General features: G+C 30.0%; 2 protein-coding genes, 1 non-coding gene and 1 pseudogene across 5 annotated transcripts; 2 read left to right on the top strand and 2 right to left on the bottom strand.

Moving 5' to 3' along the window:
* Positions 1–14,055: 14,055 nt before the first annotated feature.
* Positions 14,056–36,442, bottom strand: LOC126736099 (innexin inx7-like). 3 transcript variants are annotated; one of them, XM_050440309.1, is made up of 8 exons: positions 36,395–36,412; positions 31,887–31,925; positions 27,570–27,827; positions 25,086–25,269; positions 24,824–24,929; positions 23,028–23,256; positions 14,526–14,689; positions 14,056–14,467 (listed from the first exon to the last, which is right to left on the bottom strand). In XM_050440309.1, the coding sequence occupies exons 1-8, from the start codon at positions 36,395–36,397 to the stop codon at positions 14,161–14,163; spliced, it is 1,290 nt and encodes a 429-aa protein (XP_050296266.1). In that variant the 5' UTR covers positions 36,398–36,412; the 3' UTR covers positions 14,056–14,160. The 3 variants fall into 3 exon arrangements, with proteins under 3 accessions (XP_050296266.1, XP_050296267.1, XP_050296268.1); XM_050440310.1 differs by lacking the exon at positions 31,887–31,925 and having other exon boundaries at positions 36,395–36,442; XM_050440311.1 differs by lacking the exons at positions 31,887–31,925; positions 36,395–36,412 and adding an exon at positions 30,141–30,369.
* Positions 17,733–17,805, bottom strand: Trnav-uac (transfer RNA valine (anticodon UAC)). Its single transcript has one exon. It is a non-coding gene; the product is annotated as a tRNA-Val (tRNA).
* A 29,847-nt stretch (positions 36,443–66,289) lies between the features above and the next one.
* Positions 66,290–68,618, top strand: LOC126736100 (innexin inx2). Its single transcript, XM_050440312.1, has one exon. The coding sequence runs from the start codon at positions 66,459–66,461 to the stop codon at positions 67,545–67,547; it is 1,089 nt and encodes a 362-aa protein (XP_050296269.1). The 5' UTR covers positions 66,290–66,458; the 3' UTR covers positions 67,548–68,618.
* Positions 68,619–70,020: 1,402 nt separating this feature from the next.
* Positions 70,021–70,566, top strand: LOC126736173 (innexin inx2-like; annotated as a pseudogene).
* Positions 70,567–72,089: the final 1,523 nt, after the last annotated feature.

Genomic DNA, 72,089 nt, shown 5'->3' on the forward strand with positions numbered 1-72,089 from the left:
TTTGGTCTTTTATAAGATCCCCATTTTGCCCATGTATCATCGACGATGGTTGATTTTAATAACTTAGCATCTTTCTCCTCTGCCTGCTGACAAAGATTGAACTCCTCCAGACAAGATCTTCTTGCTACGGCTTGCTAAAGACAGGTGGACGATTGCTTCTTCGCATCGACCTTCCTTAGTTTGACGGGAACTAGCGTCTTCTGGAGGGTGCGTAGCAGGTCACGTTTCCAACACTTAAACTTCCGGTCCTTGCGGCCACGTAATTAAAATTCCTCAGAGCGAAACTATTTGTTAGCTACTGTGACACTATCAGTAAATGTCTATGCGGGGAGAGCAGTAGAGCACATGCTTTTTTAATATTTATTCTGACGTATTCTATAAATCTTAGTTCTGAGTTTATCATACAACCAAGGTTTTTAGCACAGACCGACATTAAAAGTAATCCTTGCTGACTTTGTTAGACATAAATTTAAGTTATGTGCCTCAAAATAGCTAATTAGGCTTTCTACATCCATTTCTATTGTTCTTTTTACCAACATCCAGTTCTAAGGAAGAAAAAAGTTGTACTTGACTTGTGTGCCATTAGCATACTGATCAAATTTGCAATTTTTTATAGATTGAGATAGATTACATGTGATTCAAATTGAGGAAAGTATAGGTAACAGGATCGAACCCCGTGGGATACTACTTTTGATTACATCAGTTTCAAATCGATCGGCTGACGTTTCTACAAATTGAAGTATTCAAATAGCTTTCCAACATCGTCACTGAATGTTACCAATAAATACGTCGGTGTTTTTTAAGTTTATGATTGATAGATTTAAAAGCTTGAAATTTGTCCGGCAGAACAAGAGTAGTGGATTTACTAACATCATTTTCTCGAAAAATGGCTAAAACTGAAACACAAATGTATCCAGCCTGAATTCCGTGGTAATCTGGTAGAATTCGGAACTTTTCTAAATGCTGTCTAATTTGAAAATATATAATCTTCGAGTGTTTTTGATAAACATGGTAAAAGACTAACTAGTCTTAGTTAGAATCATTATAGTCCTTAGGCATTTTTTTGGTCGAAACACATGTTATTAATATTTTCTACAGATTAACTTTTAACTAATCATTCGAGACAAGAGAAAAAACGGAAAAAGTTTCGAGTTTCGAACAGAACATCAATTTTACTCGCAGTAAATGAATAAGTAACTATTTTATTTTAAGATTATTGAATACATTCTGTTTTGGATAATAAGTATTCAGTCTGGTGTGTTCAAGTGGTTTTCATTTAATTAAATACACGTCAATGTCCTTTTACTGAAAAGCCTTCTATTAAAAAAAAATCGTTTTATAACGTCACGCAGTATCTAAAAATTATTATCTTAGGACACAGTTTTCTTTTGCGTACGAAACATATCTCGAATTTCTGTGTTGAAAACAAAATAATATCTAATAAAACATATTGCCAGTCAAAAAAAAACGGAAAAATTATATGTGGCAATTAATAATTAAATAACAACAGGCAGATTTCATAACAATCACATCATTTATTATAATGCATTTGTTTTTGGATTGCCTATCTAAAAAAATATTCAGAAGTTAAAATTATGTAAAGGGTGCAGTGACCAATTTCAAACGCAAATAACTCCAAAACGTTAACAATAAGCGACAAATATAATAAAAAACAGTTTTTTTCATTCAAAACCTAAAAATACCAAGGCACAAAAACGGTTTTTTCATTTAAAATCTAAAAATATTGAGGCACAAGAAACCGGTGACGTTATAAATTACGAAAAACAGCGATATGTATTTATCATATTTTGTCAGTATATGTATAGCCACAGACAGCGTATATCTTTATATTTTACATCAGAACCTTTAAAAAAATACTGAAAAAACCCCAAATATCAAATTTTGCCGGAAAATAAATTTTAAACGGAATAAAAGTTTACAAACATGTGTTCTTGGCTTTTAATAACATGAAACAATTAAAAGCCAAGAAATTTTTAACTATTTAAAGAAAAAAATTCTTGCAAAGAAATTATTTTATAGTGTGAATCAATATGTCTGTTTTTTATTAGAAATTCTCTTTGAACCTTTACTATCTTTAAGCTTTTGTTTATTACCAGAATTGTTGCAATAATTTAAAAATAAGTTATTGTATTGCCCAAAATTTATTATTTTACGTAATGTCTTAGGCAATATGCCAAGTATAAAAGCTTTTACGGAAGACCTTATCCGGTTCTCAAACATTCGACGCCTGAAGACAAATAAATTGTGAAATAGCCGTCAAAACTAGTAATTCTTCTTGGAAAGTCCAACTAAATGACTAAGGCAAGCCTTTTGACCCCACCATCGCGGTCCCATCTTCACGGCATTCTTGTGTTTTTATATGGTGTTCTGTACCTGGTCTTCGCACGGTGTTGCCATGTGGTATCGGCTGACGTACTAAAAATATAACCACTATCGGAACTCGTCTGTTGCCAAGGAGAATTCTTGATTGCAGTAATGCAGCTATCGAACCATCTATCTTAAAATTTATTATATTTTCTGCAGGGGGCTTGGTTGGTAGGCCGCTACAAAGTTTCTAATAGCAGACATACCATGTCGTACTGCGTGGTTGTTTTTTTACATGCAACAGTCACGAAAACTTTAATTCAAGGAGTACCCATATAGCAAGCTGAGATCAAAACCCTTGATTTTTTTCTTTTAGTTGCATACCGTACCCTTGGTTAAAAAGGTAAGTGTACAGAAAACTGATGGCACAATGAAAATTATGGCAAAACTGCTGAACTTGGCAGATCGAAAATGATTTCTTGGAACATAACATTTCGAGACAAAGGATGTTGGGTTTCTTGACATCATAATCAAAGTCAAGATATTCATGTATTATATTACTCTTACCTTTGAAATGTGAGAACCGACATAATATACTGTTGTTAAGTGTTTTTATCATTGACCTTTAAGCATTTACCCTTTTTAGTGTTAAGAACCTCAATAGTTATTATGTATTACTTTTTGAAACTAAAGAAATAACGCATATAGTTCATTAATTCTGTAATGATGAACTATTAATCTATTAAGGAAGCAAATGCTTATACAAAGATATGAAAATTTACATCAGAGATTATTTCAAATAATATCGATATTTGGATGCAAATTATAGGCTTCTAATATGATAAAACGTTTTTCATCTAAAAAAGATGTATTCCCTTTTCCCAGCAATGATTCGCAAAGTGGTTCTACCACGTTTTTTAATGCATATGAAATAAATTAAGGAGGCAATTTTTCAGATAAAAAGTAAAAACTTTAATTAAGTTGATTCTTGTAAATTGGTGACCTCTGGTTTCCTCTTCCCAATATTTTAATTATTTGGTTTCTAATGCCTTAAATAATACCTGTTTTTTCAACATTGCCTTTTTTTTCTCTTATTTTCTTAATGATGCAACTGAAACGTCTTTTTTGTAAAAAAAAAAATTTTGTTTTAGATTTCTCTTTCTTTTAAAAACATCAGTAAGAATCGCTTTCAGCTTCAGGGCCTCGCCCCAAATTATGTATTATGAAACTTTGTGTGAGTTATGAAATTTTTTTTGTGTATTGTGAATTTTAATATTTGGATATATACTAATTTGACCTCTTTGATTTATCGCAGCACTTATGGAATATGGTACCAATATTTTGTTTTACTTTTTGTAGAACCACGTACTTTTATTTCATTTTTAAGTTAAAGAATTCTCTATAATTTTTAAATATAAAGAGGACATCTAACAGAAGAGATAATTGCCATACGAAACCATTCATAATGTAATAAGGACCCTTAGTTTAGGTTTTTATTAATATGAGAACTCCATTTTTGTATGTACCAAATTCACAAATTAAATTTTGGATACTATATACAAATAAATTAAATTTAAGAGGAGAATGACAATGCTTCACTGCTTTTTCGATTCCCTCGGCCATCTCCTCTTTCCGAAAAATCATCTTAAGAATATAATTTTTAGTTGTTTTTAAGGGCTTTAAAACATTTTCAAATATACCTCCTCATACAATTATTATTATAGTATGATTAGAAGATGTTCATTAGATATCTTCCAGATCACATTAAGTTTGATAAATACGTTTTTTTTAAATATTTAGTTTGTCATGTCTGTTTAATTCTGTAATTTTGCTCTTAGATCTATTTAATAATAATAATAAAAAGTCTTTTATTAGATACCACAAAATACATAAGTAAGTAGTATAAAATATTAATTTAATATTTTAATGGTATAGGTGCAAGCAGTGGCGAAGTCTAGCTACAGTTTCATACTTAACCACTGAAGCACCATAGATGGCGTATTTACTAATACACTATTAACAAAAGAAAATTAAGATTTACACTTAAAAGAGATAAAACAAAAATACATTGTGTTTGGCTAGCAAAATTAAAGTAATGACCCACAAGTACCCAAAATAATTAAAAAAAAACTAATAATTTCTAAATATTACAATTTTTAGACAAAAGATAATATTATCATTTTTAAACAATAATAATAATCATTGTAACACATAAAAAATTTAACAGAATAATAATATAATAACTAATGCACTCACCTTTCATAATTCCTGGTTTATAATAAAAACTTAAAACGCTTTTTTAAACTTGGTATATGTTAAAGATCTTAACCTGTCAGGAATCCTATTATATGTATAATTTAATACTGTTATATACAAAGCTTCGTTTAAATAAGGCCGTCCGATGACGAGGAATAGTAAATGAACTTGAAATACGTAGGACTCGTGAATGTACGATTTGTACGAAAGTTCTTAAAACAAATTTATCTTTTAATGAATAAAAAGCATTGGGGCATGTCATTAATTTGTGAAGAAAGTTACCCACATGAAGAGCTCTACGATATTCCATCCTTAACCATCCCAACTCCTCAATTTTAGCACTAACGATCATACTTTCTTAAGCCATTTATTACGTTTGTGCTTCAAGTGTCAGGAAGAAAGCTATATAGGTAGTTTTGTTAATATTTAAAGTGAGTTTTTCAAGTTTCTAGTCAACTTTTATTTCATTTAAGCCATTGGAATTAAATTAAACTCTCTCGGCATCACTGACAAATGACGATCTAAAAGATAATAAACAGATAACAAATTAGAATTATGATAGGACTACTAAATTGATGACGGATTTTAACATGGGAACAGGGAAAAACAGAAGCTGCATTGTTAATGACAGTCAAAATTGTACTTTGTGGTAGAAATGAATCAATCAACGTTTTTTTTAAATCACATTATTGATATTTGCGATTTATAAATTGTTGTAGATGGTTTCTAAACTAGAAAATGTTACTCTAGATTAATGTAGTTATTTTGGAAAAACTCTTCAATTTCTGTCTATATTTCTTCTAAACTTTGTATCTTCAATTTTTATTATTCTTATTATAATAGCTTTAAAAAAAACTTTTAAACAATTTTTAAACCTTCTCGCTAAATCAGTTTACAGGATTTAACAAGGATTTCTCTATAAATCAAGCACTAATAACTCTCAAAATGCTATGTTCAGCTAAATGCTAAATTGTCTGAAACAAAATTGAGAAGTGTTTGTATAACTCATCTCATCAGGACATATGTGCCTATCATGTACATATCAAACTGTTATGTGAAAATAATCATTCGGCCCTTCCTGATCATGACATTTATACAACCATGTAACCAGAAATATAAGTAACGCCAAATGGCTTTATTTCAACACTTTTCGGTAGTTTTATTGGCTTCATTCTTTTGCTGCCTCGAGGTCAGATACATAATTGACAGAATATTAACAAATACATCATAAGTAATTTAGTATTAATTTAATAAATACATATTATGATCTAATTAAGTGTGTCCTTTGATCGGTCTTAGGCTTCAGTAGGCCCATTATGTGCCTCTATTGAAGGAGTGAACAGAGACAATTTGCGAATTTAGTTTGAGCCGCAAGCTGAGAAGATCTAAAACCTGTCTACAAATTGCAGCCTTTAGTATCTCCCACTGCTTTTTGAAAGGGGTGTAAGTATATCATTTTATTAGTTTACTGCTTGTAGACCTTGTAGAGCGGCCTTTTTATGGCTGGTGGTCCGATTTCCCTTGCTCTGGTTGTGCCTCGGAATTATGCTGAACTAATCCTGTTTTTGGAAAAAAGTTTCCACGAGGCGATGGAATTTTCGCATTAGTCCTGACAGCGTACTGTTAACAGCGCAAGAACTGATTAGTTGTTCTGTCGCCAGGGTTATACTATATATTCGTAAAGAATTATTTATTTAAACTAACAAATTAATTGCTTAATTAAAGACAATAACAAATGGATACCGGATATAATAAATAACAACAAATTTTAAAAAGAATTATTTTTTAAGACTTAGGCTACCATCGAAAATACTTGACCTTTAAATATTTTGGTGTGTTCGGACACGAAAGCAAGCAGTAGCTTAACCAAAAAAGGATGTGTTGAAAATTCAGCAACGGGCAATGAACAGAAGGCACAGGAAGAGATAAAAACCAATGTGAATTCCATACAAAATTAGTATTTAATTAAAGTATTTCATACAATATACAATTCAATTGATACACAACCCAGAAGCATCAACAATAGATAAAAATCAAATTTCTATTAAAATACAAATTATTAACATCTAATTTTACATACCGACATACATACTGGTCCAACACAAAAAACAGTCCACCCTGATAATATTGAAAAATAAATCGTTAAGCTAAAAACGACCGAACACGTCAAATTTAGTATTGACATTGACAGAAATTGCGTTTCTCTGACGTCATTATCTCATTACCCACAGCCGCCATGTCAATTTTTTTAAATGGGAATAGGAGTCGAGGCATAACTTAAATTAAAGGTAATCTTATACTCTACATAGCTCTATTTTCATTTTTTTGTTTTATCAATTCGTTCTCAAATAATATGAACAAATGTGGATAAAAAAATAGACCTTATTTTAATTGAAAAAAATAAAAAGTATCTAACACCTATTTTATTAAATGTTGAAAATGATCTTCATTGATATCCATATAAAAATACAATTGTTGAATGGACATTTCGGGCGTTATTAGCTGACTGGTAGCAGTTAATAAGATCTGGAGGTTTAGCGTGCCATTCTACATATTCTATGTACCTCCCCGGCCAATCTATTATTCAGGAAATACGTTGTTCAAAAAATGACCAATCTTGTTCAAGTAACTCAGTAATTCTGGAATTCCTAAATCGTCCTGCAAGTTTCAAGTAATTTTCACACACATTACGTTTTTGAGGTGGCTGCATATGTTTCTCGAAATAAATTAGGATTAGTGTCGCTCCAGTATCGACAGTTGTGTTTATTAACTTCACCATGTAAATAAAAGCAGCATTCGGCCGAGAAACAGACATTAAACATAAAATTTCTTCTAAGATTTAACTAATCACAAAAGTACTCACAAAATTGTTAACGACGATCAAAACCATCTTTATTTAGATTTTAGCCCATATATTAGTTTGATTTTGGTTCGTTTAGAGACGCCGGATGCGGAAGCAATTTTTTGAGCAGGTGTCTTAGGATCCATCTCAACATGACCCAACAGTGTAATTTCTACCACTTTATTTCTCAATGCATGCTGAACTTCATTTTTTCTATATTGTACTCACCCTGTCTTAAAACTTCCTTATCAAATCTATTCATAATAAGGATGATTTATCCTTTTATCCGGATGCAGCAGACTTGCCAAATATTTGATACCAAAATAAAAATAACTAAACCAACAAAAGCATCGAAATATGCAGGTATTTACGGCACTATTCGGACGACTATTTACTATTTTAATGTATTTTTTTTTAATTTATAAATAAAAAGTATGTATTTCTAATTATCGCAAATTATTTCACATTTGAATGATCACAAAACTGAAATATCATTGATAGTCAGCTGTATAACGTTAGTCTATTCTATTGCAATTAAAATAAATAGCTGTTTAATATATGTTCCTTCATGCGACTTCTATATGAGATTTCATAAGAAATTAGGATTTAATTTGAAAGATTTCGATTTTCAGCACATTTAGAAAGGCTATGTAGATCATCATTATATTACATTCTGGCAAGAGGTAAGGAATCTAGACTAAATACTGCATATAGCTGTGAATTATACTACATTTTACTATACTATAAGTCAAGTTTTATAGCATATTAGCTTCATACACGGAAAATAATAAAGGTCCTAAAATAAAATCTACTTAGGTACTTTTACTTCTTTTTTTTTCACGTGCCATCTCCGAAGGTTAAAAATCATTCTAGCAATTCCTTCTTCGGATACAGCCGCTCTGAACAGCTCGTTTGATTAGCATCTGTTCCATTGCTCTCTCATATTTAATATCTTGTCATTCCTCATTCATCCACTTCTCTCGTTTCTTTAAAGACTTTCTTAGTTTCTTTCTGCGTGGTACAAAAAGGCATTTTTTTATGATTGGTGTAACGTTTTTAATTACCAAATTTCAACTTAATTTTCATTGTAGTGGGATTCTATATATTTTGGTAGTTACCTATTGACGTAATTTTCTCTTCAGGATATATTGCAAAGTGAAAGGCTAAGAAAAACTGTAGAAGATGGATAAAGTACTAGAGTTGGCAATAGCGCCTCTTATACCCGGTTTCAGGTTTTTTAAGGCTACCTACTGTATTTCTGCGAACTGCTTTAAAATTTATTTGAATTCCTTTTATGCACGTTGTATGCCACGATGCACCAAAGGCGAAGTTAAGTCGCTTTTGCCTGCGTTGTTGAAGATTGTCCCTATTACAAAGGCATGCGCTTCTAGTCTCGTAACAGGGCCCATTCTACCGCAACAGAAAGTAGTTTTGATATCGTCCCGCATCGGGCTTTGTGCTTCTGCACAAGATATAAGCCAACAACCTGTTAAGAAACATGTTTTTCATCGCTTGCCACCACAAAAAAGCTCGGCCGTTTTAATTATAATCATTGGTTGGGATTTATCTAGTTAAATAGGAATAATGCGGCACCGAGATGTAAGATAACCACTAATTTATGAAAGTTGGTTTATTTTTTATCGTTTTTAAATAGCTTTATTAAATGTTTTCTTTTTTGCGATTTGACGCCTATTTAATGGACAGTAAAGATCAAGATTTAACACAGTTTTTTTTATATTTTTTATTTTTTTACAGTAGGTCGAAGCAAGAGGACTATTTTCTGCATTATTTTAGTAAAAGTAAAAGATTCTTTTAAAGCTATTTTCTTCAGTTCCTTCACATTCAAAAATAACGGCATTTAACCTTAATCCCAATCTGTATATTATATTCTGTATTGTTGGTTAAAATTTTTTTAAACAAGAATTTTTTACTACCTTGAATTTAAAGCACTTTGTCATAATTACTTCATTTAAAAACTAAATTAACTTCATTTCATAAATGTCAGTTCCCTACATATGCCTTAACAAACCGATAACCGCCTTCACATTTAAAGTTTTTGTAATGTAACCATGGCATTATTTTTTAATGAATAAAAATGTTGCATCAACTTAAAAAAAATTGTAGATCTATTAAATATAGTGTCACTTATTAACATAATTCTTAGAAAAGTCTTTTTAAGGATTATGTCTTTTGGATTTAACATGAAACCTCTCTAAAATAAACCAGATTTTTCTCCATGCCTCATGCCTTCGGAGAAGAGTTTTATTACATTTTTACCCAAATTTACTATACTCTAGATATAGAAATTTACGAGAATCTTACCTTAGGCGCCTTTTCCGGCTAAACCATTTGAAATTATAATTATAATTGTAAAGCAGTGGGCAAGGCCAAAGGGGCTGTTATGCACATAGGTCTCCTAATGAACCCGTCGTGGCCCACAGAGTTACCAGAGCCCAATAGCATTGAACAAACCAATGAGACACTAGTTTGAAAGACACTAGCTAGAATGTCGCTGGGTAAACTGTAGGTGTTACCCAGATATTTGAATCTAGCGCGTGTGAGTGCTGGGCACTCCCCGATAACGTGGTCTGCAGTTTATCTTCGTCCCAGTACCATCGGCATTCCAGGTTGTCCCGGGTTCGAAAACCTGTCAGTAGCCAAATTCCATGTCTCTTTAAGCACAGTAGTTCTCTAGTGAGATAGGTAGATGGTCCATCTATGTGTGTTAGCTTGTCTCATTTCAGGTGCTTCCGTCTATCTACGGAAAGACCACTTGTCCAGCAGATTTTTAATTCATGTGACAGCTACACATCTAACTATACCTATTATATGTTCGGAGTCTCCCACCGGCAATTTCGCAGTCCTTTTACTCGTTTTCAGCTTAGTCTGAGTAGACAGGCATCCAGTTATAGAGATACGAATTTATTCCAGCATCCGTAACTTAAGACTTTCTGTCCACAGTTTAATACAGCGAAGATTTGTTGGCTGAACGTAGAAGACCGTAGCGTGTTTCCCCATGAAAATGCCCTGCTGGTATATCGAGCCCCTCCATAAAAACTCTGCACCAGCTTTTTGTTCATCATTGAGTCCTGCAACTTTTCTCTGCATGCGATATGAGTCACAAAATCTTTGCAATCCACTATATTAGGTGTCATAATCATAAGCGCTTAGTCACCTTTTGGGATTACGAAACCTTTATCTCATTGTGAACATTGTCACTGTCCCAGCGGTTTTGGCTTCAGAGAGCAATTCTTTTAAAAGAAATAAATATATAAATTTTACTAGTTCTAATAGCCCACTAAATGAATTTGGGGGACGGTGGCAGCCAAGAAGACTGTTGGGCATATGGGTCTCTTAATGGAGCCGTTATGTCCCACCGAGGAGTACTAGAGGTCAATAGTTTTGGTAAGCCCAATGAAACGCAAAGAACAAAAGGTTTGGTCTGAAATATTTGTATCGTTGAACAAATAAAACACCGTAGCTTAAAATATAGTAGCATGGACCCCCAGCAAGTAAGCCCTGTTAGCATATGAGGCCCCACACACAGATGGTACAGATTGTAGCCTTGTCGTTCTAAAACTATAAGCTTTCCATATACTGGTAAATCTACAAATATGGAGACAAAACAGGAGTTCAATAAGAAATGTGTATTTTGTTAAATACTAAATATCCGAAACTTATTATAAGAAAGATCAGTAAAATGGAAAGGAAATTTGGAGAAATAGAATTAACTTAAAATCATCTACATGCAGACGGTTAAAAAATGTATGATGACACACATTTTTATATAATATGCGAAGTTTAAGATTAAGCGTTCTGTAAAGTAGTTTTAAATAATGTCTAAAATTAGCGTACTACATGATCTGACTGAAGATCACGATTTCACACTACGGTTTTCAAACTACTTACTTTTTACTTAGAACATTTTCAATAAGAAGATCTTCTTCAGTGATGCAACCACGCTCTCTTTAGGTCAATATACAAATTTCTATTGGATTAGAATTAATTATCATTAGATAAAAGTTTGTTTCTTTATATGAAAATCTTAGAGAAAATCAATAATTGCAATTCCTTCAAAACGTTAATTCCATATTAACAACACTACTCAATTCCCAATTCAGCCCAATATGCCGGATATATCTAGGTGGTTTCAATAGGATGTTGCTTTGTATTTTTATATGCAGTTTTTCCCGCCGCCTAGCAGATTGGTAAATTAATGGGACTCAAAGACTGGTCATTAAGATCCGCACATCTTATAATTGCCGAAATAACATGAAATTAGTTGAGCACGAGGATATGAAGTATTTTGAAAATACAGAATAAAATGCGTGTCATTAATAATTGCCTAGATATATTTCATATCATACTAAAAAACTTTTTTATTTCTTGCCATTAAATTGAGATAATATACTAATCGGAGTTAAATGATGATATAAAACTAGAAAGTTTTGTAAAAGCCTAAACGTATATTTATAAATTTATCTATACCATTAAACAGAAGCTACATAGAAAATTAAACCATAAAACCTCAATTTAGTGGTCCCTAAACGTATATGGCACTCTGTTAATTCAACATCTTATAATATCTTTGGAAGGATCGGTCATTCGCGATCAATGAACTCCGTATACCTTGTCAAGTTACATTTTAACGCTAGTACATTATATTCACATATTTACTCTGTCTTCTAGCTTGCTGAATACTGATTCGGTACTACTTCACCGGTAATATGTAAATATTACTGAACTTGAACGATCGTTCATCGTGCATTTACTGAAAGAACTTGTTGCCTAGTGAATCGTAAGTCATTTGAGTTGACGTCTGTTGCATATAAACCCGCATCACAAAGGCACTGGAAAGTAGCTATCAACACACTGGTTACGGTTTTTGGTAATTATTTTAGACATCAGATACTACAAGGAATATTAAGCAGATTTCTTTGAAATTGGGACCGTGGGTAAAAGTTTTGTCGGAGAAAATATTAAGGGATATGTTGTTTAATCTTTAAATTTGCGTCTAAGAGAGAAAACTTGTTTGAATATATTATGTTAAATATGAATTCACATAATCCTAGGTTATTAGAATAAATATTAATAGACTAGTTCCTAAAAAATGTTTTTGTTCATGGAAACCAATTTGTAAAGCCGATGAACTGTTATATGTTATATTTTAAAAGAATCATCTTATAATAAAAGACGGCCAATCAACGGTTCACATAAAGGTAAATAAATAATAGTGAATATTACTTACCCTACAATTAAATTGACACTTTTGTTAAATATATTATAATAAAATAACCTTTAAAAATGAATGATTTACCTCATAGCCTCGTCAAGCACTCCTTTCAGCTAATTTAAAAAAATAAAAATAATTTATCAATATTTCTTAAACGCCTTTCCTAAAACGATTCTCGTGAAACGTCGTAGCTAAAACATTTTGGTGATCTATCAAAGGATGCTGCAGAATGTCCCAATTATGACCGAAATATACATAATTCTATGAATTTCAATTTTTTTTTTTGCATATTGAACATCTGATTTTTTTAGGTAAGTGGGGTATTTAGTGCGCTGGGTCAACACTGTCGTATTACTCTTGGCTCTTGGTAGAATTTTGATGTCTTTACAGTTTTTAGTGCGAGATTTTGCTGTCTGTTACAGAAGTTACAGTCCGGTCGACGTTACTGGAACTCAAATTTATTTGCTTTTAGTATGTAATAGTTTAGCTGATATAGTAGAAATTGAAAGTAATATAACAACTTTATTATCAGGAAAATCACTACTACTGCAGCTGGCACATCATATAATGTGGCCAATATGGCCCTATATATTAGGAATTCATAGTAAAGCCTTAAGTTGTAGAGAGAACGACAGTGATTTACCGAATTCCAATATGCACTGACTGAACATGACTGAAGATGTTTATCTAGCGACACAACTCGGGATTGATCGAACATTTTCGCCAATCCTCTCTTGCCTTCTCTACTTTCAATTTGAAAGTTAGTAAAGAAAAAGTACGAAAATTTTTTTAACTTGTGGCTTAAAGATTAATTAGATTAAATTAGAGATTTGTTATTGCAAGATAATACAAGCTTTCCGCAGCCGCAAGTATATTATATGCATCCTTCAAGTCATATATAGTAAAATTATAATATTTTATGAATTAGAATTTTCACCCTTTACTGTTAGCGTTTATTAAATTGAATATTTAAAAATGATATTTTTATTTAAATTTTTTTGCATATAAACTATATCTAAATCTTCATAAAAATATACCTAAGGAACAAACTTGAGCGTAATAGGTGCTTGGTCATCTTTCAAAGGAATTTAAATGAAAAATTAGACCGTAAATAAATGAAATGACCTTATGGCTTGTTAAAGCTCCACTGAAAGAAAGGAAGTATTTAATCCAATGACGACAGTACACTTTCAATTAGATTATTTAATTATTTTTTATCCCGGGTTTCTGGTACGTTGTTTAATGTTGATTAAAGCAGTCTGTGACAATAAATATATTATTAATTTAAGAACCTTAGGTCTGAAACAATCATATTAATTTTGGAAATGTTCAGTTCCAAAGAATACCAAATCAATAATTTTTTAGACTTTAATTAAAGGAGAAAAAAAATCACAAAAACAACAGTAAAATACATAGTATATTTTATGTTAAATATACAGGTAAAATGTACTTTTTTTAAATAAAAAATATACATTAGTACTAAAATTACATAAACTATTATTTCCTAGTCAGTCTTATATTCAATTTTATAGTCGCTATCTTCGGCAGTGGATGCATTACTACTTAGTAATGATTGTTTAGCAGGTTCAATATGCTCACCTTCCAGTTCTTCCGCCAAACTGATAATTATTTCTCTAAACACCAAACCATCCAGGTTTTTTGCCAAATATTTTAAAAATAACCAGTCCGTATAACTACAGTATTTCGAAACTGTCAAGACATCCCAAGGACTAATTTTACCTGGACAACTGTAGGCAAACACTATCTTGTTGAATAGTTTACTTCTGGCATGCAGCAGAATTGTTACAAATCTAAAAATATCAATAATATTATAATCTTCATTATCCCATATAATAAAAAATAATTTACCTCCATATTAATCCTAAAGCAGTGCAAATGAATAAAAGTATGTACCAAAACCATAGGAAAGTATATATTTTATCATTTACCACATTAAGAGCCATCACGCATAATGCATCGTGGTTCTGGATAGTACCGGAAGGACCATACTTTTGAAAGGTACATTTGGTTACCTAAAAATAAAAATAATAAAAACTTCTCCTTTTACCATTACATATAAATATAAATTAAATAAGATGTCAAAAAGGCAAATAGCACACCTCTTCTCTGGATCTCTCAAAAAATCAAATAAGTTGAAAATACTGGAAAGAACGATCATAATGTTTTCAAAAAAAGAAACACAGTTGTAGTATGTAGTAGATAGCTGATTTAAATAATAAAAGCATGATAGAATATTCCATAACTTTTTGAATACGACCTGGTTGCTCGTAAGATTTAAAAGAAATATCAAAGAACTCAATTTTTTAGAGTAATAAAAGCTTACTCTCTTAAGATAACCCTGATATTAGGGCTATGAACTCCTTTTTTTAATGATTTGGGATAATAATGAATAATTCATTATTATCCCAAAATTCCACCTTTTTACAGCAACAGTTGGCCAAAGTCTAATAGATGAATGTGTTTAAAAGGCTACGATGACGACTTAGTAAATCGCCACCTGAATTCTCTAAATTTACCTGAATATAACCTGGCGTTCGTATACATCCAGCGGAATTTATAGACTTTAAACCCATTAAAAGAAAGATAGACAAAAGTTACGCTCGAATATTGACTCCCGAAAATAAGAGCTCCACCTTTGATTGGACAGTTAGGACCAGTCCCAACTCCTCAGTCAGTTTACATACGTATTTGAACTTTTTCCCACATATTTCTACTATATTCTTAATAGGAGAAATATATGTGAGCGTATCTTGGTTAAGAATTAAACATTACTAGACTTAAAGTTCAATTGTCACTCAGAACACTCAGAGAAGAACAGTCCGTGCGCAATACTGTGGATTCGTTGATTTCGCCGAAGATCCACTGAATTATTTTAAAAAAAAAATCCTTGATGAGGAACATTTTTAACTGAATGGATCCGTCAATATGTCAGAACTGTCAAATTTGGGAAATTCTGAAAACCTTTTTATATACCTCGAATAACCAATGCATCCACCGCGAGTTTTGGACTGGGAAAGTGAGCAAATCGTTTTTCTTTAAAAATAAAGATGGACGCGGTTTTACTGTTGCCGTTATAGCGAAATGTAAATCGAGTTTTTGTGGCTGTAGTTGTATTGTATCCAATTGGTTTATTGGTGTTTTCCTTCCTGGGACTCGTCCCGCTTTCACTCTCAAGAGTTCACCCCATTATCTGTTTATTCTAGTTAGCCTAATTCTTCCCTGCACTAAACTGTACATGTCTTTTGCTGCTGTGGTATTTAGTTATTACTGAGCCCAGTGTGTCCTTCTCAAATATTTGTTGCCTTCTGCGATACAGTGCTATTCAAGAGTAACTATCAACTGTTGCATTTTTTGTTTGATATTGTCTATTAACCTGGTTCTTATTTTCCTGTATTTTGGACTTTGCATTTGACATTTCTTTGCAGGCTTTGGTTCAAGGGAATAGCAGATCTTTTCCTTTTTCATTTCCTGGTTTAAGTAATTTAGTAGAGAATATCGAAGTCCAGTAGAGCTTCGATGGATGATGTGAATGTAGTTTTCATAGGCAACTTAGTCTATATTTTGTATTTTTCCCAGCATCTGTCTTTCTGTAATTTGCAATATCTTTGGCCACCACACCAGATCTGCATACGTAATGCAGCAGAGGAATTTCACTTGCACTTCTGCTCCCTCTAATTTTTGCCTGTTAATTACACTATTGCGGAATCAATGATGATACTGCGGACCAATGAACTTCCAGACCATACCTGGCTCTGGCGGTCAAAATTTACCATCAAGTTCATACAATATAATTCCAATGGACTTCTTTCTTTAAGGCTATTTAAAAGGAAATCAAATTATTTACAGTTTGAACCAACGCCTTAAAGAAGAAATTGTTATTTTTGTTAAGAGAATGTTGACAGTACTAAAAATTAGTGAATATCTTGAGATTCAAACCTTGGTAGTGGTAATAAATTAGCGAGGTGACTTGCTTTAGAGATGCGAAGAAGTTAGCAGCCGGAGAAACCTCTGCATTACAGCATGGCTCATTAGATGCTAATTGAAGAAGACCTTGATTAAAAATTCTTGTTGCCTCAGTGTGTTGAGGTGGGGACATTTCAAGGCGAGGCCAGTTGGCAGTTTTTGCCTATTTTGTTCTATTTTCTTAAACCAAAAGATTGATTAACATCAGGATAGGGCATTAAAACAAACATAAGCAGTTCAAAAATATAAGAACTGCGGAATATCAGGTAGTGGTAGAGAATGTATAATATCTTAAAAATGATCACGTAATTCTATGTATATATTAAAAACGCATTATGCAGTATTGTACTTATTACAACATTTTGTGCGTGCACAACCATATAATTCTCTCTATTATCAGAAATCAATTTACACACTTTAAGCAGCTTAATATGTTAAACTAATTTAATTACCTTTTTTTATCAATTTTCGTAAAAGTTCGCCAATAAAAAAATATAATTTTGTAAATTAATAATAATTAAGTTTAACAATATTATCAACAACAAAAGATTTAAAAAACTATTCAAAAATCTTATTTTCTGAAATTTGTGTTTCGATTCAAAACATCAATATAAGCAAATCTTGTTTTGTTACATAGAAAAATTCGTTACTTTTTCAGATTGAATTTTCTTTCAAGTAAATAAACACTCTTTAATAAGTCATTCTTCTTAGAGACTACGAGTCAAAAACGCCAATTTTTGTACAACTATGGGATTCAAAATGAACTTCGTAGTGAATAGTTTTAAGAATATTCGCATTTTTGCTCAATGAAAATATTCCTATTATTTTAACAGATTTCAGTGTTTAATGCAAGTGATATTTGATTGAGTTATATATGCTTATGCCTTTTGGACATCATTTCTACTTTTTACTTTGAAATTTTTCATTCAATCTCCTTTCACTGGATAGAAAGTATTCTTTTAGCTCCTGAGACAGTTTTTAGATTTTTTTGGTTGTTAATAGTACTATTTATTTATTTGCCGAAGAAAAACTGTAAAACCTAACTTTTCAATAATACTTTTTTTAGGACGCGCAATTTTTGGAAAAAAAATATGGTTCCGCCCGGGATCGAACCGGGGACCTTCTGCGTGTAAAGCAGACGTGATAACCGCTACACTACGGAACCGATACAAGAACATTTCATTAGATCGAAAAAATTAAATTTTCAATAAATTAAACTAAATTGGGGCCCAAATGGAACGCTCAAACAAGATGAACTACAAAAACTAGAGCCAATATGTGAAGCTATTAAGCTAAACGTAAGTAGAACCCTGGATGAACCTAAACTACAAAATAAGAGCAAAACAGTACAAAAACTCTGTGAATAACTAACGTATTTACGTTTGCATGTCAAATTATTGATAGATTTGTCATCCGGGCAGGTTAACATAGAAAAATGTTTTTACTTATAAGTAATTTACTTTAAAAGAAGATCAGTTCTTCAATCCATAGAGCCTAAGGATATACACTTCTGGCCGAGGAGACACTTTTTAATAAACTATTCTTTTTGATACCACTACCAAAAAATGCTATTTTTATAAAATAGCAGGTTAGCAGAAGAAGTTGGCTCGTATTTGCGGCAATGATTTTTTTTATAAAATGACGCAGGTTTGTGAAGTTTTTATCTTTGTATAGTACGGCGGATATCACCGCCTGCACTTACAACCATAATCGGATACGAAAAAGTGTAAAATGAGGCTTGATAACACATTTCTGATGGCCGTTTGTTATAGTGTCATATCATATAAGCTAATATGGCGTCAACATAATTTGTGTAAATAGAACACCCTGTATATCATAACTTTTTAAAATTATACGATATATTTTGAATACTTTTTCTATAGCATACGACATTAAAAAATAAAAAAAATATATATAATAATTATTGTAACTGATGTTCAATTTAATGTCCATTTACTCCAATGCATTTTTGAAGTCGATAAATAACTTCCAATCACTTGCGCATCGATTAGTCTAATTTCTTGTCGAATTATTTTCTTTAAATCATCAACATTATCTGTCTACTCACATCAAATTTGGACTTCAAATAGCCCCATAAGAAAAAATCTAATGGGTTACATCCGGTGACCTTGGTGGCCACTCAATCGGTTCTGTTTGTAAAATCGAGGAGGTGCCCCGTCTTGTTGAAATTATATCTCGTTACTCAGTATGTCAGCCTCTTGTGGATCAGGGAATAAAACAACTAAAGCGGGGCTAAGTTAAAACTGTAGAAAGTCCAAGTAGCGATCTCCGTTTAACATTTCTTAAACAAAAAAAATGGAACAAAGTTTCGATTTTCCGCAATACCTGCCCACACATTAATTTTTTGAGGGCGCTGGCTAGGGTAGTCTTGGGTCCAATGAGGATTTTCGGTTACCCAATATCTGCAATTTTCTCTGTTACCTTTTGCATTAAACATAAAGGGGGTCTCATCAAAAAAATAATATTTCGAATGAAATTTCCTTTGTCATTTACCTGAACAATCTACTTACTTTCTAAGAAATCACATAAAAAGTTAATGTTGGCGTCATTTCTACTTGAGATACCCTGGAACTAAAATTTCCATTGCTAAGGAGGCATTAAATCAAATGGACAACAAAGTAAACATTGGTTGCATTAAATCTAGAATACATTTTTATTTTTTAATTTCACATGTTTAGTTAATCTGTTACGTCATATTTGACAAACCATTGACTTTAGGCATAGGGGTAGCTATACAAAAAGTATTCAGAATATATCAATAAAATTGTAAAACATCAAAATAAATCGGAGAAGCATGTAAATAAATTAGAGACCAGGTGTACTCAAATAGTTGTTAAAAATCAATAAATTAGTAATATTCAAACTAATATACTAGAAATGTCCAAATAAGACGTTATATTTAACGACTTCTTTTGATGAATATGAAAGTAAAAGTTAATGGAATTCTTGTAGCTCTTCATAATTATTATTACTATAAATAAAAATACTGATTACCGCATTGCTAATGGCTAATTATTGGTAATGATGCAGCAGGAATAACAAAAAGGAACATTTAGAGAGAGGCGCTAATAAGCAACAGCCAAACGTATTTATAAATCCTTTGTTGTCATCAGTAGTAATTCATCTTCCAAATATAAACTTCCCCCAGTTGTATAGTATACAGTATCTAAAAATAGTTTGCTCTGTTTACTCTGCCGTCAACGGTAGTAGACCATAAACAAGTATTGTATCTATAAAAAGTACGTTGTTAAAAATCATCATTGCTATATAGATTTTTTAAATATTACATAAAAAATATTAAAGCTCATTTATTATAATAATATAGGTCAATGACTCAAATTGTGGTTAATAATTACTTCAAACGACTGGCTCGAGATTTAATTGATTTCACACATAATTAAGCAATTTTATCATTATACAATTCTATTCCCTGCGGTTTTTCATTCACGCTTTTTAAAAATATATAAATGTTAAATATTAAGGAAAAAATAAACATTTAAATAAGTTACAATGACAAAGCATTGAGATTTTCTACGCTAACCGTTGCATAAAGTTACGCTCACAGTTCAAATATTTTCATAAACATAATTTTAAATAAGTCAAGAACGTTTAAGCAAAATATTGTGGGTAAAATGAAAATTGCATCATCGTATTAAGCAATAGGCATAATGATATTATTGTCAATTTTATTTTATATACAATATTTAGTTGTCTCTAAATTAAGCTTAGTTATTCTCTCTACTCTGCTGCTAAAGGTGAAAAGAAATATTCTTATTAAGTTTGTTCATCCCAAGTACAAAGATGAAGAAATACCTGCCTTGCATGTGTTGGGTCAATATCGGCTTATCAAAGATATCCCTGACTGAAAATTTCTGATTTTTTGACGTTGGGGATAATAATAATAATAATAATAATAATAATAATAATAATAATAAAAATGTCTCTCTTTGTAAATACCATGCTTTACAAAAAATCAAAAGAAAAGTTGAAGCTACACTTCCTTACCTTAAGTACATGTAATATCATACAATTTCCGGTAAAATATTTAAAAGTCTATACTTAAATTTATTATGGGGAAGGAGCTTAAGCTTCCCCAAGACTTTGTTATAACGCAGGGAAACGTGATAGGTAAACGATCGTTCAAATAAAATAGTTTTGTGAGGAGGTGAGATGCTTGTAAATTTATGTCGTTAATCGTGATTATGTGCATCATATCTGAATTTAATTTTTTGGTACACATAATTTGGAACTTTTTTAAGAATAATTTTATTAAACAAAATCACACTGTGAGGCGTTCTTCTTTCCTTTATATTCAAACACCCAATTTAACGGAACTTTTCAATAACACCCTTATCACACCGTCTAATAACAACCACTAATCGCACACAGAACGCTTTCTGAATATAGTGGTTGACATGATCTGAAGATCTCAGATCTAAAACAAGCATCAACTTCAGATTTCTTGCAATTGCAGAATATGTAAGTACTTCGTTACCAATAATAAGATCCATCAATCCTTTACTACTTTGCCTGCATTGTACGCACCCAAAAATAAGTGCTTGTCATATAATATATTTAATATTAACTTATTTTACATTTAAGTAAAATAAGTCAAGAAAATTAACAATAGAAACATTCCTAAGGACATTAAGATTACTTGTATCTTTGGAATTGACTTCCAAAATATTCTCTGGACGAAAAATTATGTAGATCTGGATGTGATCAGCATATTTGGGCCATTTGGGATGTAAAAAGTAAAGGTCGCGATATAGATCCCTGAAGGACCCTATCTGAAACACGCAAACCATCCGAAACCACATCAATAAGCTTAACTCTGTAATCTACCTGACAGATTAGTTATTAATCCAAGGCTCCAAAACCAAGATAACTAAGAATAGCCAAGAACAAACCATTATTTATTCGTATCATTAGTAGTCCAAAAGTACCAATGCCGTAAGCTCACCTCAGTTAGTGCCCAACTGTGTTCGGCATGAAAACCAGATTATTCTGAATGTAAAATCGTATCAGCATAGTATTTTTAGTCTTTTAGTTCTTTCTTGGGGAAGAAACTTCCCCAAGAGAACTAAAGGGAAAGGAACTAGAATTAGATACGAAAGCTTTCGTGAATTTGAAAAAAGTTAGTCTCTATGCAGACGTTAACTAAATGAAAAATATATAGGTAAATATATGGATAGAACTTTACTAAAATGGATGAGTAAATCCCATTCGTTCCTATATGGCTTTTGTTGTTATATTAAAAAGAGCAAACCGTACTTCTTCCATAGTTGCTAATCATATCAACAAGATAAATATGATTTACTTTTAAAAAATAATGCATAATTTAGATGAGATGATTATATATAACTAATGATTTCAGATGGATTTCGAAGAAGTCAAGCTGATAGCAGGAGCAATAACTGAAAAAAAATGGCATTGATTTACCGAAAAGATGTTATATTTCAGTTTTAATCTTTAGCTAAACTGAATCAGATGAAAAAATATGAATCTTAAAAATGACCATATAAATATCCTCATCGCCATAGACCAATGTTTAGGACCATAAACAATAAAGTTTAATAAGGTACAAAGAGCCATGCTTAAAAAAATTTACAGCTAAGAGGCTGAGAAGATTGAAGAGGATTGAAGCAGATTGAAGAGGAAAGGGGTAACCAGGTCACAGTAGTAATCAGTCAGAGAAGCTATAAGCTGCAGCCAGCTTCTAAAATGAAAAATAAAAAAAATTAAAAATCTGTATATTATAAACTTCCACTCAGTGTCTATGGCTTAAGTGGAATTTGTTGAGTTTAAAGTCGAAAGTTTCGGTCAGAAAGAGTGTCGTTTAGAAAACTGAATAAGCCGAAGAATCCAGCAGCAATATGTGGTCTCTAGGATATCGTCAAGGGTGTAGAAATACATACCAGATCAACTGGATAAGAATGAACTTAATTATAAGTGTTTTCCAAAACTCACACTGTTTTGAAAGCATATAGGAACTTACTGATTATATCTTGTTTGACCAATTAGCTATCAAGACTTGTGAGTGAATGTTAAAGGACGAGTTAAAAGACGAGAAACGAAAATTTAGCTTTTCTATTAAATATAAAATAGTCCACAGCAGAAGAAAGAAGATTAATGAGAAGAAATAAAAGCGTTATGGTATAGAATGCTATCAGGTAACTGGAAACAAATCTTGAATGCACAGATCCGAATTAATAACGTGCTATGACCAGTTTCATCATATTTACTAAAATAAATATATTATTACATCTGATATGCCCCGAAAACTTGGATAATTACCATAATCTAAAATAATCCTATATCATAAAATTACAGAGGCTTAAATTAAAAAACAGAAAATCAGCTTACCTTAGGAAACACTTCATCTAATGGGTCAACGCTGGATTCTAATCCCTGATTAACCACATCCGCACCTAAATGTAAAAACTGACCATTTAGGAATGTGTTAGTGATGTAGATTTGACAAATGACATTTAGCAGATTCAAAGCTTCACAAATCATAAGATTAATGGACCAAGAGCCGCTTATGTAAATCCTCTCGATGAAAGCTTTTCGAATCGTCTTTATTTTTTCATCCCTGAAATCATCATATATATGTATCTTAATGATTTTAAAATAAAAATAAAATAAAATTTTATGTTTACTTATGCAGAATTCGATGCCTTAATGATAAATGCTGATAAAAAAAAAGAGATCTTGACAGACTAAAATATTTAAATAAGGCAAAGATATGCCTCCAGCGGAAATAATAAGGTTTTTAGAAAAAAAAAGGCAGAACAATAGTTGCTTTTATTTCCTATCTTCGTCCTTATGATTAGTGATCTGTATTACCAGCAAATAGCCACATAGTAGAATATGAATGTCTTTTCATCCAGCAAATTTCCATATCTGTTCAGAGTAAAAGACTAGGTAAAACAAGGTTTTGTCTGAGTTTCGTTAATTTTTCTAGATTGCCATCTCACTAGAATATATACACAGCTAAATTAGCACTTAAGATCTCAGTTATGTTTCCTTGTAACTTCATTCGTTGTAGAATTTTGCTCCTTGTAGCCGAATTGCTGGACTAAACCCATCCGAGCAAGCTGATTTCTGTAGCGCTTAAATTAGTTAATGCTTAATTTAATCATCTTTTATGTGATAATTTTCGATTTTTTCCCTCTTTACGTGCTTTTTGTAACGTAATCCAGTAATTTTCTTATTGTATCTTTTTCTGCAACTATATTGTTGTTTTTACAAATTAAGAGGAACTGATTATGAAGGTGATAAAAAAATCATCTGGAATCTATCATCTATTGTATTAAGTATTTTTCGTTACAATACATTAAAGATGTTTTTAACTCTTTATCTTAATGTCTCACTTTCATTGGAGTTATTTAAATATAACACATCTAAATGTGAGGAACTAAAGGTCACATAGGTTATTGAATATTAAAGAAATATAAGTCTCGCATCACGAAGAAATAACTTATACTTATTTAATTACCTCAATTAAATTTTCTAAAAATCAAAAAAGGCAGAGGCTAAAATTTCAAGATTGTTTTTCATTTGGACGATTTTAAAAAAAAAATTAATGCTGATTCATTCACGTAGGAAACAATTGTTTTTTTCAAAATAAATAATCCTTCAATCATGCAGTAAAGTTTCAAGAAAATGATGTTATGCCTCTGTAAATCTATAAAAACTAATGTTATATATGAGTTAATAATACTTGCTGGAGATAATTGGACAGACTCAAATAAAATTTTAAAAGTTATAATAAGGATAAAGTAAAAGCTCATACATATGTAACTTAGGTCTTATTAGCTCTGACATTATTTTTTTATAATCAGAAACTGAAGAAGAGAATTGTTTTAATTGAGAGTTCGAACATAGTTTAAAATATTAAGCAATAAACGAGCAAGAATTTATTTAATTGGATTTAAACAATAAAATAATGATTTAACGAACTATACGTGATAAAGCAATAATGACTTTTTGTTAAGTTACTTGTTTGATAAGAGACAAAGTACTCTTTTTTCCGGTTTTATAAGCCAAGGCTAATATATTGCCATTAATTTTTCGTCACGACTATGTCATAATAAATAATATTAAATTTAAGTGCTTAAACTTGTTTTTTTTTCAAACAAACCTGTTCAATTGCTTACCTTTCCTGTTTAGTTGGTATACATCTATTTGACACCTTGATGTTTTTATCTTGCAATGAAAATGCCGCGAGTTGTAATCCATCTACCAAGTACTTAATCCGTCCACCTAAAATCCAAAATCTCAAAGTACATATCATATTTATTATTGTTACTTATTTTTTTTAATCATTAATCGGTAGTATTATCAGAATATGATTAGATATTTCAGATTCATATTGTTTTAAAGATATAATCGGATATTATCAATTCATCAATCTCTTACCTTCGAGTTTTTTCCATAGTTGATGCGTAATAACAAACATAATTCCCTGACCAAATAAAACGAATGGCACCCATTGATAGTAGGCATGGCGTTTTACTTCCTCTTTGGAATTGACTCCCATGGGACCAACACCTGGATGAGGTATAAATTCATCATCTAAGTGTTCTGCATTTAGGTCTTTTACCTGTAATTACATTTCTCTTATTTTTGTTGCGAAGAAACCAAAACCACATATTTTTAAGAAATGTAATAAAAAATATAATATACAATATTATATAAATAGATTTGCATGGCTTTAAAAACTTAACTTACTGCAGAATTCGACTTTTGGTTATACGCGTCAATATTTTGTTTGGTAACGTCACAGACTACATTAGACACAACAAATAAAAAATGCCTCGTTGCGTACGAAACTTAAGGAGGGATTGAGCAATGAGCAGAGAGCAGCAATGAGGCAAGCATATGAGCAGAGCAATAAACATCTAATAGAAGAAGAGCTTGACGCGCTCTTCTTTGTAATCAGTATAATAAAAATCGAATAGTTTGAACTCCTTGGGACACATACCCAACAAATTTTACTGGAAGTTGTAAAACAGCAGGCCTGCAGAAAATTCAATATAGATGTCCGGAAGTAAGATTTCTATGATGAATATTAATGAGATAATTGATTGGGAAACACTAAAAGAAAGATCATGGAATGTGGATCAACTTGCTATGAAACCAAATATGACATCTATAAGGTTTATCAGATTCAGATACTAAAGAGCCCCTCGAGTCGTTGGGCGTCCGCGTCTACGACGCGTTGGTTATGTAATTTATCCAAAAAAACTTGAGAATATTACCATATGTTAGAGATGATAATCGTTGTTTAGGCTTGATTTCGTGTAAGACTGAAATATTAATTCTTTTGACCGTCCAATATTGTCTCAGGATTTTACACCATCACCATTTCTCAAAAGTATCTATCGGTATCTATCAATAGATCGAGCAACTCCCGTCTCTGACTCATAAAAAACCAATGCTTTTATGAATTGTTTTTTGATAGCTTATTGGTTATTTCTTATTTTTTACAATTTTGATCAAAGCTGAATGTTGCAAAGTTAACTGGATGCGCTTTCGGATTTCTGCTTTGACGATACCTAAGTTATAGAGAAGCGAACTCAGGTAAATGAATGTGAAAAACACCTATGGAAAATAATTAAACAAAAATAATAATTTCATGGAGGGTGAGACCTAATAATTTATGACATAATTTTACTTAATTATATTGCTTAAATATGCTATGCAAATAAACTTTGACATACTAAGTACATGCTGCTAACTAACGCATAAAGCTTGGAAAGGTCTTGAAGAAAAGTACAATGCAATAACAGTCGCATTTGCAGTGCTGAATATCATAAGATTTCTAGAGAGTATCAACCAGGAACAAAAGAAAGAAGTCGCTTAATGACTTTTACTTCTCTTGTCAGAGAAACCTAAGAAATTATTCTACTTAAAAGCTTTTTATTTTACTTACTAAATTTCAATATTTTTGCGAATGTTCATTTATTTATACCTACCAAAACAGTATTTAAAAGACTATAAAAAACACTCCAAGTATTCTATAGTTTTGTGTTTGAAGTCTGGTTTTTACCTTTTCATGCTGGAATCCTTATATATGCTCCATCATGCTCACAATATATTAAGCTTTTTTTTTTCTAAATTTTCCTTAGATTGTAGTTTTCCATTGATAAAATTGGGCTTTGTGGACTTTTTCATACCGAAATGCATATATAACATTGCTGATTAACTATTTTCAACTTATTTCATTAGCTATTAGTCAATTGTATGTCTGTTAATCATCAAGTTCAACAACTTTTTTAATGTTTGTTTGTTTTTAGATGTATAGCATTTCTGGTCTTTAAGGAATGACCTTAATTGTCTTAGTAGTAAATCTTTATTTTTATCTTTTAAATTCTTAAGGTGGTTGATTCATTTGACATCTAGAGATTTGTTTTCCGCGGTAGTTATTTCAGTTATAATTCAGCCTTTTTACGAGCTATTATGAATTATCATTTTCGTGTTTTAAGTTTAAAAAAGCTTATTTTAATTTACATAATTCATAATATATTTCTAATAAACTATTTAGCTCTTATTCCAATTAATTCAATTTCAATTCATATTTCAATAGTCATATTGGATGAAAAAACTCGCATATTTCCTTAAAAATTCATATAACATTATGCATCATTATATAATCATCTAAAGTCAAGGTTTTTTAAAAATAATTAAGTTTTAAAATTAATCGGTGTAATTTTCTTAATGGTTCATTGCATGAATAAACATTTTTTTAAATAAATTAACTCAAGCATGAAATAAACTGAGCAATATGCATTTCTCACGTTATATCATGTTGGTGAAGTTTTTATAATGAAGGATTAATAGATAGCATACTTGGAACAAAATGTATAAATCAAGTTTCAAGTTTGATTACTGGTTACTTACCATAGTAAAGGTTGATGTAAAAAAACAGAAAGTATTCATTACATGTGGAGGAATTGATCCCTTATCAGTCATACAATGTATATGTTCTCCAATATATTGTCTTGAGCAGACTAAGATGGTAGACACCATAAAAATTGTGAAGGTAATCCGATAGTGAAGTTTGAAAACCCAATTATCAATTGAGTAAGTTTGAGCGGCTAACTTTTTTACAAAAGGCGCGATCCCTTCAAATGACTTCAGCATGTTTGCGGGAGGCTCCTAAAATATCCATTATATGGTTATTTAATAGCGCATTGTAAATTTGTAGTGGAATTAAAAGTTATGACTTAATATTATATCATATGCATTTTTACAAGGTGTAAAAATTACTAGACGTCACGACAATAAATCGATTATTTTTAAATCTTAAATACTGCTTAGGGAGATCAAAATAAATTACATAATTTGGAATCGATGGTAATAAATATTATTGTTTCTATAAATATTGCAAATATTTTTAAAGGAATTAATAACCTTACTGGTTCATTTCTTTTAGACGCACATTTTCTTAAAAAAAGAGTTACTTACTTTCACAGAAGTAAGGAATTACCTCTTTCTTACTTAATGGTACTTACCGTTTATTTTACTTTTTAATATATTTGACTATAATCTGCTTATTTAATAAAAAATGTTTGCCCGTTTTAAATAATTTTGATATATGAAAATCATTTTGGATCCAAATATATAATTGATAACAAAACTCAAAATTTCATAAATCTAGTCACTTCTTGAGAACAATTAAAGTTGAAACGAAACAATTAAATAAGGTGAGCTATTTTCCTTAGTAGTTTAGAAAACACCAAGTAAGAAAAGTGTTGAAGATTCTGAAGGAACTTCTGAGAAAATGCAAACTAGAAAAATATTTAAGATCTATCAACTTTTATTCTTTATTTGAGAATATAGGAAGCCAGTTTTACCATGCCAAGATGTCCTAAAATATCAAATAGAGCATTTTGGATTTAAGAGAAATTGTTAAAACAAACCTTTCAACAGTGCCAGCAGTTCATCGCAAGTTTCACAGAAGTACATATTAATGCAATTCTTCAAAACAAAATTTATGGTGGCCTTGATTACCAGAAATACAAAAAATATTTGGACCAGTAACTTAAGTATACGATATCTATACATTTCAACTTTAATAGGAAGTTGGGCTTCCAAATACCAATAATAATATGACAGTTCAAAATATGGAAAACCTTTACGAACAAGTCGATATATAGTGCTTTCATTTGAAAACGAACCACCCTTAACAACTTTTTAAAAAAACACGAAAAAAACGTGCGAAAGCTCTGTATAATCATTTCCAGAGAACTTGTTTAATTGAATCTAATTATTATATATTAAGTATATAAAAGTTGTTATTCTTGAAACTTCTTGATTTGAAAATAGTTTAATAGAATAAATGAAAAATTATAACTATAGGTATCTTATGTTCAAATAAAATTGAAATATAGCTCAGAGACGAAAATATTCATTGATGGTTCAAGTTACTGATGCCATGATGGCAATGAACCAATATAGGAAACCTCTGGCACGAGTAACCATATGCAATTGTATCATTTTTTAGACACTGTACAGTAAAATATCATAGAAAGCTAAACGAGAAAGAATCCGCCGAGCTATTCTCGATGACTAGTCATTCCGCCTAAAAAGACGTATTTTCTAATAAAAACCAAGATAAGCTAGGGTTAGTAGATACGGTGATTATTTACAGTAGTAAGTCTGTAAATAAAATAGTTAATCTATATATTGGCATCTTTTTAGTATTTATTTTGTATATTTTCTTCTAAGTATGTAATATGTAATGAATATGTAGTATAAATTCCATCGGGGTATATAGCCGTAGGAAAAGTTGTAATTTCTTACTGTGAACTGGGAAAATGTTATATTCCCCACTTCAATTTAGAGCTATAAAACTGTTTTATAGGCTTTTAAAATAGACACTTACCATCCTCCCAATGTTTAATATTTTACATATTAAGTTACAAAACTGTATTCAAAAAGTATTAGACAGTTTCATCAGAGCGAAATTATTACTTATTTATTATAAAGAAAGGACAAGATAATCATTACATCCATCATCAATCTCATTTTGTTGTATGGGATTGCAACATATAACGTTTTTCCAAAGCGGTAAAAATGGATGCTGTTTTTGTTCTAGTTCTCTATTTATATTTTATGATAATTAAAATGTAAATATCTAATAAAAATATGATAATAAAAATGATAATCTCATATGGTACTGTTTATTTATGGAAAGCTTCGTCTGTGTTATATGTAAAGTTTTTTAAAGTATGTAGAGATAATATTATATTTAAGATAAACTGAAAAGTTAAATTAAAACGAAAAAGTAATATAACTTAACCACTTTTGGAAAATAAGCAAAAGTGAAATTCCAGTAAAAATGTAATAATAAAAAAACAGTGCATAAAATTTCAATAAATCAATCAGCTGATGCAGAACTAAAAGATTTTACAATATCTTGAAAATGTAATTTATCATCAATTTACTAACTAAAAATGTAAATCTCACCTGTTTTTTTTAAACCCACAATGAAATATTACCACTCAATTTCACGTTTATAACCGCAAAATTTGTCATCAAAAATTCAACGTTAAATTTTAATAACGAGCGTCCTGATCTTATTCAATTGTCAATTTAGAGTAAATTAATTCTCTTGATTATCGTATGAACCTGTGACTTGCGCAGCTTTCCGAAATACGAGGTATAAACCTAACAGGTTCTGATAAGATGCGACGTTTTGTGGTGAAAATCAACTTATAATAGACATTGTTCAAGATTAGGGTCACGATTGTTTTTATCATTTGGTAGTGTTTATTTAGTATTGATAAAATAGGGTATATTATTTATTGTTTTAAATTAGGCCTTTATAAATAAATCTTAAAAATCTATTTAAAACTACTTATAACTAGGAATATTTGTAAAAATTATTCAAATGATGAGCCTAAACTAAACTTACTAAAAGTAAGATTAAACAGAAATTTCAAAAACATGACTATTTTCAGTACTTCATTTCATATCAGTCCGAGTCTTGGCAGTCATTGAAAATATATGAAGCGGTATTACCATATTAACAAAATGGAGAACAGATAATTCTTTGGCACGTATTACATTCACTCATATATCACAAACGTGTCAGATTTAAGTTATTCAGACTTTAATATGTTTTAAATAGATGTGTGTAATACTGTTATTAGAATTTAGGAACTAGCAGTATGCTTCTCGCTACTAAAGAAGCTCTAAATAAAGGGAGTTCTTTTTTAAATCAAGCCATTATCTCTAAATGATCTGTATAAAGTGATCGTTAGATGAAATCCATCTTTAATGAAATCTTGACAATCCTACAAACTAACCTCCTATACTCCTAAACCTCTGTTTTTCATATTTGTAACTAAGAACCGTCGTTTAATGTCATTATCTTTCCCCAGATGAAGGGATTCAATAGAATGCTTCTTAGATTCTATTAAATATCAATAAGCCGACTCCGGTAGCACCGTGGGCAAAGTGTTTACGTGCGATCGTGTGGTCTCGGCTTCGAATCCTGGCATGGCCGCATGGTTGTTTGTGTTTGTCTTATAAAAATAAAACACACGTGGTTCGGAACCTACGTTAAACTGTAGGTTCATAATAAAAAACAAGATTAGGCGGCCATCGAAATACGACACGCGTCTATTGTAATTAAGGAAAAATATTAATAAAATCACAGGTCTCAATACCAAATGTAATGTTTGATCATTTAAAGATGTTAAAATCGTAGAATCCTCGTTTTTCCCTAACAACATTGTACTTTTGCCATACTACATATGAATAAAGAATATGCTGTTTATAAACTTAAATATCCTAAAAATCCTAGTCGAAGCTTATTTTAACATAAAAATAAAATACAAATCCGTCAAAACACCTCAGCTGAAGAACAACCAGATAGATAACTTGTTTTCAATGTCCATATCTGAACTTCATGTTTGTGTGGATTTTTATAAAAATAGCCCTCTAATTAAATAGCTTCATATAAACCCAGTCTTAGATAAAATGACTAAAAATCACCTGTCATCGCCAGACAGAACTCAATTACTACACACATAAAATTGTCACACTGCATTTAGGCCACATTTACACTTCTATTAATTCAATATGCATCCATTCAGAATACATCTAATCCATATTTCTAAACTAAAAAGTTGTTATCTCATTTTGTATATCTCAAAGTTGTTATTGGTATGCAATATTAGATAAAAATTAATATTTTTTTGTTTTTACCTTCCATCGAGGTCGTTGTGATTTTTTTATGTTTCCATTCTGAAACAGAAAAAGTACATTTTTAATATGAATCAAATGTTAAAAAAGAATTCTAACACAATAGAAGACATTTCTAAAAGTATTTCTAAAAAATGCAATACAATAAACATGCATTGACAAAACTTTAGAGCTTAAGATGCTAAGAATAAATCTTATATTCTTTAATTGAATTTTAATTTAATTTTCAATTTTGAAGAAATTTATTAAAAATTATCCTAATAATAATAAGCATCTTTTATACAAAATAAGATTATTTTTTAGTAGTTTTTAATTAATAGTTTTTTACGGTGCAATCCTAAAAGAGGTACTATATGTGATAATATTAATTAAAAGAAAAATATGAATAGCATATACAGCATAAACATTATAAACGTAACATAAACTGATACTCACTAAATTTAAAAGAGCAGATTTTTCACAGCATTTATATAAAGTATTAAACTTACTACAGTTTTCTTTAATAGTTCGTTATTTTATATCCCTTTCAAGTCATCTGGTAGTGCTTTAAAAAAATTTGCGTTTGTGTACATATTCATGTACGAATATATACAGTGAGGACGCGCAAGTTGGAACAAATTGATTTAAAATTCAGGGGGTGTTCGAAAAAAAAACGTTCGGACACGTCGATTTTTATTTTTTGTCGATTTTTTTGATGATGAATTCATGTATACAGGGTGAACCAAAAATAAGCAACGACCATCAACTTCAGTTTTGTAAATGAAAACACCTATTTTTTATTCCATTTTTGAATTTTGCATAGAATTTTAGATATATTTTGTATGCTATGTCTTATACCTAATACTAATATTATTAATAAATTTGCAACTGTTTGAGTCATTTGAGCATACTCAATATGCTCAAATGAGTTTTTTTTATAGTTTTTTAATAGGTATATTTGATTGTTGACACCTTGTCACCATTTAATCGCTTGGAAATAGTATGTATTACTTTACGTAAAAGTCAGTAAGTATCGAGTATAGTTGTAAAGTTTAAAAGTATGGCGCATTTAACTGAAAAACAAAGAAGTTAAATTTTGATGATAGGTAGGATATAAGACTCGAACACAGGCCGAAGTTTGCGATCTGTTTAACAATAAGTACCCGGAGAAGCCTATTACACGTTTGGTAGTAAGCAAAATTGAAAAAGAGTTTACAGATTTTAGTCATGTTAGAGACAAATATGATCTGGACCGTCCACGCTTCCAGAAAACAGACAATTAGATATTTTGCTCAATTTACAAGAAAATCCACATAAATCAACTCGACAAGTTACTGCAGATCAGTCGGTTAGTAAAACATGTGTTCTAAAATATTTGCATAGGAATAAATGGCATCTATATAAAATTCATTTAATTCAGGAGCTTATTGAAAATGATCACATCCGCAGAATAGAGTTTTGCGAAATAATGATGAATAAATGTAATGCAAACCAACAATTTTTAAATAAGATTGTTTTTCCGTCGAGGCAAGTTTTTTTTAGTATAGTAAGTCACAGAGTACGGAAAGTCACATACAATTTTCCAAGAAGTTAAACGTATGGGCAGGAATTGTGGGCACGTCAATTGTGGGTCCCTATTTTATTGAGGGCGCACCTTTGCAAAATATTTAGAGTTGCTTCAAAATTAGATAGTACCTAGTTTAATTGCACTTTATCCAAATGGTGAAAACCCATTTATACCAGCAGATTCAATATGGTTCTAATAAGATGGCGCCCACACTCTTTGCGAACAGTACGAGATTACCTTACCAACATTTTTCCAAATAGATGGATTTGAAGGGGGGATTTTATTGAATGGCCAGCAAGGTCGCCAGATTTAACCCCATTGGATTTTTATCTATGGGGTTATCTAAAATATAAAGTTTATTTTGATAAACCTGAAAGTTTAAGATTTTTTTTCGAACGCACCCCTGAATTTTAAATGAATTTAAATTTCATTTTTTATTTTCTTTTTCAAAGAGTTTTTGTGGATGATATTCAAAGGTATACAGAGTGTTGGTCAGAAAAAAAAACTTCAGGACTTACCTATAACTATAATTTGCTACAAAGTATACATTTATCAGATAGATGCACTTTTTTTAATTTAAAAGTTAACTGTTTAGCTTATATAAAATACCCAGAAATTTAATTAATGAAAAATTAACGCCTGGGCAAGTATTAAAATATTATAATAAATGTTTGGGCGAGTCTTTTTATAAACGGCAGTCTAATTGTAAATGTTTATTTAAACATATTGGACAAAACAGTTGGCGGAAGCAGTAGAAAATTAGAGAGATTAATTCGATCATCCTTAATTAATTAGTATCAGGGAAATGATGTCTTAGTCCAAGTGATTTTTTTTGTGGATTCATCTTAAGTCTGTCTTTTATAAAACTGCTACAGAAAGTATCGTGGATCTGCATTCAATAGTTTAGTTATACTCATTAAAGATTTCCGTAATGGATTTGTGAGATACCAGGGATTTAAATGAAGAGACTCAGTTTTTACGTAAAACTCAATCTGCTTTAATATTATTATTCACGTATCATGGCGTACAGTTAGTAACTTGTAAAAATTATGTTTTTGAATATTGAAGTCAAGTTAAGCGATATCCCTTCCATTAAGGATCATTTTATTTGAAAAGAAAATAAACTGAATATTCTTTTTCAGTAGGAACCCTTATTTCCACCGGATAATAATATATTATCATTTTAGATACTCGTATTAAGGTTGAGCTCAATTTTATGTTTGAAAAAAAGTTTTATTCATGAGACGAGTTTTGTGATCTCTAAAATTATGTTATTCTGTTATATACATTTGTGTTTATAACAATTGTTTTTTACATTTACTTTAGTTCTTTTCTAGATAGTGTCTATGTTCATTGACTGAATGTTTGTGATAATAAATAAATAAATATTTAATGGAAGGTAAATTTGATTACATAGTTATTACCAAAATATTAATTTATGTCTTGAATACGTACATGCTATAATTATAACTTTAAAAATAAATAGATAGATAGATTTTCAAATAAGAGAATGATGCGCCTTATTTAAAATTTTATTATTAATCATTAACTAACAAATATAGTGTAAATATTCCTGTTTAATGACTTCTATTTCTTTTATTTTCTTATGTTTATTTTGTTGAAAAAAAATATATATAATTTTTTTTATGTCAAAGAATTGTAAATTTGTATTATATTATTTCAAAAACAAATAAAATTTAATGCATACTATTGGTCATATATTGGTTAACATATCCAGTAAAACTATTTTTTATTAAAATGTGTTTTTTCCGACTCAATAAGAAAATCCAAAATATGACTAAATTGTAGGCTTTAATATTAGCCATAAAAGAGAAAACGTAACTTAAGATATTGTTATTTTATGGCTTTCATTTTGATTGTATTTTATTTATTTATTTTATCATTATATATAGTAATTACATATAAAAATCACAGTTGTTAGATTTAAAAGAAAAGCACCTTAAACTGAAAATTATCAATAATTCTAGCATAACTAACTACCGTCGTCATAACTGTATTAATAAATTTACATAAGTATATACACAAGTTGTTGATTGGTTTTTGTTGTAATTTGATAAGATTAGGGCAACTAATTTGGAATTGTAGAACCGTGTAAGTAGGTTCAAGTTGCGGGGCATGATTGCTTTGTTAGTAATATTAATTCAATATAACCATAACTTAACTTTAACAATGGCTTAACGTGACGAATTTTGGAATTTTCGTTTTTGTCATGCCTTTTCTTAATATATCATATTATCAAGATCTCACGTTTTTAATCTGTGTCGAACTGAAAAGTTATCACTACTTTTATATTGCCTCATAGGGAATTTTTGTTACATTTAATTATGTAGCATTTTTACTAGCAGTTTGTTGATTAAAACAAATTTTGTTACGGTAAATATCAGTAACATATTATGATGCTTCGTTTAATTGGAGGGTGGGATTAAAATTGACAAAAGCACCATTAGCAAATCGCAGAAGGCATTACCGTGAATTTTAATATTTATTTTTATTGCAACAGATCAAAATTTTAAAATATTCAGTCTCTTAAACATTATTTCAACATTCCAGTCAGAATTTTAGAGTAATTTTTAATTTTATATATCTATATATTACAGGAGTTTTGCGGTCATTTTAGGTTTTTTCTTGGTGTTTGAAGATACTTCTAGGCTAAAACATTTCTAACGTTTTTGAGCTTAAAAAATTCATATTTCATGTCATTACTTTATTTCAAGTATCTGACGTTATGTCTATCAGGCTTTTAAAGTTATTTTGATTTCTTTATTAGTTTCTTCTGAGGGTCTATTAAGGATGCTTATAAGTCTTTAAAAAGTTCTCACTAAGGTAAATTCTTATATCTTATAGTTTTAAAAAATCTTTGGTAGGGTAGCATATTTGTTAAGACCATACTAAATAAGTATGGTAAATATTTTTAAAATGAGAAATATTACGGTTAAAAACTTACCATAATATTTAGTAATATATTTTCTTATTAACACCAATTAGAAAATGCCTTTGATTTTCATAATTTGTGTGATTTTCGCATTTTGTCAAAGAGATAATTATTATCAAGCAATGATAAAGTAAATATCAAGTGTCACAAATGCATGAAACATATCGATAATATTTATTTTATGCATTATATTTTCAAATTATAAGTAGTTATGATATTATTCATCACCGTAGGAAATGTCTTAGGATATTCTTTAAGCGAGGCAAAAGAAAAACCATAAGGTATTTATAAAATTAATGAAAGAAGAGAAAATATACATAGTATATATACCGGGTGGTGCGTCGCCGAGCGGAACATAGGAAAACTCCTGTAAATTTTAAGGGGATCAATTATTGGCTTCCCTGTACATTTTATAGAAAAAGTGTAAGATAACTTTTTAAAGAGACCAATCTGGCAAACCCTTGTGCAAAGTTTCAAAAAATTTTAATAAACGAATCTATTCTATTAAATGTAATTGCAAAATTAGCAAATTTTCGTTTCAGGTAAAACCAAACGGGCACCAGTAAAATGAATATTGTCATTGACGTGAGAAAAAGTGTCAATAAATCAGCGGCAGTCGATATTTGTGAACAAGTATGAATTATTCAATCAACGCAAAAATATCCATAATTAAGTATAATGCCACTTAATTAAGCGGGAAACAGTTTTAGAGAGACGCCACTAAAAAGCACCCGATTCCCGCCGGTGATCGTGTATGTTCGGAGAAAAATTCGGTCGTTTGACGTGAATGACAAGAATAACGACACGAATGTTCCCGCTTTTTTTGCGTTTGTTGGTTGTTTACTTTCGTAAAAAAGCTCTAACTAATTTGATCGATTATTGCGATTATACTGAACTTTCCTTTGTTTCTTTGTGAAATATTGACCATATTGTTGCTTATAGTGTTTTAAAATAATACCTGAAAAGCTGTATTAATTCCAATTCAGCGATTTTAGCTATAAAGATGGACGGCCCTACTCAAAACCATCAGAATCAGGACCAAACTATCAACAAAAATATGTGCCACTTATGCAGTAAAATGTTTTCTTCCATTTCAGATAAGAACAAACATATTAAGGTTATTCATAAGCAGCAGCTCCCAGATAACCCAAAGTCACACATTTCTTGTCCCTTATGCAAAAAGACTAAGTATTCCTGCTAGGCTTTCACTCCTGTGATCAAAAACTTGAAGCTCATTTACAGGTAAGTCATGATATCAAAATAGAGTCCTCAACTTTCCATTTTTTCAACAAAGAAAGATTTGAGGAATGGTTAAGAGAGCATAAAATAAGCACAAACTATGCACTTGTTTGCACAAGGAAAATTGAAGACAAGATTGAAAAAGTATATTGTTGCAATCGAAGCGATTTTAGAGGTAAATTTGTAGCAATTTCAATTCTAGCAAAGTATTTATTACATACTGTACATATTCATTGTACTATTTAGTGAAAGATTGTTAAACATGTATTTAATGTATAGCTGTTTCTAGGATTTAAAAGCAAATGTAGTAAGAGAACAATAAAATATAGTGGTTTCATTAAAATAAATGGTGTATGTCCTTCTCATTTAAATGTCAAGATTTAGGGTGCAGGTAACATTATAGTCCTTTAGGGTGTCCACACAACGGGCCTGGATGATCACCAGTAGCATGGCTGTAAGCCTTATTTTTGTATTGTCTTTATGGTGTGTGAGCAAAGGAAGGGAAGACATTCTGTTTTAGGTGAACTCCTTGGGGAATGTTCTTCCAATAATATTGAAGCTAGCCATAGTGTAGAAATTGAAATTGAGAGCGTATCAAACTATTTAAAATCTTTAAACGATGAAACTTATGATAAGTAAGTTATCTTTTTATAAAATTATATAAGATGTATTAACATATACCTGTAAATGTCTAGGTGCATGACACAACTGACATCAATGATGGAACAGGTAAATAAGACAAATACAGGTAAACTAAAAATGGACAAACAAGTTTATTTTCCATCAAAGAAGAAGAAGAAGGAGCAGTAAATTGTATATTTTTTTCTATTTATCAGTATTTTCTTTGTATAATAGTAGGTATATTTTTATAGGTTTAAGCAGTATCTGAAATGTTTTCAGTTTATTTCCCCACCAAGCCCATTTCGTCTATTTTCCGTCATGAAAAACATTTCTTATATTCGGCTGACGTCAGATTTGATAAAGCCTTATAAAAAATAGTTTGCTGGTGGCTGGTGTCTGGTTTTACCTGATCCGAAAATTTGGTAGTTTTGCAATTAAATTTTTGAATGATAATTGAATAATTCAAGATTCGCTTATTACAATTTTTTGAAACTTTGCACGAAGGTTTGCCAGATTGGTCTCTTCAAAAAGTTATCTTACATTTTTTCTGTAAAATGTACAGGGAAGCCAATAATTGACCCCCTTAAAATTTACATGAGATTTCCTATGTTCCGCTCGGCGACGCACCACCTGGTCGGTATACATGTATATTTTATAATATATATAAAAAATATTATATATTATATATATATATTATATATATATATATATATATATATATATATATTATATATACAGTGCTTTTCTTTGAAGTCCCCCCCCCATTTATTTTTTGAACGGGTCAAAAAAAATTTTTTGAAACTTGGCATAAGTAAATTGGTCTTGAGAAAAAATTTTAAATAGAAAGGGGGGTCGTGTGGTACCTCATTTTAAAGGTCTCAATGAGTACTTTATTACCCTAAAATATTAGACCCATATCTTAATTCGTTTCAAAATGGCGGCCTAATAAAAAAGTATTTTTTTTTTATTTTAACGTTTTACATTTTTATGATTTTTGAATAGGTAAAAATCAGTGTACGAAAATAAATGCGTCACTATTTTATTTTGACATAAAAACGACAGTTCTAAATGTCAAAATAACACATAAGCGCCATCTTGAATAAATGCATTAAATAGAAATCTTGTGTTACATCATTTAAAAGGTTTTATTGAGTACTTTTAATATTTATTACATGGACTCGGTGGACTCCATTTTGACCTGTCTAAAAGTATATATATATATATATATATATATATATATATATATATATATATCGTTTTATGAAAAAAAGTTCCTATGAACGTATGTCGGGAGTTGCTTTGTTTCTGAGATACAGGGCGATGAAGGTTCAAAAAAACAACGGTATTTTAAAAATACTATAATTATCCTTAAACCGATTTGGTTGAAATTTGGTGCAGTTATTTGAAGTTATAAGACGCTTATTTAGCTGTAACTAGATTGAAATTATTAGGTCCAGTGGCGTGTCAGTGGGCACCATATGCTTATTGTTGAGAAAAAAACAAGGCCAATAATTGTTTCGCACCTTTTTATTTATTTTTGTATGTAAGCAACTAAAAATACAACTTTTTCGTATCTTATCTTATTATCTTCATATCTAGCTTTGTTTTCAAGAAAAAAATTTAAAGTATCTTTAACTCATTCTAAAAATTATCCATGGACGACAACATGAAATAAAAACCAATTTTTTTAGCAATACACTCTTTAATGAAGCTTGAAGTATTCTAGTACTGCTGATCTATTCTAATTAAACAGTACTATTAATATTAAAGTGATTTTTTTATTGATGTTTTGAGCGAGATCTTTTAATGAAATAAGCCGATAACTGAGATTATTAAAGATTAGATCTCTGAAATGTGACAATATTTATATAAACCCGTTATTATCATTAAAGATATATCCAGTTAAAAAATACTAATGATAATATTCAAGCAACAACACTAACATCCATATGAAATGCGCATTATTAAATGATACTAATTTAGTCACATTTGCTTTATCTTGTGCTTGAAAATATTTTCTGATTATACCTGTGGGCGATTTAGTACATCTTAAAATTCAAATAGAACTATAATTTAATAGTGCAGTACAATGCTCTTCATCCTACACAAGTCATTGATCTCTTTAAACTTTGTTATGCAACTGTAGATGAAAGATATTACACATATTGTCTAATAGAGTTTAAATTATCTTGCCAATTAGATTGGACAAATTTAAGCTGGGTTTATGTAAATTGCCTTCAGTTTTTAGAACAGTTAATTTATATATCTCTGTTTAAGCAGTTAACTCTTTTCTAAAAAAGAAATCTTATTAATCTCTACATCCCGAAAGGTGAATTTGGTTGCCAGTATTATTTGATCTCTTTTCCAGAGAAATGTTTTACGGCCGGCCTTCGAACTTAATAGAGGCAAGAGCGAATATCGTACTAGTAAGTTTGGAGTCCCGATTTAAAAAATACTTAAAAGCACTAATATGAAAACATATTTTCTAAGAATTAAATAAAATTAGCATTGATACCAGGCTAATAGCCTAGATTGATGGATCATGTCGTTCATCATGAGTCATAGTTAGATATTGGAAATTGTTAAATAATACCTTGTTTTTGAATAGAAAATGTTTTTAGCGAATAAATATAATACTAACTAACCCATATTTTTGAAATACATTAAATTATGTCCTACATAATCATACATAAATGTTTCAAAGGGTTGCCTTTCTTACTATTTGGTATGTATTTATAGCCTTGAAAGACGTTTGGTTCCTTTAAGTCTTTTAAAACTAAAACTAAGATTCTTCACCAACCTAGAAGTTTCCTTGAAGTAGAGCCATTTTGGAGTTATTTAGTAGTTGTTTTTCAATGGATTGAAATAATATTAATACTATCAAAGACCTTACAAAAATCCAAATATTTCTAAAACGCGCGTAAAAACATTATTGATATTAGTTTAATTTGCAAGTTGATGAGCTTGAACATTTTTTTGGGTTCTTTCTTAGGAGGGGTTACAAAGTAATTTTGATTAGGTGTTAGCATCAGATATTGATCAAAATAAAAACAAAACTCTTTAGCTTTATTTTACATAATTTACTGAATAATCGTTTAACAATTTTGTACTATATACCACTAATTCCAAAATCGAAATAAAACAATGTTTTTCTTTATTAAATTTATTATTTAATTTTATTTAATTTTAACTTAAAGTAATCTACATAATTTACAATAATTTATTACAATAGATATTTTGTAAATTAGAATTATCCTAAAAATTTTTAAAGGATTTTGTTAGCACTGAATTACCCTAACCCAAGCAGATTAGAAAACGTCAAGATTTTCATGATATTTTTTTAGGATCTAAAGGCATTATTACTATTAGTTTAATAATATCACTCTTTTACTAATATATAGATTCAATAGAGCATGAATTGTTGCTGTTTATAAACTCTTTAAAAATTATAACTTATTATCATATAACTTACAAAGTATATATTTTTTGGTCTCTTATAATACTAACAATATATTTTTGAAGTACAATATTAAATAAAATAAATAAGCATGAAATAAAATTGAAAAATAAGCAGTGCAAACCTTTTATAAGTAAATTTGCTAAATGATTCATCTGAAAAATAATAACAAAACAAATGTTTAAATAAATATGTAATGTAGTGTAAAGTCAACAGCATCAGTAGTATTAGCGTTATTTAAATTTGTTGGAGAGAAGTGATCAGAACAAATTCTATAGATCAAAGACTTAATAAAATTTACATTGCATATCTCTCTCCATGTTCTTCTTGTAAGGGGACTGAAAAAAATTGAAAAAATCTTTTATTACTATGTTTATCAAAAGCATTTAAAATATACATATTCTTACATGAAGGGTATTTACAGGAAAATTCGTCCCCGATATTAACAGAACTTTTTAGGAAAAAAGTAATTAATTTAAAATAGCATCCTTAAAACAACAACAACCAAGGCTTCTGGCATATAATGAAAAACAAATTCAAATGATAAAACAAATGTTCAAATGATAAAAAAAAAGTTCACTCAATAGCAACATTCCACAACGTCATTTCTATCAGCTTCCTGTCAATTTTGTCAAGTCGGCTTACGATTCCGATCTCCACCATACAAGCTTCATACATCTGTTTCTTACTACATCCCAGTCTTTGTTTTTCCCATGTGGAAAAGCGAATCATCCGTGCTATTTCTTGTCTAAATATGATGGTGAATCATAGCTAATTGAAACCAAATTTCATTAATTTTTATCAGAAGAATTTAAACACTAGGACTTCAAATCTGATGTTCATCTTCAGATTTAAAATTTTGCTGTCATTTTACTGTCTCATTGCTGTTATTCATAATTTATAATTATTAGTATTTATAACTGAAACAGCAAGTTATTCGATATCAAATATGCTAAATTAAACAAACCACAAAGGTACAGTCACCTTCACAACATGCATCGTAATAGGAAAAAATCCTAAAAGTATCAAAATGCATTTAAATATCTCGTGCCATTTACCAGCAGGATTCCAAGTAAATTAATGATTTTCTGTTGACGGCGTATGTGCAGAACTGTACACACTAAGTTTAAGTAATTTGAGCCCAACCAAGTGTTAAATAAATCAAAGGGCGGTAAGTCCAGCGGCTGAAATGATCTTCAGCAAAACAAAGAAGATGTGAAGAAAAAAACGAGAAAAAGACACGTTGTCGCCATGCAGGAGCGACCGTGGTAAGCCTGGGGTCAATCGCGCGAGGCCGTCAGAACAGAGGGGGGTCACCACAACTAAACAGCGACTGGTAAAGGTGACATTCCAGTCGTCCGTTCAGTGAACTGAATATTATGTACCATTGCGATGGCATGGTGGTACTCTATTGGAAACCCTTTAGACATTTAAATTTATTAAAATAATTTGTATCTTAATCAATAATTGTATTATACATTAGCAAAGGAAAACCTGCTATATAGTTTAGCAGCCAAAAGTCGATTAAATAAGCACCAACTGTAAAGAGCAAATATTGAATCGTAACGAATGTGGTCTTAATACAATATCATCAAGAAATTACTTATCGAATTTATAAAGACATTTCATTTGTTATATATGTATTATAATCTGTTTATTTGTAATAATACGCCAAGTATTTTTTATGTATCTCAAGATGTGCATTTCCCAAGTATGTCTGTAATTTAGATAAGCTCCAAAAACTAACTTATCCCTAACAGATCTTCAAAGATCAGTCTTATTCTTATTGACCTTCTATTGTAAAAGCCATAATGGTGAAAGGAAGTCTTATATTTGAATCTCTAATACAAGTTCAGAGCTTATTGAGCTGACAGAGAAGAAAATTGACACAAGTAGAGAAATCTCCCACTAAACCGTCATCATATTACTTAAGCTTATAGAGTAAGTACATTATAAAGTTTTGAAGTTAATAGTGGCTCGTAGATTCTTTAATTAGGTGATTAAAGAAGTAAATGATTTTTTTAATGTAGATAGTTTTCTACCAAATTATTAATAATAAGAACTTAAAAACCGGAAATACTAATTTTTAACTTTATTGCAAGACTTTCCAACTATACGTAGTTTTTTATGCATTTCATCATAGTATCTAATATTTTGGAAACATTTTTTATATCTTTCAAATAAAAAGTAAAAATGACAAATTTAAGTTTTAGTTTTTTCTTGCAATTCTCATATTTTTTATTTTATGTCCGTTTAAGTAATTTTAAATTTGGGTATTTAAAAATATTTTTGGAGACATATTTTATTCTTCCAGGCATTATTATTAACATTATTTAGGTAATGTTAGTCTAGGCATTTGACCTTTTTAGGTTTTTCAAAAATGTGAAATAATTACTTTAGGATTTTAGTCCTAGATATTTTAAATAATTTTTTATATATTTCCAAGAGATTAAGAAAGAACTTCGTATATATTCCAAGTTTTTTAAGTAATTTTTAATTTTTGTCTTCCATTTATAATAATTTCTTATGTTTCCATTTTTTCAAAGTAATATATTTACGGGATTTAAAGATTTAAAAAAAATTTTAGCTTTGTTGCTACAGTTTTTTGTTTTATTGTGGATACAGTTAATAAATACATTTTTTGGAGGGCCATTAACTTAATGATTTAATGGAAAAGCCGCCACTATTTTTATAGTGTGTGTATACCTACGTGTTTTAATAGTTTATAGATTAATATATTTTTTTTTAATTTTTGTCATTTTTAAATTATTATTTATGATTTTTTACTACATATGATACAAATAATAATAAAAATCTTATACTAGTTGTATTATTTGGAAACAGGATAATATATCTGTGGACAATTTTATTGATTACTTTTCCAGCAAATGATACCTCTTTAGATGTAAATATATCATCGATTGAATTGGCAGTTAAAAATTATTATAATATAGATTTACATGTTGATTTATCATATTCCACATATTAATCTTAGAGTGTAATCTTAGAGTGTTAAGAATCTTAAGTTTAAATAAATTAGTTTTTTACCATTAGACAGGAGTTCCTTAATTAATTTTTACCTTATGGAGAAAGATTTTCCTCACTACGATTTTAAAATTTATCAAATTTATAGGTAATACCAACCCTAACCTAGTATCTAACTTATAGTATATCAGGTATACTGTAAAATCAGTGAGTTCAGCGTAAGTAATTCATCGAATATGTTTCGAGAAGTGTGCATTAAGTTAATGGATTATTTATCTATTATTAAGAAATAAATGACAAAATCGCCTGGCATCAATCGAAATAGATAAATACCACCACTCTCTCTCCAAAGCAATAAATTCTTTAGAGTGTAAAAAATCACTTAATAAAGGTTAAATAATTACACAAAGAGGTACTAAAATTAAAGCAGGCTCTAAGAATCTTTGTTTTGAAACAATTATTTTATCGTAAAATTTCTTCTCCAATTTCTTTGAGCAGCTAAAACGAAAAAAAATTTTTTTTTGGATAGATTACCTCATTGCTGTTTGTTTAAAAAATAACTAACAAATTTCTTCAGGTAAATTGTCTTCAAAGATTTTGTTTACTAATGCAATTGAATAAAGTCGTGTATAAACTCATCATCTAAATTACATAAGTTAAGCTTACTTTTTAAAAATGTAATAGCTTTATAAAGAGTCCTAAAAACCGTTCTTACAATAAGAGTTTTCACAAAAGAGCAATGCTTTAAAAAAATCTTATTTTAATAAAAACTTTAGGGTTTAATGGTCAAAAGAAACAAAATGACGTAAAATATCAATCAGTCATTTCCTGCAAAATTATTTTTACTGTATATGACAGTAAATACGTTTGCAGATCCTTGAATATCTGCACTGATAATGGAATATCTGAATTCCGTACTAATTAAATAGTTTTTCTTTAGTAATTGAAGAACGAAAATTAAAAAAAAAGTATTATAAGGAAATACTAGTATATTAATTATTAATTTGTAAGTTAAGATGAAGATGAAACAAACTTTTCAAAATTTCAGTTAAATTGTTTCAGCTGCTGACAATCTAAAACCTTAAAACTCAAGGCTACTCTGACACTTTTAGAAATTGGAAACATTTCTAGTAGCTTCTATTGGAGCTACTATTTTCTCAGAAAAAAACGATAAAAAGGCGAACATAGATTTTGCATTAATATTCAAAATCTTCAGTACACTTTTTCACTTTCTTTATAAAAGGGGTTGAAATGACTTTTACATCTTTTTTTTTTAATAATATTTTTTTGTATTTTTTATTTCTAAGAATTTAATAATTAAGGTATGGCAAATATATATATTTAATTAACCAAATAAACCAGCTGTCCAGTTCATTTTAAAAAAAATAATAAAAAAATGTGTTTATTAAATTCAAAGATATTTGGACAGCTTGTCTACCATGACTAGATAATGCGTTGTTCAAAAAAAATTCAATTGTTATACACAGTTCTTTTATCATTTATCGTTATATGTTTTAAATAAGCTATATGTTGAATTTACTACTAACATCAGAAAAAACTTAAAAATTTATTTAATTTAGAGTTTTTATACTTTAAAAAATTTTATGAGAAAGTATACTGAACGAAATATATATTATCAATCATAAAATAACTCAAACCACAAATTTATCAGTACATACAAACATTATATAATTATATTTCTTAAGTATATTGTCCGTTTATCAGTATTTATTTATAGAAAAAAATTATAAGTTTAAGAGTGCAACATAATAGAAGAGTAAAACAATGTTAATTTCATAAAAAAACCACGGATATTTGCAATACGTAACTTAATCGAATATCCTTTAATTGTTGTCATCCCATATTATTCTCAGTAACTAAAATGACAAATTGAAAAATACCGTAAATTTACACAAGATGCGATAATAAACAATTCAAATACAATTATAGTCATCAAAATTTATACCAGTAATTGTGTCTATAAGCGAGAGTCATTAGATTACAAAAGTAAACAAATCTTTTTATTCGAAAACGTAAACTTATACTTGCCAATTGTATTTAATTATATTCTTCTATTTTTACCGTGCTTTTAATTTGTAAAGATTTATTTAGTAATGTAGTTTTTGGAAATATTTTTTTCGGATTCCCGCTAATCATTTAAGGTCAGAGTATTCTAAGATCTTTAATTAAATTCCAAAGAGAAAATATGGTATAATATGTTTAAAAGTAGATCTATACATTTATAGGCACAATCTGAAGCTGAACGATAAATTAGATATTGCACTGACAGATAATGGATGAAGTGCTGGAATTTAACCTAAATGTTGGTTCAATTGCTTTATTTCACTAGGTAAATACACCACAAATTTTTAAGTAGAAGTTCATATCATAGAGATGTTTAAGGGGAAATCTAAGAAGAGGTGCTATGGCTCTAATGGAATACTCATAAATCTTCTTTTGCTAAATCATCTGTATACTGATATACTGATTATATCATCTGTGATGCTAATCATTGCTAAGTCTTTGCTTTGGAAATGGTGTGACTTATTTATAAATATCTCTCTGATAATTCAAATAACATAAATTATTAAACTAAGTGCAAAATATAACCACTTGCTTCTTGGTGTTGCTATAAATATATTTCGACGTTATTACTTTTTAATTACATATATATACTAACATCCATAGGTTTGAAATATCTGTTTAATAACCCATATGTACCATTCTCAAAGGGTTGACCTGGCTCTCTTGGGTCATAACCACTGAAATTATCACTAACACTATCATAAATAGATTAGAATGGTGGTAAGATCACCAACTAAATACTGCACGTTGATAAATTAGTAACAGAAAATAAGAAAATATTTAATGAACCACAAATCCAGTGCCCTGTACTGCCAGCAAAATTGAAAACATACTAGAGGAGGATAACATACATGGCGCATCTCTAGTAAAAAATAATAAGACTATCGAACTTAGCAAATAAAATCAATACCTTTAATTAGAATCAATACAACAGAGACACGACCCTTGCCTTGATAAAAAATTATATCATTTATAATTATAATGTAATCGATCAATAACATTTATTGTACTCATGTTGATTACATTTATTGCATTGTTAGATTGGTCTAGAAAATATATTATCAATAAAACAAATATAGACATCCCAAATATTCTTGTAAACATGTTGAATCTATTGAGGAAATATTTCTGAATAAAAACATCTACTCATAACCCAATTTCGTATGATACACAATGTTGACTTTTATCATTATTAAACAAAATTTTTTTTGTTACGACGTGATAGATTTACCACTGATTTCAGAACTGATTAGGTTTATATTATTAGATCATTAGGAGAAATATGTTAAGTAGTAAAAGTAACATAGCTATAATTTAAATTGGCACTACATGATTGAAGTCGTAACAAAGTAAAAAATAATACATCAAAATGTGTTTTCAAGATGTGTGTTGCAAACTGAAGTAAAAGTTATTTGTAATACTGTCATCAAAATATTTCTTCTAGAATTGATATGAACATTTACAGAACCCCATGTTGAGTGTTTTTATAATTTATCAGATATGAAACTTAAAATCTTAGCATTCAGTGTAAATTATATACTGAATGCATAAAGAGTTAATAAAATAACGTTATAGCTTTACGGAACTCACGACGGAAACTTGCAAATATTAAAATACATCAAATAAAATCCTGTAAAAAAGTCTATATGCAGCATTTTACTTTTAATCCTTAATAAATATACGGTATACAATCAAATAATATCTAGCAAAATATTTAACATATATTTTATTTGACTCATTTATTTGCATGGCATTTAGGTAAATTTATATAGGAACATTTCCTTGTATAAATTCTTATTTACCTTTCGAGACGTTGTTGAGACCTGAATTTCAGCTTTCGAATAACTTACATATACAGTATAATTAAATATAGTGTATAGTTAATCTTGGCTAAAGAGAAATTATACAAATGTATTTTACTTTATATATTTTTGAACTACGCAACTCGAGTGTATGATGAGCGTAAATTCGGCAAGTTAAGGAATACTGTATGTACATACATTCTTTGTAAGTGAATTAAGACTGGGCATATTCTTAACATTTTTATTCTACATTATCCACATCTACATTGGGTCAGAATTAAGAAAAATTAGATGATGCAGAATATGATGAAAGTCACACGTTTCTATCATGCACTGTATATAAAAACTATTTTTTCCGATTGTTGTTTTATCGTTCAAACAAAATTATGATAATTAACGTTAAATAAGAATGTACCATGTATTCCTACGATCGCGGAAAATAAAAAGAAGCAGATTTTTTAAAGAAATGTTTTTTTCCAATACTTTAAAATGCCAAAAAAAAAGTTTTAAAATATTTTTTTATTGGTATTTGCATGAAGTTTCTTGGCATCGACCAAATAACTAAAAATACTTGTGATTAAAAAAAATCACTATACGTGAGAAGTGTGAAAAATAATAACTACCACGCTAGAATCATGTAATTTCTTCTTTTGGATACGACATGTCTAAATATGCAGTACATCAAAGTTTTTAATAAGCTAATCGAAAAAAAATTATAGAAAAAATGTGGTATAGCTATTAATATAAAATAGGTATATCGCTTGAGTTTAAAAAAATATGGAATGTAAACATGTAAAATTGTACCCAAACAGATAAACAGTATTGTCAAAGAATATGCAGATTTTATTTTTGTAAGAATTAGTTGTATTTGTGTGTTGCTCAGAGGCAGTTTACGATATTGGGGTTATTTTATCATTGACAATATGACTAGATGTCATTTAACGGTAGAGGAAGTAAATTAAGTTATTGGGTTGCTTGCTGGAAAAAAAGTGTAACCTCGCGACTTCATACCCGATTTAATGAGACTGTATCTGCCATGAACAGACCTAGGGAGGGCTGACCAAGATCGACAAATGCTAGGGAGGACCGAAGATTAGTAAGAGGAGCTAGGATGGATCCTAAAGTAAACTGCAGTGTATTCAGCCGGGACATTTTCCCTGCCACCAGAAGTCATATTAGCTCTCCGTTGAGCGTAAGTATAAAGCTTAACGTTTTCTTTGGTGTTCTAAAAAGCCAACTAGAATGATCAGTTTTTGTCCTGACGGACCTACAGTACGTGTCTGGAAACGAAGAAATTCAATAGTTAATAACCGATTTGTTCAAGATGTGCATCCATTTGGAGGTGGAGGTATCATGGTCTGCGATGGAATTTTCTACGGAGGTAGAACGGAGTTGTACGTTTTTGGAGGTACCATGACAGGTAAAATTATCGTTATTGGGTGAGATTATCGTTAGAATTTGGAACCCAATGTCAGATTTCTGGATAATAACGCTAGCCCGTATTATCCTAGCTCTCACCAGATTTAAACTGCATCAAACATGCTTGGGACTTGTTCGGAAGGATACTAATTCCGCACCAACCTCCAGATTTTAATTATTTTCTAAAAAAAATTAGGAAATGTACATGATATTTTTTTGAAGACTACTTTTTCTCAAAGAATGTACAATATACAATTACGATATCAAATTACAGAAAGTGGGAAAATACTGTTTTTGCCTAAATAAAATAGAATTGTAATAAGTTTTTTGATGCTCAACATATAAATAAATACGTAGGAATATTGAGTGTCAATTTTTCTCTGCACCTATCTTTTTAAGCTTGGAATGGTTTTCGTATTGTATTAAATTAAATTTTTAAATGTGAAAACTAAGAAAGAGATGCAGATTATCTAAAATGATCTGATACTTTTAAATGTCCAAATAATTAAAAAATATGCTTAAAAACTTATTAAATGATCTGCGAATACCCTAAATACAAGAAATATATTTGGAAGATATTTAAACTTCTCAAAAACATTTATGGAAATTTCATTCGACAAATAAAACTATATATTTGTAAGTCCTAAACTAGAAAAATATTATTTTACACAATGAAATATTAGATATTGTTATGAATTTACAACATATATTAGGAACTTTGGGTTTTGCAGGTATAAGCATAAGGTTTTTTGGCGCTCAGCATAATGCTTTTTTGTGAAAGGCATATCTGTTTTTTATTCTGTAAAGGGACAAAACAATGAAACGAAATCATGGAGATAAATTAACTAGAAATTAAATAGACATATAATCTCCAAAAGTAAACTGGTTATATATATGATTTTATTTTATTATGGATTTATTAGTTGTCTAGCTTATTTTAGCTTTTAGTTTGAAAATTTTTAAGTTGCTCTAAGGTTAATAGTTAATTTTAGGAGAAAATACTGCGATTTTCTCCTATTACGTATTTTGAAAATACGTGATGCCTATAAGAAAAATTATATATTTCCTTTTAATACGAAAAAGCACTGCAACAAACAAGCTGAAACATTTTAAAGATGTAAAAAGATAAAAATATATTAATCTTGCAGGTAATTTCTATTTCAATCAAAAAACTTCATATAACATGCATTTTGTACTACCAACAAACGCATAATCTAGATAACACACCTACTAGCAATTAATAATATAAACATATTTTCTTTGAATATTAAAGAGTAGTAAAAGTAAAGTTTTTATTATGCTATAAAGTCATGATATATATAATATTATATTTGCGGAAAATAAATTTATTTTAAAAAATAACTAATTAGGTATTAAATGGTATTAAGATTCTAATTATTATACTTTTACACAAAAGTACCTTTTTACACGTTATTTTTACGTCTTAATAGAGAAAAATCAACAATGGGTCCTGATATTTTTGATTCAATATAAAATTATCTTCAATTTAAAACTTGAAAAATATGTTTTGTTGCACTGACAAACATAAGGTTTTTTGGCGCCCATCATAAAAAATAAAAATGTACATATACAGGGTGTCCTGGTTCATATGGGAAATCTCTCGGATCCAGATAGAACATCGAAAAATAATACCGAACGTTCCTATAAAAAAAATTCCTACAGGCCTTCTTTACGAAGATCCTAAAGCCTTCTAAAGGAAGCCTCCTAAAGGACGCTGCTGGAAATTGGTTTTTCATAAATTACTTTTAAACTACCCGGTAAAATTTAATAAAAATTTTAGGTGATGAACACTATTAGGCACCTCTTAAAAAGACATCCTTAAAATACATTTACCTTATTTACTTTACCAGGGGCGGATTAGGTTGTATACTTTAATGCGTATATTTTAACACCCTGTATGTTTAAGTCTAAAAAAATAAATTTGGATACCTTAAACCCTAGGCTAAAAAATAGGTACTCTTGTTTATTATCGATAAAATGAACCGTTTTGGAGAAAAAAAAGAATAAACGAGCCAATATATATATTTTTTTTTAATGAGATAAGTACGCTAGGTATTTAAAGAACAGAGAAATTTCGATGTGTCATTTAATTTAAAATAATACAATATTCCTAAAAATACAATGGTGTCCTAAAAAATACTTCTACAAAATAATTAAAAAAAGCTATGATGAGTGTATGTTTTTAAATTAGAAAAAACAACTTACAAAAAAATGCCAAAAACCAAATATGTAAACAAAAATTAAATTCTTCTTCTAACAAAAGTTAAGTTCTAAATCGACTGGGGTGGAATACACGAAGGTTTTGAGGTGACCCCATAGATAAAAATCTAATGGCGTTAGATCGGGAGACCGAGGAGGTCAAGCAACAGGTCCTCCTCTACCTATCCAACGGTTTTTACAGGTATTATTTAAGTGGTGTCTTACAGCAAGGCTAAAATGGGGTGGGGCTCCATCATGCATAAAATACATATCTCGGCGGGTTGCAAGGGGCAAATCTTCGAATAAATCTGGAAAATTGTTCTGGAGGAACTCCAAATAAAGTACTCCGTTTAAACGTGGTGGCAGTTCAAATGGCCCAATCAAAAAATTGCCAATAATTCCTGCCCAGATATTTATTGATTGGAATTGATGTTGATGATGAGAAATAATAGTATCACGGGGATTTTCATCAGCCCATACATGCGAGTTATGTAAGTTTTCAATTCCATTTTTGATAAACCCTGCTTCATCCGTAAAAAGAACCATGCTGATAAAGTTAGGGTTATTTCGCTGCCGATCTAACAGCCAGTTTACGAAGTGTATTCTAGGAGCAAAATCTCTGGGCAGTAGTTCATGCACTTTTTGTAAGTGATATGGGTACAACAGTTGTTCTTGAAGTACCATATGTACAATTGTTTTGGACGAATGAAGCTGAGCGGCTAATTTTCGAGTACTCGTTGTTGGAGTGTCAGCTACAGCGTCTAAAATGTTTTCTTCCAATTGCACTGTACTGTGCTGTTCTCCTCCGACCACCATTATTCTTTTTTTTTTCAAGACATCCTAAAATTGCATTAAGGAAATTTAATAGTATTACCTCATTAAGTGGAAAACAGAAACCTACCAGTTTCCCTTAGACATTGATCAAGACGTTGAAATATTTTCTGATCCGGAATAATGCGATTGGGAAATCTTTCTTCGTACAATCCTTTTGCTTCCAATGCATTGCAAGACGCCAGACCATACATAAGATGCATATCTGCATACTCATTAAAAGTAAACTCCATATTTTGACGTAATTTAAATTAAAAGTTTAAAAACCAAAAAATACAAAAATTAAAAAAATATTATCAAATAAAGGATGAATATGTTGACAAAGATTAGGTTTAAACGATAGGTATTTGCTAAATTTGGAGTATAACAACGTTTGTAACAATAATGCGTAAAAAATGCAAAAATTCCGATAAATAAGTCAGGTACAATACAATTGGTTTACATTATTTTTTTAGTTTTTTTTATATTTAGTTTAGTTTATCTTAAGAATAACAAAAAGAAATAAACGTATAATAATTAAGTTTAAGTAAATTTTTTAAAAGTATTCTTTAGGACACCACTGTATTTTTAGGAACATATATTTTTTTTAAATTAAATGACTTACATCGAAATTTTCTGGTCTTTGAATAACTGGCGTACTTACCTCATTTAAAAAAAAATAAAAAAAAACATTGTTCATTATTTTTTCGAGCAAGTTCGAAAAACAAGTTCAAGCAAGCTCGTTTATAATTTTTTTTCTCCAAAACGGTTCATTTTATCGATAATGAACAAGAGTACCTTTTTTTTAGCCTAGGGTCCAAGGTATCCAAATTTATTTTTTTTACACTTTAACATACAGGGTGTTAAAAATATACGCATTAAAGTGTACAGCCTAGTCCACCCCTGGTAAAGTAAACAAGGTAAATGTATTTTAAGGATGTCATTTTAAGAGATCCCTAATAGTGTTCATCACCTAAAATTTTTATTAAATTTTACCGGGTAGTTTAAAAGTAATTTATGAAAAACCAATTTCCAGCAGCGTCCTTTAGGAGGCTGTATCTTCTTAAAGAAGGCCTGTAGGAATTTTTTTTATAGGAACGTTCGGTATTATTTTTCGATGTTCTACCTGGATTCGAGAGATTTCCCACATGAACCGGGACACCCTGTATATATAGATATTAATAAGCAATAGTATGAACTTGCGCACTATTTTTGTATATGCTGACAATAACTAAAAATGGCAGACTATTAAAAAACGCTCTAAAATAAAATATTTAAATGAAGTTTTGCAGAATTTTATACATACAAAAGCATGATTAAAGTTATGATAATTATATGATATAGATTGAATGCAAAAAAAATATTCGAACTTTTACAATGCATGAAGTGAGAATTGGAGTTGGTTGAGAAAAACGAAGATATTTATATACAATCATAAGAATTAAAAATTGCAGATATAAAAGAAAAAAAATGTATTGTGAAGTTGGTCATAAGATAAGCCTAAATATATATCCAAATCTAAATTCCAATCACTTTAGGTCCCTTAAACACCGTCTATAGATTACAACTATAGTTTAGTCTATAGATTACAACGTTGTAATCTATAGACGGTGCCTTAAACACTAGCTTTAAATGGCAAAAAGATTATTTACGGTGGCATGGCATCTGAAGTGCAAATAATCCCATAACAGATAATCCCATAACAGATACCTTTTTTTCAACTTATACGAGATGCCTTGTCTGACAATTCATCAGAGTAAAATTATCTTTAAGAAATTTATTTTAATTACTATTTTTCTGTTTTTTGCTTCTAAATTTACATTTTTTAATTTTGTTGTAAACCCAAGAATTCGAATTAAATACGATATTATTTTATAAAAGTCTAAAAACTACGCGTTTAGTTTTCTACGTAAACTTTGACTATACTAAATTGTTATAAAGATTGAACCTTACACGTCACTAAAGATACGAAAGTTTTTATTTTTATAGCAGGTAATTAACAACTTGACACTATCAAAAATTTAAAAATATCATACGACATATTTAATTTACAAATCTTTGAACAGTGTGCATGCATAATTTAGATAAATAAAACACATACCAGCCTTAAGATTATTGTAAAAAAGTCATAAAATAACATATTTATCAGCCATGCTGACGCATAAAAGTATGTTGTTATCATTTATCATTCTTCTGAAATGATATCCTAACTCGTTATATAGGCATAATAAAACAATCAATTTTGAGAACAAATATTTAACCTTCATTGTTTTGAAAGTAGGGCACTTATATAGCATGACAGGCTAGCATAAAAAATATGAAGCAATGCGTTTTTAACGCTTTGATGAATTTGAGGTGATAAAATAGTGTCATTAGGAGAAACAACAAGAAAAATGTATTTCCAAATCCTAATAGGCATATAATTTTCAATTGAAAATATATTTGATAAATTGTTACATCAAGTTCCAATTCTTATAATAAAAGTAGATTAAATAAAATCCAACGCTACAAGATCTCAGTTGTCATTTAATCTGCTTTCATTGATTTATTAACCTACATCCAATCAGTGACTGTTTCTATAAATTACGCTCTATTAAATTAGAAATCCATTTACAAAGTAAAAATAAACTCATGTCGACAAATTACGTAGATAACAGTCCACCTGTAAGGAGTATTGTTTCAAACTTCTGCATGCTTGCTTGATCGCTTTGTTTTGCTTTGTTTTAAAACATCTGAAATCAGTTATTTTGAACAAAAGACTCTGTTATCAAGCATTGCAAGTCCTGTGTTTCGCGTAAATGACCGTATTTTAATTCAATAGAATTGGTAAGATTTGTAAGCTATTGTATGTGGTAAACGTGTACCAAATAAAAAGCAGTAATAACCATCATTATGAATGTTTGAGAAAATATTTTATAAAGTGTTAGGTATAATAAGCAAATAAATGTGCTTATTACACGCCTAGTTTTATCAGAAATTATTATTAAAGCAATGTATTTTTTGATGAATTTAGTAACCCCATCTTTCGAGATAAAAAAGTTTTTGGACTGAAATATTGTGGGAAACATGCTAAATTGTTAACTGACTTATACTTTTGTACATTTATTTAATTAGTTCTTTCACATTATTTTAATTTTTTTTATTATAATTTTTGTGCATTTTTGCCTTAATTAATTTTGATATATCAAGTTGTAAGTAATCCATTAATGAGTCTGTAACAATTTATTCTTGGTTCCAATACATTATTTATTTAAAAGTCGTCTTTGTTGCTCGGCATGGCTTGAAATTAGGGAGTTTTGTCACTTTTTCGCTACTTTAATTTACGAAATAGTTGTTTATGCATATATAAAAGTTGTAAGTAATAACATACAGTACAATTTTTATACAAACCAATCTTTTGTGCAATATGTAATCCCAGGCAGAAATTAAAGCAGACTAGTTGCAGTTTTGATATTTCGAATAAAATGTCGAAACATAATTGAGTGTGCAAAAGTCACTTGTTTAATATTATATAATTTTTTTTTCAATCAAAATATGTGATACTTTGTTACTATGTACTTTAGATAACTAACTGATTAAAATGGTTTGAAAAAAAATCTCAGGAAATCCTAGGATTTCTTTTAACTGATAATTGCATTCTTCAAGCAAATTGGCCTTTTTGTTTAAAATATCCTGCTTAATATTCTTTAGACCTGCTACAGCACTTTCCTCAAGAATGAAAAAAGTACAAAATAAATAATCAAAAAAACTTATTTAAATAAATAAGTTTGCATTTAAAAAAATCTTTATTGTTACTGCTACTTCGGAATTTCTACATATTAGTTTGGTAATACCAAAATAATAACAAATTCAGCCAGAAAAATACCAACTGTTACATACACTACGTTTGATGATCCCGTCAAGCCTCACTTAGTGTTAGCTTTGACCACCCATTGAAGCGCTTCGGTTTGAGCAGGTTCACGTAGTTGATAATGTGGTCTACGGTTTTTTACTCCTCCCAACACCAATGGCACTCCGGTTTTTCTCTTGCGCAATACCTGATGAATGGAAGATGTGGAGATGGGCTCTCAAGTGCCCGTGTTTAGTCGCAAGACCAATCGCCAGGTGTATTTTTTAGGTCTGCTTAGGAACAGTAAGGTACAGGTTAAGAGATTTGTCAAAGATGACTCCCAAGTCATTAATTTGATGTGTTGAGGGTAAGTTTTTTCATTAAGTAAGTATGACTTAGGAGAATCACATAATCGTATGTAATTGTGATACATCACGGCAGGAATACCAGAGTCCTTCTTGAGGGAGTTCATGTATATCCAAACTTGCTTGATATTAGTCGGAATTGTGTTTTTTAACATCGTTTTGTGCCAAATATGAATATAAAATAGTTATACTTTCAATGTAAAACTATTCTTCGTCAATGATATGCTGGAGCGATGAAAGTATTTTTAGCATTATTAACTTTACTAACTACTACTTCTTAATGCAACTATTCATTACTTTTTAAATATTTTACAGCTTAGCAGCTTTATTTTAAATTAGTAAGAATTATATTTTTATTTAATAATAATAGAATTTATTTAATATAAAATTATAGGTGAACGAGATTCTACGAAAAAAATTAGAATTGAAAAGATTCTAAATTATTAACTTGTAGACAACAATCAATATGCTTGCTACATGCATTCTTCAGTTCCTTATTTTATGAAATGAAAGTTGGTTAAATATTGCCAAAAATATATATTTAATTTTTTTTTAGCATATTTAAACTTTAAACTGTTTATGTTATTACTTTTTACACATAGAAGTATATCATCTTTAATAAGTGAGAACTAATTATTTTTTATTACATAAATGAACCGAACTCCAAGGGTTTTTTCTTTAATCTTTTTATAATAAACGATGTTGTTTTGTTTTTATTGATTTCATTTGACTATTTATTTAGTTAAATTTGTCTTTTATTATGAATTATTAATTTTATTATATTTTCTTATTTATTAACCTGCTAGGTAAAAATTTATCATAATTTATTTGGCATTTACAGCCATTTTGTTTTGGATTGTAATACCAATGTAATCTATGTAATTTTAAAGAAACTAGGTAAATTTTAAATGAAATAACTTCCAGCTTTAACTTTAAATTTTACAGCTTTGTTTTTTTTCTAATTTTGGCAGTAATTTTTATGCCAAACGTCATGCCTAAAATTCGGAAACTCAAAATACCGAATTATAAGTTAAGAACAAGGACAAGGGATAATATATTAAATACGCACTATATCGTGCCTGATAATTGGTCGCAGTAGCGTTGTTTAGATATAAATATTATCTTAAAATGTTTAATTATATTTTTTAAGAACTTGTCAATTTTAATAGTAGATAATGTCAATTAAAAAATGAATTCTAATACTCAAGAAATTGATTTATTATGAAAGATATTCTTATTTAATTTTTTTAGTGATTTGATTTTTGTTGCTAAAAACTATAAAAAGCACTTGGTAAGCATATTTATGCTCTACCGGATTTAGTTTTTAATTACATTAAAAGAAATTAACTTAAAAGAAATTACGACATTCATGAACTAAATGTATAGAAAACGTCTAAATCAATTCGAACGTTTCGACAGAGATTAAAATAGCGTAAAAATAAGATCATTTACGCTGCATTCTGAACTTGCGTGCTTTAACTTTGACATCTAGCATATGAAAAAAAATACTCGTATGTTACATTGATAACATAATTTTATCCGAAGAAATATATGCTTCACGGATTTATCTAAACTTTTAACAGACATTTTTTTATCCATTGTTCAAGTGAAAAATTTTAAAAATCTCTTTTACAGCCTTAAACTTCAATTGAAATAATGTTGCATAACAAAATTGTTATTAGGTATCTATTTTGTATATGAGATTTTTTTCCAATATTTTCTTTACTACATACTTTAAAAATATCATTATCTAGGTCTGATGGCAGTATTTATTGTTTTTGGGTCATTTATAAATAAATAAATAATAAGAAGAAATTTAAAAAATATATAATATACGATGATACACCTTTTTATTTTTAGTTAATATTGATTGATTGATTTGATGATCACACCACATTTTATTTTTTGTCCCAGAAAAAACATCTTTGTATATAAAATACCCTGTAATTCCAACTTCAGTGTCATACTGATTAATTTTTCAAAGAAAATTTTCAAAAAATTACTTGCACTTAAATTCAATTACTAAACATAATACAGGTTTATTATCTTAAAAGGAAAAAATGCCTTTATATTTAAGTATAATTCAGTCAGTTAGGAGTACTTTAACTAAATGCTTTTGTATAAATATCATTTTAAAATAAAGATTACATCAAAACTATAATCCTCTATGAAGTAAAAATTCAGGGATTTGAGGAACACAAAGACAATGGTCTCAGATTATAAAGACTTTGTGTTCCTCCAATCTCTAAATTTTTATTATTAAGAGGTCTCTTGAAAAAATTGAATACTTTTTCGAACTCTATGAAGTGCTCATTATTCGAAGAATATTCTTTCGTGTAAGTTGGAATGAGGCAATTATCTAAAAATCCCTATAACAGACATTTTTGGCAAATATATCTCGTAATAAGTTAACTCTTTATTTGCTAAAAAAGTTAGTTGCACACTTTAAGGAAGCTATTATATTATTAGTATGATTATGAATATAAAAGTTTAGATGGATATCTAATTAATAGTGTTTTTAGTGGTGATTTGTCGATTAGTACAGCTGCTTTTTTGACAGAAACTTTTTGTAAAAGTTATTGAACTATGATTATATGCGTCATTCGAAATACCTCGCGATTATATAACCATTTCACAAAACTCGCTTACTTACATGCCTGTGTGAAGTTTTGTGGATATTTTATACTCTCTTTCATTAAATTAATAAAAAGTACAGCTTTTTGTCTCTTAAATTTTTTTTGTATCTTGCTCAGTTTTCGAGAAAAAAAAATTAATGTATTTAATTTCATATCCCTAGAGCACATAAAAAACATGAGAAGCTTTTTTTTGGAAATATTTTTAATCTATTAATAATTATAAAGGCACTAAAGTAAAACATGTAAACTAACGAATTTCACTAAATTAAGAGTTGGAAATGACTCCCTCCGCCGCAATGAAACCGTCTAGCAGCCTCATCATTGAATTACGAACTTTCCCGAAAAAACCTAGCGTATTTTTTATTAGGTTAAGATTCTATGTCGTAGATCCTTTTCACTTTCAATGGGAGTTTTATCAGCGTCTAAAGCGTGTCCTCAGAAAAATCATCTAAAGGATTTATGTCGGGCGAGCTAGTGGGTCACAGTTGTGGGGCTCTCCCAATCCAACGATTAGGATAATGATATGTGCTCTGGGATTTTTTGGATGTATCTGGAAGATATCTGTGACGTCGTTCCCAATGCTATGTTGTCTGGTTTATTTGCCATAATGGTCCTATCCGTGTGTATTTGCTAGTCGTATAGGATGGTAACGGTGTCACTGCTTATACCATTTGTCACAAGCCTCCATTTGATATGATTTGCATATTGCCCAATGCAAATATGTACAGTATTATCACGGTTCAATTACTTTTGAATCTTAGAACATTGAGAGGCCTTTCAATGTTTTAAGTTTTGAATACTTAATTTACAATTCTTAATTTATTTAAATCTAAATACTTTACTTTAACTCTATTTATCTATTGTTCACCGTTAATGTTAATAAAGTGGGGGAAAGGTCGGAGGAATTGAGAAAAGGAAACACTTCATGAACCGGAGAAATTCTCAAGGTTCTGGAGTGGTCAGGCTGTAGAAATCGTATGTCGAACAATATTAGCGGCTCTTAGTATTATCTCCTTTTGCAGCCACCTTAAAAGACTGCGATTTACCTACATTTAAATTATGGATATTCTTAACTGATTTTTTATGTATTAATCCGGTTACACTGATAACAATAGGTAAAACAATAACTTTTTGTAAAAGCCACTGATCCTCTACACAGATGTGATATTTAGTGAACTTTTTATTTTGAATTATTATTATTATTATTATTATTATTATTATTATTATTATTATTATTATTATTATTATTATTATTATTATTATTATTATTATTATTATTATTATTATTATTATTATTATTATTATTATTATTATTATTATTATTATTATTATTATTATTATTATTATTATTATTATTATTATTATTATTATTATTATTATTATTATTATTATTATTATTATTATTTACAGCCAGTTAAGGCTCGCACTCCCTCTAAGGGGGGGGGGTTCATTTACTTATCCCAGATACCTGCGATATCAAAAGGATTAAGCTCTGTGGTCTGTGGGGGCCTTTTCGGTGTCCTTAAGTGACCTGAAATGTAGAGTTATCTCCTAGAAATTTCCGGGTGCTGCGAGCAGTTGCCAGTAGTACTGCCTTTTGCATGTGCTTATATAGATGTTCGCCAGTTCCTAGTTTTTTAAGGTATTCCAGTAGACTCTTCGGTATTACACCCGTTGTCGATATAACAATTGGGATGGTTTGAACATTATCCATTCTCCATTGCCTTCCGATTTGAATTTCTAGATCTCTGTATTTGGCGATTTTCTCAGTGTGTTTCTCTTGCAGATTATTGTTGTTCGGTATGGCTACGTCAATTAGAGTTGTTTTCCTGGAAATTTTATCTATTAAAATAAGATCTGGTCTATTATGCCTTACATGTTGATCGGTAAGTACACTGCGGTCCCAATATAACTTATATCGGTCATTTTCCACTACGGGTTCTGGAGTATATTTATAATACGGAACCTTCTCTGTTGTAATAAGTTCCAACTTCATTGCCAACTCTTGATGTAAAATTTTCCCAACTGAGTCGTGCCGTTCTTTGTATTCTGTCGCTGCAAAGGCCTGACATCCTCCTATTATGTGCTGGATTGTCTCTGATGTTTGGCATCCATACCGGCATTTGTCGTTTTGTACGGACGGATCTCTGACGATGTGCTTGAGATAATTTCTTGTTGGTATAACCTGATCTTGGATGGCGAGTAGAAAGCCCTCGGTTTCTGGAAACATCTTGCCTGATACCAACCAATAGTTCGACGAAGCAGTGTCGACATGATTTTGGCTGATCTCATTAGGATGCCGCCCATGAAGGGGCTTCTCCATCCAGATGCGGAGTTTTTCCTGGTCCGTATGATGGTAGCTGCGCGCTTCCTCGCTCTTAAGTTATTATTAGTTATAAGTTATTATAGTTATAAGTTATATGTATAAGTTATTATTATTATTATTATTATTATTATTATTATTATTATTATTATTATTATTATTATTATTATTATTATGTTTTAGCTCGCTGATAGCGGTGTTATCAAGTTCATCAGCCTGAAGGCAATATGAATTTTGCTATGGTAGATTTAGGAACTTTCGAACAATGTTGCATGTATTCAGTATAACAGATTTCTGTATAGTGACAATCGTCCAGGAGAAAAGACCCAATGCGTTAAGGTTTTTGGACAGTGTTAAAGGGACAATTCCAGTGGATGAAATAGCTAGAGGGAGTATATACATTATCTTGCCTCCATTGTTGTTTTATCTCCTGAGCCAGATCTGCATATCTAGCAAGTTTAGTGTGTGTCGTTTCTAGGACATTATTGGTATTTGGGACTGCTATGTCAATTAGAAAGGTTTTCTTTTGGGCTTTGTTTATTAAGATTATATCTGGTCTGTTTGAAGTCAGCGTCCTATCGGTCAAAACAGTTCTGTCCCAGTAGAGGAGAAAGTCGTCATTTTCAAGTACAGTTTCTGATTTGCACTGGTAATAGGGGCAACTTTCGCCAATTAGATGATAAAGTTTTGCCAGTTCTTGATGAATAATTTTTGCCACACAGTTATGTCGGTGCAGATATTCGGCAGCTGATAGAGATGTGCATGCTGATGTTATATGTTGAATTGTCTCCGGTACGCGCAGGCATTTTCTACATCGATCGTCGATTACTTTCTCATCTTTAGTAATGTACTTAAGGTAATTTCTTGTAGCAATCACTTGGTCTTGTATAGCCATCATAAAGCCTTCAGTTTCAGGAAATAGATTTTCACGAGTCAACCAGTAGTTCGACGTTTCATAATCCACATGTTCGGCATTAAGTTCGTGAGGATGCTTTCCGTGTATTGCCTTCCGCTCCCATATGTTAACTTTAATGGCTGTGTGCTCTGATCTTGTTACAGTAATGTGTTCTGCTATACCTGCACGGAGATTCAAGGGTGTGTATCCGTTATCCGCTAGCAGCACTGCTCTATGAAGAGAAGAGGTTTCCCTCATAGTGAGGAAGTATTTCTGAAGATCTTTTGTTTGTGCTAAAGTTTCATTTCTGCAGTTAAGATTCAACTGTGTGGTTCAGAAACCCATCATATGTTTTAATAAATTGATAAGCGGTGGAGCGACTTTATAAATCTCAAGGACCTTAAGCAGCCACATGTGTGGAACGGTATCGAAAGCCTTACGATAATCTATAAAGGCGGTGTATAACTTTCTATGCTTCTGTATTGCTTGTTCCATAATTACAGTGTCTATAAGTAACTGTTCTTTACATCCTTGATCCTTATTATTATTATTATTTTTATAAGAGTATTAGATCAATTATTATAAATTGCAATGATTGAGCGTATGATATAATATTTTTTAAACTGATTTATTTAAATAGTGACGTAATACCCAACTAAAGAGGTAACTAATTATTAATTCGTCAGTACAATATAGATTTTATTTAAAGTCAATATTGCATTGCACTTAAACCCATCTCCGTATCTTCATATAACAGTTTATAGAATAAAGAAGCTTAGTGTCGTTAGTTTAGCTCTACAGACTGTATCGATATTAAAGACTGCTTCTATACAATTAATATACAGGATAGGTACTTTATCTGGAATAAATTTGCTAGTGCTCTTGAAAAAAATATTTCCGAAAAACGCAAAAATACGTCTACTATGATTTTTGGCGGCTATTAAAAATATAATGAACAAAAAATTGTTAACCCCTCCGAAAGGGTGAAACCTAACCCTACTAAATTTTTTAAAATAGGATGATGTCACTTGTGGCACCTTGTTGGAAAGTTCTTTTACAAAGGAAATTAACGAAGTACTTTTTTTGTAAACAAATTAACCCTTTAACACTTAACAACAAACTAACACTTTCAATTTTAAAAAGATGTTTAGAGATATTGAAATTAAAAACGAAATATCACGACTTTAAATGCGTATTCTGTTTATAGTATATATATTATACGTATCTAGTTTATTAAAAAATTAAATTTAACATTTCTGATACTGTTACAGTTTTAAAAGATGATAAAAAGTGATAATATGTAATTTTTTTGTAAAAAAAAAACTATTTAATAATTAAGCATCTGTTCAAAATAAAAACCATTTACTTCTTGACAAAACACCAAACGATGATAAAATTCTGTTTGTAAACTAACAGAATTTTAGGTTTTTCCAAAGGTAAAAATCTAATGGTGTAATGTCTCTCTAATCGTCGAGGAAACCTTGCTGGATGTCCGATTATCTTTCCATCCAATCCATCTATTGCGGAAAATATTCTTAAGAGATGTCGTATATTAGCAGCATCATGAGAAGCTGCACTATCTTGCTGAAAGTAGATTCTTTCGGTAAACTTTCCATTTTCAGTAGGAAATAGTCGTGTTAAGTCTGGTACCAATGTATTTTGTAAAAATTGAAGATATCTGTCACCAATAAATTATTATTAAAAAAATATTGGGCCAATAATTCGATCGCAATGATTCCAGCCCAGACATTAGTTTTTGGCTTGATGTGTATGCTGCTCGATAACCCCCTTTGAATTTGTTTCGCATAGTAATGACAATTTTGCCGGTTTCCCTAAAAAGAAAAGCTATGCTATAGACATTTCCAAATACCATATCATAATATTAAACTTTAAACTTTTAATGTCATCAGCATCTGCCTACGTACCTCTCCATTAATAATAAAGTGCCTTTGTCTGAAAATAGCATCCAGTTTAAAAGTATTTGACCATTATCAATTAAATGCATCATAGTTTTGCAAAATTCTAATCTACGATCTAACTCCAGTAATTTCTGACTTCATTTTGAGTTCCCATCCGGTTTCCAAATCCAAACCTAAGAATTTCGATTTTTAAACTTTCTGTTAAGTACGACAATTTAAAAGATTTCTAAACGCAGGAAAAAAATTTTAGTATACTGAAATATTTTTTTCAAGAGTGCTAGCGATTTTGTTCCAGTTCTAGTCCCCACCCTGTATCTTGATATATATATAAAATTTCAAAATTTTATATAACCGCATTCAAAAGATTAGAGGGACGATTAAGATCCATACTGTATAATAGTTCTTTATTAAATTTAATGATTCTCAAATAATAATTTATGACGGACTGCTTTAAATATTTTAGTTAAATTCATGTCCAACCTTTTTTTATCAAAACTTATACCAGCTTGAAACTGATTTTGCAACAGAGATATTTACTTGGTACTAAAAAAGCATTTCATAATTTTAATGTTAACTTTTGTAAAATATTTTTTTTCCGCACCAAAAAATCCTTCAAATCCGGCAAATGAATTTTTACTTTGTTGATTTTTTTCAGATTTGTTACTTCAACCAATTCGTAAAGGAAAAGGAAAAAAATTACCTTTTTTTTCATATTTTCTTGTCCCTCACGAGATAATTTATTTTTATAATAAAGGGCTTTTTCATTTATTCTTCTCATTAACAGAGTGGAGAATCCCTTGTGCCATACTCTTACTGTAAAATTTCAAAAATAAATTCATTTTACGTAATTAAAAAAACCCATCTTTAAATCATTAATAATACAAAAGCCATTTATAAGCAATTTGGTTCTTCCGAACCGACTCAACGTCAGCTAAAATTAACAGTGCCCATAAACACGCATTCGAACGCGCTGCGTGCATCCATACATAAACAAAAAACGCGTTTATTTATTTATTCTTAAGGAGCCAAAAAAACAACACTATATGGACTTCTGTTCGCTGATGGTTACGTGCAGCAATACGCTCGGAGCTTTCTACCTCTCGCCCAAGAAGAAGGAATACGTAACATCAATTTTAAAGGGCCACTACCTAGGGGGCCTTAAAACTTCTTTTCGTCAATCTCGTTCCCAGGTCCCTCGACACGAGGCTCGTCTTCCGATAGAGGGGGCCCAATCCGACCGACTGGTCTTTTCTCTCCCCGCCTCTGCCCCTCTAACCTCGCGCAGCCCGACCGAGCAGCGTTCACCGATCTCCAGTTCTCCGCTGATACAGTTGCTGCTTCGAGCGCAGTACTTTAAAATACACAGTAGGTGAAATTACGTTGCCGTTGTTCGAACGCACATTAATTAAGTTCGATAAGTTGACCTCCTTTAATTAGTGAGTGGTAGTGATTAGAGTAGTGAATCTTCGCGATGTTTGACGTGTTCGGCTCCGTCAAGGGGCTGCTAAAAATCGATGCCGTATGTATCGACAACAACATTTTTCGTTTGCATTATAAGGCGACCGTAATAATACTGGTGGCCTTTTCTTTGTTGGTTACCAGTAGACAATATATTGGAGATCCCATAGACTGTATTGTTGATGAAATCCCTCTGAATGTTATGGATACGTATTGTTGGATTTATTCCACGTTCACGATTCCAAATAGGCTGGCGGGACGCGTCGGAATGGACATGGTGCAGCCAGGGGTGGCGAGTCACGTGGACGGAAAGGACGAAGTTAAATACCATAAATACTATCAGTGGGTATGTTTTGTGCTATTTTTCCAAGCCATTCTCTTTTACGTGCCAAGGTATCTGTGGAAAACTTGGGAGGGTGGCAGAATAAAAATGCTTGTTCTAGACTTAAACTGCCCTATTGTCAACGACGAATGCAAATCTGACAGAAAAAAGCTTCTTATCGACTATTTTACTACGAACTTGAACATGCAAAACTTCTATGCTTTTCGTTTCTTCATCTGTGAGGTTCTGAACTTTGCCAACGTAGTAGGACAAATATTCTTCATGGACTTCTTCTTGGATGGTGAATTCAGCACATATGGAAGCGACGTATTGCGTTTCACTGAAATGGAACCTGAAGAGCGCGAAGATCCTATGGCAAGGGTGTTTCCTAAGGTAACCAAATGTACTTTCCACAAATACGGTCCTTCAGGAACCGTGCAGAAACTGGACGGGCTCTGCGTTTTGCCACTTAACATCGTCAATGAGAAAATCTACGTCTTTCTCTGGTTTTGGTTTATCATTTTGAGTATTCTTTCTGGAATCTCTCTTGTATACCGTATTTGCGTCATTATGGGGCCCAAGCTTAGGCTTTATTTACTAAGAGCACGCTGCCGCATCGCTGGACAGAAGGAAATCGAAACGATATCAGATAATTGCGAAATCGGTGATTGGTTTATCTTGTACCAACTTGGCAAAAACATTGACCCTCTGATCTTCAAAGAAATCATAGGCGACCTGGCAAAAAAGATGCCTTCTAAACCTAAGGATATTAATGTGTAAGAAACGTTGAAATTTTTTTAACGGACTTTTATTAAGCAAAAGAGCCGCTTAGAGAATTTCGACACAGTGCCTTAATTAAACACGAAGTCCTATTATTTGACGCGATCATGTGTGCATGTGAGGACCAATTGAAAAGCTCTGTGATGACAGAAAAGACTGTTCTTTTACTACAAATTTTTATAGACGTTAGTGATAAATAAATTCCTTTTTCCACTATTATATAACGCATAGGTTGCAGCTCAAATGGTCATTCCAGACAATTATGTAAAAGATATACTGCCAATTTTGTTTTTTTAATTGAAGAAAATGTTTAGCATACTATTATTAAAAAAATGGGATTTTACTTATAATTCTAAAGAGTTTTAGGTACACGACTGATTTTTTTAAAATCCCGTTGTGGGATATCATTGTATAAAACAAAAACCTTATTGATTATAAGTAAAAAAACATTTTTTATGTAATTTTAAGGATATTAAATAGATATTCTAAATTATTGTCGCATAATCGAGTAAAATGGAGTGCATTTAAACGAAATAAGCAATAGAGAGACGGTTTTCGCCTTCTAAGCATTGAAAGGGATTACAATTAAAATAAAAGACATCTTTCGTACCTGTATATTTTTTATATCGTATTTGTTTTATGATTATAATATACATATAGGTATTGGGGCAATATAGGCGAAATCCTATTCTCTGTGATAGATCTGATACGATTTACTCGTATCATTCTAGCATAAATTAAGTAAAGTTTGTGTAAAAGTTTTATTATGTCATCTATGACATAACTTGACCCTTAAATGAATTTTACTAGAATAAAAATAAATGTAAAAATAAGAATTGTGATTATTAGTTTAGGTTTAATATAATTGGTAACTTCCATACTTAGTTTTAAATTTTTTTTCAGAATAAGATATTTATGAGTATATTCGGACTTAATAAATCATATACAATAGGAATGTTTGTGTGTTCAAATTGTGTTTTATATGATGAGCCAAATGTGCCTTCTAAATTGTATTGTATACATATAATTTTATTTTTAAAATAAAAATAAAATAGTTTATTGAAAAGATTTGATTTGGCATTTTATTTTCGTTACCCTTTTAATTTTATACAAGGTGCTTAAAATTAATTCATTTTAAGATTTTTTTAAATAACTTAGATTAAACATGTTTAACTATAAGATTGATTTCTTAACAGAAAACATTTTTACATATATATATATTTTTTTAAATTTATAGTAGAGACTATGTTCTTTTTTATATTTGAAAAATAAAAATAGTATTAACAAACATGTTCTCAATAATTGAATTATTAATAAATCTAATCAAATACTAATAAAAGTAATCAATTACATTCCTCTAAACAATACCAGCGTTTTAAAATATTTGAAAAACTATTAAATTTACGATTTTCATTAAGAAAATTTTATACACTGATTTCGAAAAACTCCAGTCCTATTTTAATCCGTTTAATTTTTTTTATTTAAATTTGTCATTTAAATTCTTTTTATTTTGATTATCCATCAAATTATTTTTTTTATATTAATAATTCTAATTTCTTTTACTACCCTATTTATTTTTCTTTCAAATAAACCAAAAGCAAAGAAATCGGGTTGAAAGAACTCGACCATTATCTCAAAGAGACCTACGAAGTAAAGAAAAAATAAAAATGCTAAGTCTCGATCTCAAAATATTTTTTATATTTCGAAGGTTAAATGTTTCGCTTAAAATAAAGCATCATCAGATCTTATAAACTAGTAATAACTCTCACGAGATGACCTGCTTAGCGAGCACTGATTTTGAAAATCGACAGCCCTATTTTAACACATTTAATTTTTTTATTTACAAATTTTTCAATTAAATTCTTTTTATTTTGATACCCCATTAAATTAGTTTTTTTATGCCATAAATTTTAACTTCATTTACTGACCTGCTTATTTTTATTAAATAAACCAAAAACAAAAAAATCGGAGCCAACTGGAAACAAATAACCTGAAATATATTTTTTTTTCTTTGTCAAAAATGTATTATAAAAAAAATTTAGTAGATCGTCTGTCAAAAAAAAATACATCTTTAAGTTGATTTTGCCATGTACAGTGTGTTTACAAAAAGTTAAACAATTTTTTTGCCTGAAATGACGGCACCAACGTCTAATTTTCATCCCTAAATTATTTTAAATTTCGAAAGTTGCCATTATGCAACAACTTGCTGGTTATAATTACTTAAATTGTTTTTTACTATACTGTATATTTTTTGTTTAATAATATTGTCGTATCTTTTTTGCAACTTGACTTATTTTCATGAAAATTAAACCAATTTAGACAGATATATTGGACTGGACAATATATTGGATATCCCATAAACTATATTGTTTATTGGATATCCCATAAACTATATTGTTGATGAAATCCCTCTGAATGTTATGGATACGAACTGTTGGATTTATTCCACGTTCATGACACACACACGTTCTATTTTACCACGAACTTGAACATGCAAAACTTCTATGCTTTTCGTTTCTTCATCTGTGAGGTTCTGAACTTTGCCAACGTAGTAGGACAAATATTTTTAATGGACTTCTTCTTGGATGATGAATTCAGCACATATAGAAGCGACGAACTGAAATGGAACCTGAAGAGCCCGAAGATCCTATGGGTGTTTCCTAAGGTAACCAAATGTATTTTCCGCAAATACGGTTCATCAGGAATCGTGCAGAAACTAGACTGGCTCTGCGTTTTACCACTAAACATCGTCAATGAGAAAATCTACTGTTTTCTCTGGTTCTGGTTTATCATTTTGAGTATTCTTTCTGGCATCTCTCTTGTCTACCGTATTTGCGTCATTATGGGGTCCAAGCTGAGGATTTATTTACCTAGAGCACGCTGCCGCATGGCTGGACGGAAGGAAATCGAAGCGATATCAAATAATTGTAAAATCGATTGGTTTATTATTATATCACGCATAGATTGCAGCTCAAATGGTCATTTCAGACAGTTATGTATAAGATATACTGCCAGTTAATTTTTTCTCAATTAACGAAAATGTTTAGCATACTGTGATTTAAAAAAAGTGTATTTTATTTATAATTTTAAAGTGTTAAATTGTATAAAGCTAAACCCTTATTAATTATAAGTAAAAAAACATTTTTGATGTAATTTTAAGGATATTAAGTAGATATTCAAAATTTGTCGGATAGTTGAGTAAAATGGAGTGCATTTATACGAAATAAGCAAGAGAGACGTTTTTCGCCTTTTTAGTATTGAATAAAAAGGATAATTACAATTTAAAAAAAAAGTCAACTTTCGTACCTGTATTTTTCTATATCTTATTTGTTTTATGATTATAATATACATATAGGTATTAGGGCAATATAGGCGAAATCCTATTTTCTGTGATAGATCTGATACGGTTTATTTTGATCATTCTAGCATAAATTAAGTAAAGTTTGTGTAAAAGTTTTATTATGTCATCTATGGCATAACTTAATCCTTTTATGTAAAAATAAGAATTGTGATTATTAGTAACTTCTACACTTAGTTTTACAGTTTTTTCAGAATAACATATTTATTAGTATATTCGGTCATATGAAATATATAATATACAATCGAATTTTTTTTTATTCCTAAGTAGAAGTCCATTCTTAAAAAGTGGAGTGGCTATATTATAGCGGGTTGGAAAGGGCGGAAAGACTTTTATCCACAAGTGAAAATGCCAATCTCTTGTCAAGAGTTATGCATTTCCATGAGTTCACTCATCATATTCAGACTCTGAAAAGAAAATTTATTTTTTCTCTTCAGAAAACAAGAAACAAGAAACAAGAAAGTTTTATTTGTAATTTCGTTAATTTTTGTTGTACCTTTTAATTTTAACTTACTGTTTGTTATTTTAATGTGTTTCTCTGAAAAGAAAAAATAAATTTTAGATTCTGATGATGATGAGTGAACTCATCGAAATGCATAACTCTTGACAAAAGATTAGCATTTTCACTTGTGGAGAAAAGTCTTCTCGCCCTTCCTAACCCGTTATACAATAGAAATGTTTGTGTGTTTTAATTGTGTTTTATATGATAAGCCAAATGTGTCTTCTAAATTATATTGGATACATATAACTTTATTTTTTAAATAAAAAAAATAGTTTATTGAAAATAATTAATTCATTTTAACATTTTTTTGTTAAAATGAATGAACTGGGATTGTCTAATAAACAGTGAATTCTTCACATAAAACATGTATACGATATTTTTTTTTAATGTTCTCTTTTATATTCTAAAAATAGAAATAGTACTTAATAAACATGTTATCAATTAATGAATGAATAAATCTAATTATCAATTGTCAATAAAAGTAATCAATTATATTCCTCTTAAGGATACCAGACTTTTAAAGTATTTGAAAAATTAGAAAATTTATGATTTGCATTAAGACACTGATTTCGAAAAACTCTCGGCCCTATTTTAACGTAATTAATTTTTTTATGTAAGAATTTTTCATCTATTTTATTTTTAAAATAAAAATTCAATAGTTAATTGAATAGGTTTGATTTGA

The sequence above is a fragment of the Anthonomus grandis genome, chromosome 5 (genome assembly GCF_022605725.1).
Source record: "Anthonomus grandis grandis chromosome 5, icAntGran1.3, whole genome shotgun sequence".
NCBI lineage: Eukaryota > Metazoa > Arthropoda > Insecta > Coleoptera > Curculionidae > Anthonomus > Anthonomus grandis.

Bases quoted from the DNA above. Each gene is read 5' to 3' on its own strand.
- LOC126736099 (XM_050440309.1), bottom strand. The intron at 23,257-24,823 runs GTAAGCAATTGA...TGATGATTTCAG, and splicing joins ATACCAACTAAACAGGAAAG to GGATGAAAAAATAAAGACGA. The intron at 14,690-23,027 runs GTAAGCTGATTT...TTTTATTTTTAG, and splicing joins TAGATGAAGTGTTTCCTAAG to GTAACCAAATGTACCTTTCA.
- LOC126736100 (XM_050440312.1), top strand. From the start codon at position 66,459: ATGTTTGACGTGTTCGGCTCCGTCAAGGGGCTGCTAAAAATCGATGCC.